The 72,089-nt window shown below is 36.6% G+C and overlaps 3 protein-coding genes across 3 annotated transcripts; 1 reads left to right on the top strand and 2 right to left on the bottom strand.

Moving 5' to 3' along the window:
• Positions 1–16,841: 16,841 nt before the first annotated feature.
• LOC107816861 (3-epi-6-deoxocathasterone 23-monooxygenase CYP90D1-like) lies at positions 16,842–21,770 on the bottom strand. The gene is made up of 8 exons (XM_016642604.2): positions 21,382–21,770; positions 20,620–20,944; positions 19,969–20,118; positions 19,599–19,847; positions 19,039–19,128; positions 18,750–18,935; positions 18,303–18,424; positions 16,842–17,321 (listed from the first exon to the last, which is right to left on the bottom strand). The coding sequence occupies exons 1-8, from the start codon at positions 21,609–21,611 to the stop codon at positions 17,219–17,221; spliced, it is 1,455 nt and encodes a 484-aa protein (XP_016498090.1). The 5' UTR covers positions 21,612–21,770; the 3' UTR covers positions 16,842–17,218.
• A 12,011-nt stretch (positions 21,771–33,781) lies between these two features.
• On the bottom strand, positions 33,782–37,020 carry LOC107816862 (uncharacterized). Its single transcript, XM_016642605.1, has 3 exons — positions 36,830–37,020; positions 36,558–36,746; positions 33,782–34,345 (listed from the first exon to the last, which is right to left on the bottom strand). The coding sequence occupies exons 1-3, from the start codon at positions 36,870–36,872 to the stop codon at positions 34,017–34,019; spliced, it is 561 nt and encodes a 186-aa protein (XP_016498091.1). The 5' UTR covers positions 36,873–37,020; the 3' UTR covers positions 33,782–34,016.
• A 3,313-nt stretch (positions 37,021–40,333) lies between these two features.
• On the top strand, positions 40,334–47,985 carry LOC107816863 (uncharacterized). Its single transcript, XM_016642606.2, has 7 exons — positions 40,334–40,633; positions 40,748–40,869; positions 42,295–42,384; positions 43,071–43,123; positions 44,219–44,321; positions 44,517–44,622; positions 47,402–47,985. The coding sequence occupies exons 1-7, from the start codon at positions 40,423–40,425 to the stop codon at positions 47,413–47,415; spliced, it is 699 nt and encodes a 232-aa protein (XP_016498092.1). The 5' UTR covers positions 40,334–40,422; the 3' UTR covers positions 47,416–47,985.
• Positions 47,986–72,089: the final 24,104 nt, after the last annotated feature.

Below are 72,089 nucleotides of genomic sequence, written 5' to 3'. Positions count from 1 at the left end.
TTGAGGCGTTGAAGAGGATGTGCACCAACAACAATTGGAGTTTGATCAGCAGAGAGAGCAGTTTGAAAGAGAAAAGGGCCTATTGGATACACTCAAAGGGTCAGTTTCATGCACAATTGGAAGAAATAAAAGGGCATAAGAGAGGTCATCAACATGCAGATTTTGAGGCAGAGCGGCGTCAGTGGATGATTGAGAGAGCTGTGCTAAACCGCCGTATTGAAGAATACGAGGGACGCGAGACACAAATGGGGAACGCCCTCAACACTACCCAGTTATGGTTGCAGAATTGTCACGTGAATATGGGGCAAGCCAGAGAGCAAGTACTTCAATTGGCAGAGAAAGCAGCATATATTCACAACGATCATCGTCATCTAAACAATGAGAAAGTTGGTCAACAAGCACATACCCTCGTTCCACAGTTGCCGGCAGTGTTTCAGAATTTGTACGAGATTTTGGGGGGAGAGTGGAGGCCAAGGGATACAGACCTTTGATGATATCAGTTTAAGCAAGAATACCATTGAAGATTAAAGTTTTAGTGCAGTAAATTAGTTTGTAGTTTCATTTTTCATTTGTCGCATTTTTAATTTTATATTTGTCGCATTTTCAGTCATACTTATGTCTTTAGAGTCAATTTCAATAATAATAATAATATTAAAAAAAAATGTTATTATTTCCCCCTGAACTACGTAATGATCTGATTCATGCGGCGACATGATATGTAGGCAACCCAAAAAAGGTTCGATCAAAATATTTTTCAATGATTCTAAGACGAGGGATAAAAATGAGGCGTGAGTTTAAAAAAAAAAGAAGAAAATAAGAGCGTCAATAAGAAGCAACCTCATAAGCCGGAATGAAACATGAAGCCTCCAAAAACATGCTAGAAATAGTGACAATGATAGGAGCATGGCACATTATGTGTGATTCTTATCTATAAAATGCTTAACCCTAACACGTTTGTTGTGTCTTACGTAGTAAGCTTAAGGTGGTTGGTTTGTGGTGAAACTGTCAACACACCATTACTTCACTAGATCTAAGGGAGCAGTGGTAATGGCCAACGATGATGAGATCGAGCTGATCACTGACGACCCCTAGGGTCAATCAGTTGAACAAGAGTCGGAGGAAATAAGAAAATTGAGACAGCAATTGTCTGATGTATATCAAGCTTGGGTGTCTGGTCAGCCTCCACCCCGTGGTCCCTCAGAGGGAACTTCCATCGTACCCCTGGCTACTCAACCACCGCTCCATACAACGAGTGACCACATCCTACCACCAGGGTATGTGCCAAACTACAGCCCCCACATTGCTCCTGGTACCTCTAATGTGCGACCTCCAGTCGCACCGGTCAGGAATACTCCTCAAGTCGTGTCTGGCGCACCGGCATATACAATCCCGCCTCCACCTCCTGTGACAAGGCCAATCAACGAGCCACCATCTCATGCTTATGATGTCCAATAATACTCTCCAAATATGGCTTTCGGGGTCTCGACTCCATATAATCAGACTCCTCAGTACGAGTCACCAGTGGAAAACGAAAAGCTTGTCAAGACGGTTGAGCCGGATGAGATGGCCAGGAAGACGGTTGAACAAAACATAAAGAACATACATGGACTAGGGGGTCACAAAAGTTTTTCGTTTAGTGATCTATGCATGTTCCCTCACATCCATTTGCCACCAGGGTTTAAGACCCCAAAATTTGAGAAGTATGATGGACACGGCGACCCTATCGCCCATTTGAAAAGGTACTGCAACCAGCTGAGGGGTGCATGTGGAAAAGAAGAATTACTGATGGCTTATTTTGGGAAAAGTCTTGTGGGGGGTAGCCTCCGAATGGTTCATTGACCAAGATATCTCTCACTGGCATGTTTGGGACGACATGGCCCAAGCCTTCATCAAACAATTTCAATACAGCATAGATATTGCGCCGGATCGCAATTCCCTGTCCAATATGAAGAAAGAGCCGACTGAAAGCTTTAGGGAGTATGCAATCAAGTGGACGGAGCAAGCATCTAGAGTTAAGCCACCCCATGGATAACCACGAGTTGATCACTATTTTTCTGGAGGCCCAGTAGCCTGATTACTTTCAGAAGATGATGTCCGCAATGGGTAGACCTTTTGCGGAAGCGATCAAAATAGGAGAAATGTTCGAAAATGGCCTCAAGACTGGCAGAATTGTAAGTCAAGCTGCTCTCAAAGCCACCACCCAAGCTATCCAAAATGGGTCGAGAAGTTTTGTCAAATAGAAAGAAGAGAGATGAAGGGTTCATGATGACTTCGGGATCTAGGGAAGTTCAAAGAGGGGCATCGCACCCTTATGTGCAAGTTCAGCAGGGACTATCCAGCTACCCTCAACATTACTATCCCCCGCCAATTTCTCAGTACTCCGTGGGACCGCCACAATATACAGTGTTTAATGCTCAATCATATGCTCGTCCTCCCAATCAATAGGTACGGGCACCAGCTCCAAGATTCCCCCGACCTCAGCAGCAAAATTTTTGGGCACCCTACAATGCTCGTCCTAGGCAGGATTATGGTCGAGAGCAGAGGCCGGTGGAAAAATTTACTCCATTGGCTGAATCATACTCTAGTCTGTTCCAGAAGTTGAAGCATATGGGCGTGATTGGACCCATCGCTCCCCACCAGATGCATCCCGATTCACATGGATTTCAAGCAAACGCTAGATGTGAATATCATTCAGGTGCTCCGGGGCATAGCACTGATGACTGTTGGACCCTGAAAAGAGCCATAGAAAGACTCATTGTTGAAAAATTGATTGTAGTCACGAATGGCGAGGACCCTCCTAATGTGACCAATAACCCGTTGCCAGTACACAATGATGTTCATTTTGTGGGAATGATTGGACGAGATCATGTATACAAGCCGGTTGGTCGAGCAGAAATGACAGTGGTAACAATTCAAGAGGGAACCAAACTGGAAGTAAGTCCAAGCCTAGATACACCATTGATTGTGAAAGGTGCCCAGAGTTCAGAGAGGGAAACTTTATTTGTTCCAAAAATCTTGAGGTTGGAGGTTCGCTGCAATGCTCCAAGCCCAAAGTTATACGTCCTTGGAGGTTACCCCATCACAAAGGAGAATCAGGGCGGTACGACGGGTATAATAGACCCGATCATAATCAAGCCTGCCACACAACCCTGTGTAACAAATACGAAAACTATCCCTTGGAACTACAACAAAACCGTAGTAACCTACAAAGGTAAGTAAATCATAGAAGAAGTGGGGGAAATTGGAGGTTTGACTCGATCATGGAGGTGTTACTCTCCAGAAGAGATGAGGAAGGCTAAGAAAATCAGAGAAGGCCAAATGCCAATAAAGAAACCGGTCACTGAAGAAGAGGCGGGGGAGTTTTTGAAAAAGATGAAAGTTTAGGATTACTCAATCATTGACCAGCTGAGAAAGACTCCTGCCCAAATCTCTCTGTTATCTCTGCTTATACACTCAGGAGAGCATGCCCGTGTACTAATCAAAATCCTGAACGAGGCACATGTCTCAGAGAATACCACCGTGAATCAGTTAGAGAAGATGGCCAATAGAATTTTTGAGGTTAACAGAATTTCCTTTATTGATGATGAACTTCCTGAGGAGGGAGCCGATCACAATAGGGCTTTGCACCTGATTGTCAAATGTGAGGGGCATTATGTGAAGCGAGTCATGATTGATGGAGGCTCGAGTGTAGATATATGCCCTCTCTCTACCTTGCAAATCATGAAGATCAATACAGACAGGATCCGACCCAGCAATGTTCGCATCCGGGCTTTTGATGGCTCATCGAGAGATACCATTGGGGAGATCAACCTCACTATGACGATTGGGCCTGTTGATTTTGAAATTGTCTTCCAAGTAGTGGACATGGAAACTTCTTATAACTTTCTTCTTGGAAGGCCATGGATCCATACGGCCCGAGCTGTGCATGGCACCTTGCATCAGATGCTCAAATTCGAGCACGACATGCAAGAAATTATTGTTCACAGAGAAGACGAGTCATCCATTTATAAAGACCCATTAATCCCATGTATTGAGGCCAAGGAAGGATGCGAGTCTATTGTCTATCAGGCTTTCGAAGTAGTTGTTGTGGACCCTGTTGAGGAAGGAAAAACCATTCTACATCTGCGTCTCTCCGCCATATCCGTAATGGTGGCTGCATTTATGATGAGACAAGGTTATGAGCCAGGAAAAGGTTTGGGGGCATCATTGCAAGGAATTTCAGAACACATTTCTCTGTTCAGGAACATGGGTACTTTTGGTTTAGGCTTCAGGCCAACACAAGCAGACGAAGACAAAGCCAAGCACCGCAAAAGCATGGGTGGGTCTTGCAGCAACCTATCCCCCACATTTTCTACACTTTTGTCGAGCCACGATTCAAACATGGTCAAAATTCCTCGGCGCATGCAAACATTGATGAAATTTGCCTTGGCCTCAGGCAGATGTTTTCTGAAGTGAATATGATCCAGGCTGGTGAAGGCACTAGTCGTGCCGATATGCAACTAATTGGCCCAGAAACCATGCTCAATAACTGGGAAGCAACTCCTCTCCCCACAAGGAAGGAGTCTTGGTAGTTGACTCTTGCAGCTTCTTTCTTTTGTACTTTGGGTTACTTTCAGGGTTGTAATCCAAATATCTTAGTATGATTGTTTTATTTTGACGTTAACCCTTATATCCTTTCAAATTCAATGAAATGCAGTTCATTTTCGTATTAAATTTTGTATCTTTTCCTTTTCCTAATTCCTGCCATTTTATTTCCATTTCAGTTTTGTTAATGCCGGCTTTAATAACATGACATGCATGCGGAATTCACGCCCAAATCTCAAAAAACTGTCTAATTTTGAAATAATGCATCAAGAGGTCGAATATGATGAAGATAATGTTTTTGATGAAATAAAAAGAGAGTTGGAACAATTTGAAAACAAGCCTAGGCCCAACCTCAATGAAACTGAGCCAATTAATATCGTAGGTCATAAAGAAGTGAGAGAAACAAAGATAAGCATTCACACTGAACAAAAAACTAGAGATGCCTTGATTCAACTTTTATTTGAGTATATAGATGTGTTTGCTTGGTCTTATGATGATATGCTGGGTTTAAGCGCCGATTTAGTTGTTCATAAGCTTCTTACGTATCCTGATTTTCCACCAGTCCAATAGAAGCAACGTAAATTTAAAACGGACATGAGTGATAAAATCAAAGAGGAAATAATGAAGCAATTGAGCGCCAATGTTGTAAGAGCCGTACGATACACCACCTGGGTGGAAAATGTTGTGCCCGTGCCAAAGAAAGATGAAAAAACTAGAGTTTGTGTTGACTACAGAGACCTGAACAAAGCAAGTCCGAAGGATAATTTTCCTTTGCCGAACATCCATATTCTTGTAGATAATTGCGCAAAGCATGAGATACCGTTGTTCATGGATTGCTATGCTGGGTACCACCAAATTCTAATGGATGAGGTTGATGCAGAAAAAACCGCTTTCACCACTCCGTGGGGTACCTATTGTTACAGGGTCATGCCATTCGGTTTAAAGAATGCATGGGCAACTTACATGAGGGCCGTGACCACCATTTTTCACGACATGATGCATAAAAGATTGAAGTATATGTCGATGATGTCATCATAAAATCAAAGACACAGGTTGATCACGTGAATGATTTGAAAAATTCTTCGAATGGCTTCGAAGGTATGACCTTAAGCTCAATCCATCCAAATGTGCGTTTGGGGTTCCATCTGGGAAACTCCTTGGTTTTATAGTCAGTCGGAGAGGCATCGAATTGGATCCATCTAAGATAAAGTCCATTCGAGATCTGCCACCCCCGAAGAACAAAAAGGAGGTCATGAGTTTGCTCGGAAGATTGAACTACATCAGTAGGTTCATTGCTCAACTAACAACCACGTGTGAGCCCATCTTTAAGTTGCTGAAAAAAGATGCTGCAATCAAGTGGACAGACGATTGCCAAAATGCTTTTGACAGGATCAAAGATTATCTATCAAAACCCCTTGTACTGGTCCCACCTGAACTTGGTAGGCCTTTGTTTTTATATCTATCGGTTATGGATAATTCCTTTGGATGCGTTACGAGGTTAAGTACACCATTTTAGAAAGGACATGTTGTGCCTTGGGCCGCTCAGAAGTTGAGACATTATCTTTTGGCCTATACTACTTACCTCATATCCAGAATGGATCCTCTGAAGTATATCTTCCAAAAGCCATTGTCCACCGGCAGGCTCGCAAAATGGCAAATCCTGCTCACAGAGTTCGACATCGTCTATGTCACTCACACCGCGATGAAAGCACAGGCTTTGGCCGATCATTTGGCAGAGAATCCAGTTGATGATGAGTACAAGCCACTTACCACATACTTCCCAGAAGAATAGGTCAACTCAATAGAGGAAGTAGTTCCAGACGACAACCCCCTATGGAAAATGTATTTTGATGGAGCTGTCAATATCAAAGGAGTTGGGATCGGGGCAATCCTCATCTCACCTATTGGACAGTATTACCCTGCAACAACCCAACTTCGATTCTTCTGTACCAATAATACGGCAGAATACGAAGCCTGTATCATGGGTTAGAAAATGGCCCTCGATCTGGATGTGCATGAACTATTGGTTATGGGAGATTCTGACTTGCTTATCCGGCAAGCCCAAGGCGAATGGGAGACTCGAGACATCAAACTTATTCCATACAGACAATGTGTACAATATTTGAGCAAAAGATTCAAAACCATCGAGTTCAGGTACATTCCCAGGTTTCACAACGAGCTAGCCGATGCTTTGGCTACTTTAGCCTCGATGCTCCCTTATCCGAGAAACACCCATATCGATCCACTAGAAATCCAAGTTCGGAATCACCACGGTTACTGCAATACAATTGAGACAGAACCAGATGGTGAACCATGGTATCATGATATAAAACGATTCCTGAAAATGAGAGAATACCCTAAGCAAGCCAAGGGAGATCAAAAAAGAACTATAAGGTGGCTCGCCAACGGTTTCTTCCTGAATGGGGAAATTTTGTACAAAAGGACCGCAGATTTGAACATGTTGAGATGCGTAGATGCCACAGAAGCTGAGCGGATCATGAATGAAGTGCATTCGGGGGTTTGCAGACCTCACATGAATGGCTATGTTTTGGCGAAGAAGATTTTGCGGGCAGTGTATTATTGGCTTACAATGCAGCGAGATTGCTTCAGTTTTGTTCGCAAGTGTCACCAATGCCAGATTCATGGTGACCTGATTCACTCGCCACCTTCGGAGTTGCATCCCATGTCCTCTCCTTGGCCTTTCGTTGCTTGGGGAATGGATGTTATTGGGCCAATTGAGCCAAAGGCTTCTAATGGGCATAGATTCATTTTGGTTGCAATTGATTACTTCACCAAGCGGGTGGAGGCCGTCACTTTCAAAGCAGTCACAAAGAAAGCAGTGGTAGACTTTGTTCATTCCAACATCATCTGCTGCTTTGGTATCCCAAATACCATTATCACTGACAATGCAGCCAATCTCAATAGTCATTTGATGAAGGAGGTATGCGAGCAATTTAAAATTATGCATCGCCATTCTACCCCTTACCGGCCAAAAGCCAATGGAGCCGTTGAAGCGACGAACAAGAACATCAAGAAGATTCTTAGGAAAATGATCCAAAGGTTCGAGACAATGGCATGAAAAGTTGCCTTTTGATCTTTTGGGATACCGCACGACTGCTCGCATATCTGTTGGTGCAACTCCTTATCTGTTGGTATATGGGACGGAAGCTGTAATACCGGCTGAAGTCGAAATTCCCTCTCTTCGGATCATTGTGGAGTCGGAGATTGAAGATGCAGAATGGGTAAAGACCCGATTAGAACAATTAATGTTGATTGATGAAAAACGGGTAGCAGCAGTGTGCTTTGGCCAATTATACCAGCAAATAATGGCACGCGCTTACAACAAGAAAGTGCGTCCAAGGCACTTCGAGGTAGCCAACTCGTTTTGAAACACGTTCTTCCACACCAAGTAGAAGCTAAAAGAAAGTTTGCCCCAAACTGGAAAGGACCCTACATCATCAAGAAAGTGTTACCAAAAGGGGCCTTGCACTTGGTAGATGAAGAAGGATGAGTACCAGACATGACTATTAATGCAGATGCAGTCAAAAGAGGGAAATCCCTCAAGTGATGTCCCAACTGGCCACACCGAAAGCACTCTCCAGTTAGAACACGACATTGGCTTATCTCTGATATATACCCACTGTGGAACTTTCACGCATGATTTTCTTAGATCGAGATGACGAAGGTTACCATTACTCGCTATTCCAAGCAAGTGTCACCCTTTTGTTACCCCTTTTAAGCTGTATTTTTCTTCTTCCTTTGTTTTCCACCTTTTGGAACATGTGTACTTACCAAAAAAATAAAAAATAAAAAAGTCAAACAATAAATTTTCTGAGTCATTGAACTACGTCCGACCTGATTTCGAAAGGATACGTAGTCAGCCTTACCCTGGGTTCGGTCCCATTGCAACAAAAATCCATATTCCCAATACTCCAAAACTGGGGCAGAAGTTTATTTTTATCTTACGATTTTTCCTGTAGAAACAGTTCCAAAAGTTGTAATTCAGTTCAAGGTTCCTTTCGCCTTTTCCTGTTAAGAACTTCTGATCGATCTCTAAGAATACTTGAAGTCCCCATGCCAGGGGCATTGGCCAACCTTTCGCGTGTCGTATCTTAGTAAAAAAAGAAGAAGAAGAAATTAGAGAGTCTTATCGGTGAAAACCCGTATGGGCACTGTAAGGCGCTAGTGATTAGAGAAATGAGAGAGGTCAGTTAGCAAAAACCCGCAAAGGGCGCTACTAGCCGAATGAGGGTCTTCGATGCTCCGGCAAGAGCACATCTAAGATAGTTTCAAGATGAACATTTACGACGTATTTTGAGAATTAGGCAGCTCAGACAGATCAGGCGTCCAGTCCAAAATGCATGTCATGATTCATTGAAGTCGGCACATATCTCCAGATAAGTCTCCTTATTTCTCTCCCCAAAAGGGACACCCTTTATTTAGACACAATTCCTTTTCATTTCCAATTGCTCTTCTATTCTTTTCCATAAATGCCCTTTCGGTCTAATCTTGCATCAAAAGCAAAGCAAAAAAATGGCTGCAAAACTGGCCACAGATTCCCCGTAATACCGAGCATAATTTGGAGCATATACGGCATTGACGAAGGCAGGAATCCATATGTGATCTCTTTTGATAAGGGGGACAAAGTGTCTCAAAGAAACTGAAAAGGTCGCCTAAGCAAGACTTGCTTCATGGGAAAAGTTGATAAGCACTACAGTCAGAAATTGGTTCTAGGTGAAAGATAACTAAGTTTGATTTTAAAGGAAAATTGCTTTGCCTTAGGGACAAGGATTAGCGGTACCATGGACATCCGGGTATGAAACAGCAGGGGCAACGTTAGAAAGACAATGTCTCTAGAAAGCGATACAAAGTATTCGGGAACCTCGGTATCACACTGACAAAATCAGTTCTTCGACAGCGGAGGGGTGAATTCAAACTACTAAGGGCATCAAGGACACAAACCGACCACCACTTTAAAAACTCACAAATTTTTCTTTGTTTGAAGCAGGATCAAAGCAGTGAAGAATGGCAATTCTCAAAGGGCGAATGTCACCAAAGGTAAGTTTCCGCAAAATATCCACTTTCCTTTATTCGTAGCATGCATCATTAGTGTCCACACCTCCCATTTTCATAGCTTAAACCAGGTAGAACCTTCTCGCCTAGGGGGTTTAGCTCCTAGTTCCGGGTAGAAGTACTTTTCGCTCATATGTTTTACAGTAGCTTAACCCAGGTAGAACCTTTTTTCGCCTAGGGGATCCAGCTCATAGTTTCGGGTAGAAGTACTCTTCGCCCAGGTTGTTTTACGTAGCTTAACCCAGGTAGAACCTTTTCACCTAGGGGTATCCAGCTTATAGTTCCGGGGAGAAGTACTTTTCGCTTAGGGTGTTTTACGTAGCTTAACCCGGGTAGAACCTTTTTGCCTAGGGGATCCAGCTCATAGTTCCGGGTAGAAGTACTCTTCGCCCAGGCTTTTTTTCATAGCTTAACCCAGGTAGAACCTTTTCTCCTAGGGGGATCCAGCTCATAGTTTTCGGGTAGAAGTACTATTCACCCAGGATTTGTTTTTGTAGCTTAACCCAGGTAGAACCTTTTCGCCTAGGGGGATCCAGCTCATAGTTCCGGGTATAAGTACTCTTCGCACAGGCTTGTTTTTCGTAGCTTAACCAAGGTAGAACCTTTTCGCCTAGGGGGATCCAGCTCATAGTTTCGGGTAGAAGTACTCTTCGCTCAGGTTGCTTTTCGTAGCTTAACCAAGGTAGAACCTTTTCGCCTAGGGGGATCCAGCTCATAGTTTCGAGTAGAAGTACTCTTCGCCCAGGCTTGTTTTTCATAGTTTAACGCACGTAGAACCTTTTTCACCTAGGGGTACCAGCTCATGTTTCTGGGTAGAACTACCCTTCGCCCATGTTTGCTTTTCGTAGTTTAACCTAGGTAGAACCCTTTAAACCCCTGGTTATGCTCCATTCAGTAATACAGGGTGCCAACCCCTGGTTACATTCCTTTCGGTAATACCGGGTGCCAACCCCTGATTACAATCATTTCAATAATACAGGGTACCAACCCTTGGTTACATTTCCTTTCGGTAATACAAGGTACCAACCCCTGGTTACATTCCTTCTCAGTAATACTGGGTGCCAACCCCTAGTTACACTTATTTTAATAATACAGGGTACCAACCCCTGGTTACGTTTCCTTTCGATAATACAGGGTACCAACCCCCGGTTACATTCCTTCTCAGTAATACAGGGTGCCAACTCCTGGTTACACTTCTTTCAGTAACACAGGGTACCAACCCCTGGATACATTCCCTCTCAGCGATAAAGGGTGCCAATCCCTAGCTATATTCTCTCTTAGTAATATAGGGTGCCAACCCCTGGTTACATTCTTTCTCACTGATATATGGTGCCAACCCTTGACTATATTACTCCTTAGTGATACAGGGCGCCAACCCCTGGTTACATTCTTTGTTAGTGATACAGGGCGTCAACCCCTGGTTACATTCATTCTCAGTGACGCTGGGCGTCAACCCCTGGTTACATTCATTCTCAGTGACACTGGGTGCCAACCCCTGGTTACATTCCCTCCAAGTCTTTCAACCTCACTCGTAGGAGACGCACTTCCTAGTTTGGGCGCCAAACCTTGATTATATTCCCCTTTAGTGATACAGGGCGCCAACCCTTGGTTACATTCTTTGTTAGTGATATAGGGTGCCAATCCCTGGTTACATTCGTTCTCAGTGATACAGGGCGCCAACCCCTGGTTACATTCCCTCCAAGTCTTTCAACCTCACTCGTAGGAGACACACTTCCTAATTTGGGCGCCAACCCTTGATTATATTCCCCCTTAGTGATACAGGGCGCCAACCCCTGGTTACATTCTTTGTTAGTGATACAGGGCGCCAACCCCTGGTTACATTCATTCTCAGTGACACAGGGCGCCAACCCCTGGTTACATTCCCTCCAAGTCTTTCAACCTCACTCGTAGGAGACACACTTCCTAGTTTGGGCGCCAACCCTTGATTATATTCCCCCTTAGTGATACAGGGCGCCAACCCCTGGTTACATTCTTTGTTAGTGATACATGGCTCCAACCACCAGTTACATTCATTCTTAGTGATACATGGCGCCAACCCCTGGTTACATTCCCTCCAAGTCTTTCAATCTCACTCGTAGGAGATGCACTTCCTAGTTTGGGCGCCAACCCTTGATTATATTCCCCCTTATTGATACAGGGCGCCAACTCCTGGTTACATTCTTTCGTAGTGATACAGGGAGCTAACCCCTAGTTACATTCTTTATCACTGATACAGGGCGCCAACCCCTGGTTACATTACCTCCAAGTCTTTCAACCTCACTCGTAGGAGACGCACTTCCTAGCTTGAGTCATTCCAATAGGAGACACACTTCCTAATATGAACCATTAATCCTAGGAGACGCACTTCCTAGTCCGAGTCTTTCAACCTCACTCGTAGGAGACACACTTCCTAGCTTGAGTCAACCGTATTCATTTTAATAGGAGATGCACTCCCTAATATGAGTCATTATTCCAAGGAGATGCAATTCCTAGTTCGAGTCCTTCAATCTCACAGCCATTCCAATGATACCCATGGGACACGCACCTCCTAAGTCCAAGTTATATCAATTTTATACCTAAGATAAGAACATCCTTTTCGGAGCCTTTAGTTTCATTTTTGGATCTTTCAAATAAAATAAGCTGACCTGCAGTTTTACCCAATAACTCGCAAAATTTTCTCAGTGCCAAACTGGGGCAGAAAATTTTGTTCGTTTTGTTTGTCTTTGATGGCTTTGCAGGCCCTGCCGTAGAGCACATGTTGTGACGATTAAAGCTTGCAGTTTCAGCTTTCTCATCATAATAAAGAAGTTTTTCGGTCACAAGATATTTGGAGTTAGCTTGGATAATGTCTCAGCAGCCCAGCTTCTCAAGTTTCATTTTTCCAAACTCTGATCCGGAAAGCAAGCAATCGAGAATGAGCCATGATCCTTTCCTCAAAGAGAATCAAGATCCACTCTAAGGTCAACACAAGCGAGCAGGTCAAGAATCAAGATTTGACTCCACAAGACACAAAGATTAGGAATTTTGTAATTCTTAGTTTCCAGACATATGTAGTTCTTTCTCTTTTCCTTTTGATGCAAGCATCAAGTAACAGTAACAACAACAACAACAACAAAAACAACAACAACAGTCTTAAATCTAGTGTCTGGTAGTCCCAGCTACCAAATTTTCCCAGAACTACACTGACCTGATTCCTCTAAATAAGGATATGTAGGCTACCTCGGAAGCAGGGTTCGGTCACCATTTTAAAAAAAATGCTTTCATTGGATTAATATGAGAGCAAAAATTAGCCATGGCATTCACTTTTCTTTGCACGAAAACTCTTCATGTTCTCGAGCAAAGAGGGGCAGCTGTGAATACCTAATTTTTGTACTATTTTAACACCTCCTAAAGTCATTAGGGTTTTGTTGCTTTAATTATATTTCCCAATTTTTGTGTCTTTGATTGCATATTTCCTATCATAAAAATACCAAAAAATAATTCTTTCTTTATTTGTGCATTTTAGGAATTAACTAACTATTCAATTGGTGAATTAATCTAGTTAATTGATCATTTAAATAAGTTACTTAATTAATTTATTTGTTTGTGTAAATTTAGTTTAATAAGTAGGATTAAGAAAGAAATTGGGCCAAATTTGAAAGAGAAAGTGGCCAAAAGTGCAAGATAAGGGGCTGCCTTTGAAAGGGTCCGGAACGACGTAGTTTTGCCTCAAAACTACGTCGTTTCATTAAGTGACCCAAGATCAAATCTCACCCATTGATCACCCATTGATCTAATGGTCCATATTTGATCTCTCAAGAGATATTTAAAGCCTCAAAAATCTAAAAAATTCCCTCATTTCACCCATAACTCTTTCTCTCTTCTCTCTCTCTCTCTCTCTCTCTCTCTCTCTCTCTCTCTCTCTCTCTCTCTTCTCTCCGCCGCCGCCGCCGGAAATCACCCACCGGCGGCGGACCACCTCCAAACACCTCCAAATTAACACCATATAATCTCCACAACCTCCTCTTCCCATATCTCCAAACCAATTCCTTCAAAAACCCTCAAACTCCTTGAATTTTAGATCTAAGAAATTTTAGCCGCCACTTTTTGGTCCAAATTCTTGAAGCTCCGGCCAACACCACCCTACAACACATACATGAATGGATAGAGCTCCACGAGACCTATCTTTTCCTACCATTTCACCCCCAAAATCCCCGTCGCCGCCGGCCCGCTCCTCGCCGCCACGGCTCCACCGCCTCACCACCGCAAACCCCCATTTTAGCTATTTTTCGACTCAAAGACACTCGTTTCTTTTGGCGAGATGCTGAAACGCATTTCATTCTAGCATCTACCCCGAAAGAAACATGCGTTTCGGAGTTGGGTAGTCGCCTTTTAGCATCTCCGGCGTCTTCTCGTGGCTCGAACGGCTTCAAGCATACTTGTTAGGTATAATCGTCATCTCTTTAATTAATTTTTATTTTATTTTTTATTTAGTAGATTAGTTTCTGATTTTTTTTATTTTTTCTGTTTTGGTTATTTCTTGTTAATTAGAGTTTCAAGTTAGGTTTATTTAATTAGCTATCTCTATTTAGTTTAGTGGTTTGTTAGATTCGTTATTGATTTAAATATGATCTTTAGTATATTAGTTAAATCGTTCACTTAGTTAGCCGATTATTTAGTTGTTGTTAGTCTTTGTTCGATTATTAACGATGCTCGTTCTGTTTTGAGCATTAGTTTGTGAATTTAGTTGTTTGTTTAGTAATTAGTTTGCACAAATACAATTCATTCCCATCAAGTTGGTTTTAATACTTAGTTCAATTACGTTTTTAGTCTCGTCTATGCTTTGTCAGTTCATAGTTGTCCAAGTTTGATTTGTGTTGAGCAAGTAGTTTGTTGTTGATGGTTAAAATCTGAAGTTTAGTTTATTTTATCACAAAATAGGGTAATAGTAGCTTACTTTTACTAGTAGGGTAGCTGAAAGGACATTTTTTCTCCTTGCTTCTCACACATCAGATTTTCAGGTTGTCCTTTCACCTTTGGGACAGACCTTGAACAGTGTTTTAGCACACAAAGTCAGTCTTTTGGACAAATTTTTGGTGAACCAAAATCTGTCCAAAAATCTAACTTTATTTGCCTATTGAAAGGGCTGCTTTTCTCCTATAAAAGGGACTGTCTTACACTTAGAATGCAGAGATCCTTACTCACTGAAAAGGGTGACACTCTATCTTATAGTGAGACACATCTTGGAGAGTTGCTAAAAGACATATATCTTTGAGAAAAATCAGCAGCTTAATACATATAACAAGCTGAAATTTCAGTGTTTTGTGAGAATTATTTGAGTGCAAAAACCTCGAAAAAAATAAAAAGATCCCTTAGGCAATTTGTGAAGTTGATAGCTACCAGTTTCAAGCATCTTTGTTGAGTTTTCTGGGTTGTCTTAACACTTGAGTTGTTGCTGTTTCTACTGTATTTGCTGCTGAGCTTTTTGTTGCTGCACTGCTGTATTTTATTATTCCACAAACCATGTAACTTTTAAATTCTTATATTGCAGATTCTTGATGATAATAAGAAGGATTTGATCCCGGTTTGGTTGATAAAACATATTAGATCTGATTTTGTTTCAAGATGAATGTTATATTAGTGTAATCATCATGTAAATCTGTTAAAAATTAGTTAAATTATCGTTTTCTTCTTTATATATGTGATTGAAATTGTATTCTGTTAAGATTACTTAGTTTAAGGAAAAGATAAAGACCCCACTTTTAACCGTGTTTGTTTAGTTCGGGCTCTTTTCCGTGAGTTACTTTCATGGTTCATGTATAATTATCTAAGAAAGACTTCTAGCTTCAAATATTTTGATGCTTTGAATTATAGTCAACATAATATTATACTTAATATAGTTCTTCTCTTTAGCATTGAAGTATTACCGTTTTTTGTAGTTTTTATATTTAGTCGTGGTTTTTATGTTGTTAATGCGTGTAGTTTGATTAGTGCCATGATTGGTGTAGATGAGTAGAAATATTATGTTAGTCCTTAAGAAATAGTTGGTTAAGAAGATAAAATATAATAATTAGCATGTAAGTTTCTTTTATGAAAAAAAAATTAGTTTGGACATCAATGTAAGAAGCAATTTGGGCTTAGAAGAATACTTGTTATTTTGTTTGTCTTGGTCATCGAGACTCTTAAGCAACATGGTCCAAATAAGCTAAAATTTGTATGTCCAATGACAATAGAAAGCAAGATGGGCATTTTCTTTAAAACCAATAAATTATCTTTTGTTAAATAAAATAAGTGGCCAAATACCATGAAAGCTTAACATAAGCTTACCCGGATTTAATGTCTTGCATTAGTAAAAATTATTTTTAATAATAATATTTTTTTTTCCAGTCGAACAAGTAATAAATAAAAAAGAATCGCTTTTTAATTAATTTAAGCGATAGGCAATTTTAGGCACGTTTGAGATGTAGACCATGTGTTCATACACGGTCCTTGGTCGATTTTGTTTTTAATAAAGTAGTCATGTGTGCATTCCCGCTCCTTGACTTTTCAATATTAATTGTATTTAAACCATGTGTACCGACACGTTCTTTGTTTTAGTACATATAATCAAATAAGGACTTTATGTGCTTGCACGCTCCTAGGGCAAAATTATTAATTATTAAGCAACACTAGACAATAGTAACTTAAGGCAAATAATACACACTTTATCCAAAACTAATTCAAGCCAAATTTTAGTCAATAAAAGCGACCGTGCTATAACCACGGAATTCGGGGAATGCCTTACACCTTCTCCCCGATTAACAGAATTTCTTACCCGGACTTTATTTTCGTAGACCAATAATAATAGAGTCAAATCTTCCTTTGATTAGAGATTCAAATAAAAGTGGCGACTCTATAAATAAAATAATTCATACTCAATTTTGTCACTTTAATTGGAAAAACCCTTTAATCCACACAATATTACTTTGCGGGTAGAAAAAGGGGTGCGACAGATATAGAAACACAGATAGCTACAGTTATTTAAACGATTATAAATAGTAATCAACTTTTAATTGAAACCAGACGGACAGGTAAAACTCACTCTAAAGCTTCCAAATTAAAGTGATTAAAATGATGCCATTACAACTTAGTATATGGCCCCATATATAGACTCATAAATGGAAAGCGATAGCTGCTTACCAAATATAACATATAAAATATTTAGTTTATAGTCATAAATTGATTGGCCCTTTTGGTCACCTTTTCTTTTTTATATATATAGCATTTGTACAGATTACAGACAAGAGGTGGAATATGAGAGTGGAAAACAAGTAAAATCAGTGAAAATGTCTAATGGGGTCCCAGAAAAAGTATAAATCTAAATACTGGAGTGTGTATATATATATATATGTGTGCGCGCAAAAATTCATAAGAAAAGGACAAATTAAATAGTCCCTCCACACGTGTGTTGCAAAAGCAGCTGCTTTTTCTCTAGTATAATTCGTTACGTTGTACTTGTAAATCTTCTAATGTGTTGAGTTCTTCTAACATGTTGATGTTGTTGCATGATCTTTTCTTTACTAATTGGGCAGTAGTTGAGTGTCTACTCTGTTGTTGTCTGCTCTCTCCTTTTAATCCAAACTGGCATTCCCCTCTTCATTCTTACAGTTGGAAAGTTGATAATGGAATCCTCCTCAGCCACCCACCTGCAATTATTATGTAATTTTTCATGCATTCAATTAATGCTATCAAATTTGGCACAAGCCCAAATGACTCACCCAATACGTCCAAGGTTAGATTGGTTATTGACCCGCCATTTATTAAACTCAGTTTATCTTAACCCAATCTATCTCAACTCATTTAAAGTTGGACTGATTTTTAGTCCAAATTAATCCATGAGTAATTTTACCAAAATATCTTAGAAATAATTTTTTTTGTTTGATACGTTATATATGACCATAACAAAAGAAAAAAATTCTTATTTAGTAATTATACAATTCATAAGAAAATAACACATATTAAGCAAAGCTTGATAAGAGTTGGGCGGGTTGGGTTATTATCCAAATTTTAGACAATCTTGACCCAATCCATTTTAGCCCAAGTAACTTTCGGGCGGGTCATTTGACCGGCCCAATTATTGACTCAACCTATTTTGACCCGCCCAAAATTGACACAACCCGTCCATTTGAGTATTTGATACCCCTACATACAATATAATTAACCAAAATTCAGCTTTTATTGGTACAATTCATAATTGCCCGTATGAATATTGTGTCGAACAGAAAACTTGTGAAGTAGTAAAATATCGATTTGAGACCTAATTTGATCTTCATATAGTTCTCGAAATATTTTCTTACGAAGTTTTGTTATCTCTAGGATCTATAACCGCTTCCAGTTTAGATGGGCACCTGACAAATATATACCTATATGAATTAGCTTATCAACTTTCCAAACATAGAATCGGTATTGACCACACAGTAAGAGTTTTGGAATAAATAAAAAACAACTAAATCTTCTATCCTCAAACAAGCTAAATCGATATATATATATATATATATATATATATATATATATATATATATATATATATATATATATATATATATATATAACATCATTATAATGGACAGTTTAGGGTTGTGGTCAATTGATATACTTAATTAAAATTAATCTACAGTAAAAAGTACCTGAATTGAGTAGTAAAGTGGTGGAGGAAGATAGAAGCTTCAAGCCTAGCAAGGTCAAGCCCAGGGCACAGCCTTTGTCCACCTCCAAATGGTGTGAAGTTATAGTTGTTCGTTTCCTTGTTCTGTAATCATCATATTACAAAAGTTTAAGATCCAAGTTACTAAAATATTTTTTTATATTATCGATGTATATAAGTTAAATCAAAGTAAAATAATTTTCCCTCTAGGAAGAAGTTGTTCGCAAGGCAAAATACATAAGTAGCCACCTGAACTATGCATCAAATCCCTCCTTATACACTTTCTGACGACAAATATCATTTTACACACTCAACCTTTTCAGAGTGCGTCTAATAGCGATTTGGTATATAATTCAGTTGGCTAATTAAAATTCCACGAAATCAATCTCATCAAGAATTAAACATACTAATTTAATTTGTTTGTGCTTACTTGCCAGCGCCAGGGATTAAACTGAAAAGGAAAGTCATAGAGATTATCATCAAGATGAACTGATCTAAAATATGCCAAAGCACACCATCCTTTAGGAATTAAATATCCTTTTATCTCCACATCTTTCACTGCTTTCCTCATTACCCCTATTATTATGTTTCCCATTCTTAATGTCTCTGATATCACCTATAAAAAAAAAACAATTCCAACTATTCATCAGTTTCTTTATTATGGCAAAGTTATGTTTATTACACCGAAAAGTTGAAATACTATTAAAAAAATAACTTACGTTTTGTGTAAATGGTAAGGATAAATAATCGCTCCACACTAGTGTTTCTCCTTGCTTTTCTTTCAGCCTCTTTAATGTCAGGTTCTCCTCCTGTAAACCACCATGGAATTAAAAAAATAATTCTAGTAATAATTAAATGGAAAATAATTGCCATTGATCAAAAGAACTACAATCAAGTACGAGTCATTCTCATTAATCATTATTAGTAGTAAAAAACATGAAAAAAAGAAATTAAAAGGTGTTGATAAGTCAGTTTTTGTCGTGACATATATGATATATACTTTAACCTATATATATTCAACTGGTATATGACAAGAGTAGTTGCTCTAGCGGTGAACACCCTCCACTTCCAACCAAGAGGTTGTGAGTTCAAGTCACCCCAAGAGCAAGGTGAGAGTTTTTGGAGGGAGGGAGTCGAGGGTCTATCGGAAACAGTCTCTCTATCCCAGGGTAGGGGTAAGGTCTGCGTACAAACTAACCTCCCCAGACCCGTATATATTAATCCGTTGCAATGGATTCCTCGTTGTACAAAAATTCTTGCTAAGAACTATAGTACATACCGTCAATTGTTGGAGGGCAGCAGGGCAATCTGAAAGGTATTTTATGGCAAGAGTAATAAGGACAGGAACTGAATCTTCTCCAGGTATCATCAAATCAATCATATTATCCGATATTAGATTATCTGTTAGTTCTTCACTTGTATCATTTAGCAAAACATCAGCTACGTCTTCACTTACTGTTGAAACAGTACTCCTGTCCCTCTTTTCTTGTATTATTCTTTGGATCAATTTCACCATTCTCTTTTTCGCCTGAAAACAAATTAGCAATTCAAGATTCCGTTGTACAATGAAAAAATAAAATTTCGTAAATAAGTTTTGTATTCAGTCAAATATCATCGTATAAAAATGAAAGTAAATTAGCATAACTTGCCTGTAAAGAGCGGTGAAGTCTGCTTCCAGGAATATTTATTGGCAAAGACATAAGACCAGCTATGAATTCTTGAAATTGACTCTTTAAAAACTCCAATTGGTCACCTTGATCTATTCCAATCAACGCTTTGACTAACACTTGGAAAGCAATCTGAACGTACCATAAAGCAAAAGTTTAAAGAAAAAACATGAAAAGGAAACAAAGTTGAAATTAGACACATTATTATAATTATGTAAACATAATTATTACAAATGACTGCACTTTTGCCAACAACATAATTCATCCAATTTTAGCATAAACCCACGATTTAGGTCATAATCATTAATTTTCACTGTAGGAAAAGCTTTGGACAACGAATTAGTCGGACTGTAATCGTCCTCTTACACACCCAATATCATTTTTGCCCTTCTCCATTTAGAAGAGTTTAACTTCTACTCACTTAATTAGTCCGATAAAATTCTTTTTACACTATCAGATGTTTTAAAAAATAACAATAAGTAATGGGTCAATAAAAGTGAAATTAATAACCTGAAAATAACATAAATTACCTGTCACAACACTTTGAAATATACTAAAAAAATTCTATTAGTGCATAATCTTGAAATAAGATAACTAAATGGTTAAGTAAGAGGCAGGGAAAAGGAAACTAACATTTTTAGCTTGGTCTTGAATATAGATGGGGCAATTTTCATGCCAATTAGCCATAGATTGTTGAACATACTTTTGCATGTCATGGGTAATCCGAGCTTTAACATGAGGAGACTTGAAAAAAGCTCCAATTAGGCCATGGATTCTCCTTTGCAAACTTCCATTAATGAGCAAAATGGAGGATTTTCCCATGAGTTCAGTTAGAGATTTTGGATAGAAAGGCACAAAAGTCTTTGCATCACTTTGAAGAATACTTCTGTTAACTTCTGCATCAGTTGAAACTATTGTCGGACTTCCAAATATATGTGACTTGAACACTTTTCCATACCTTCAAAATTTTCCACAGCCAAAAAGCAAAAATACGTAAATAACATTTATTACATAGTAATTAACAGACTGATCATAATGACCCAATAGAGAAGATTCCTGTGTGTTTGGTACGATGAAAAATATTTTGATGTTTGCTAGCCAGAAAATATTCTTACTGTTCTTACTTTTAGGCAGAAGATATTTTTTCCTTGACAGATATCCCAACTCTTAACATCATATCACAACTATAAACGGCACATAGACATTATTACCAGTCTTTAATAATACGTAAAAAGCTTGCTAATATTAATATCAATCTTTAGTATAATGTTCTTTGGAAAATATTTTCCACTCTCCAACTAAAAACTACATAAATGAGTTATTTTATATTTTTTCGAAAAATAACTTTAGTCGTATCAATCACACTGAACAACGTATGATTTAAATTAAACTTACATGTGGCGACGCTTGTCCATAAAGCTTTCAGGGGAATCAGAGTAGGCACAAGAGATGAACTCTAGGGTTTCTCCGATGAAAGGCCATCCAAGATTTCCCAAAGGAAGTTGAATTATGTATATTGATGATGTTGGTTTGATGATGAATTTCCTATGAAAAATGATGATTAATGTTGATATTAAGAAGAGGATTAGTACTGTTGCTAACAAACTCCAAAGGGTACTATCCATCTGAGAATTTTTCTTCTTCTTATGTTTGCTAGATCTTGGCTAATGATTTTGACAATGGTTTTGTAGATATGTGTATTATTTGTGAGTTGTGTTTGAACGTTGCACACGCTTTTGTGTATTTTTGTTGTTTGGAGTAGGGTAATTGGTGGGGAGGGAAAAGCAGAAAGAGGGTTTTTTTTAAATCTTATAATATTCCTAATAATTGGAAGTGTGTACTTGAGTAGTTAAGAAGCTTTAGTTGGATGAGTCATGATTCATTAGTAGTTAATTGCATATAATATGGCCTCTAAACCATATTCTTAGAAATTAATTGACGTCCGCTAATTACCTATGTGCTTGTCTATTTTTTTTAAAAAATTAATTGTATCTTACCTTTTTTTAATTCTCCTTTCATCCCTTTGTTGGAGTAATTTGTTAGCTAATAGACAAGCAAGCGGCAAAAGGGATTACTCTGATGGTCAGCACCCCCAACTATATTTGGCAGAGCCACATACACTCAAAGAGTTGTCAATCGATACCCCTTCACCGAAAAATGACACTGTATAGCTAGGTAATATTTTTTAAAATATGTATATATACTATATAATGACATCTTTTGACTTCTTGGTGAGTTTGTTTCTTTATATTTTGACTCCCCTTAATAAAAATTTTGACTTCGCCACTTATTACTACTACTATTTTTGTTTGGCTCCAGCTTATAGGCCATAGCCATTTGCTAGAATTCTCCAAAAGTGAGAAGGATTAATTAATTAATCTCTAGGTAAATCATTGACATCTATTCTTGATTCTGTGTGGATCTCTTTGGACTCTGTACTTACTGAGAATTGTGTGATATAAATCCAGTGATTACTCACCAACGTCCACTAATCATTAAAAGAGTCTAGGCATATGATTGTATGGGAAGGAAAGAAGGGTAGGATAGATTCTACTACACCACCGCCTCCTCCAGAACCCATTTGTGGTTCTTTTGGACAAGTGTGACGGAAATGTGTGTTTAAAAAAAAGAGTGACATTTTTATATATAGCGCTCTTTTAAAGAGCGCTATACTTTTATATTTATATAGTTTAGATTATTTATTTGCTTAAAGACTAGTGCCCTTTTAGCGTAGTAAAATGTAGAGCCTTTTAGCGTAGAATTCTTATAGTTTAAGTATCTTTTATACTGATTAGATCAAACACAAACTCTGTCCAATTTACAAAAATTAATTATTTAATTTACAAAACAAACATACAAATTATAAAAATATTAAAATTGACACACATAAAAATTCAGGATAGCTTGGTGCTACTGGGCCTCAAATATCGAGCCTGGAACCCATAGGTATATACTCTGTCCAATTAAATATTGTATAATTATAAAAAATAATTATTTAATTTACAGATCAAACATACAAAATTACGAAAATAATAAAATTGACACATACAAGAACTTAGGATAGCTTGGTCCTACTGGGCATCAAATATCGAGCCTGGAACCCATAGATATATACTCTGTCCAATTAAATATTGTATAATTATAAAAAATAATTATTTAATTTACAGATCAAACATACAATTAATGTTGTTTAATTTACAGTAGACGACATGGACGTGCCGCCTATGCATCCCGGACCTGTCTCCGATGAGCTATTAGTATTACAGGGCGATCATAGGTCTGCCCACGTATGGGAGGGAGAGTTACTGGCCCAGACTCTCCGCGCCAGGAGAGTGGATGACATGTGGAATTTTATGAAGGACATAGATCTCCATCCCCGTGTAGTCCAGCGCCTGCGGGATACGGGCTTCTACAGAATTTTGGAGATCGGGCGGGTGCAGCTCGACTAGTCTTTGATCACGGCCCTGATAGAGCGGTGGCGACCGGAGACGCACATTTTCCACCTGCCCATTGGCGAGGCCACTATCACGCTGCAGGACGTGGAGGTTTTATATGGGATGCCTGTTGATGGACTACCCGTTGCACTGCCTCAGGCCATGAGAGAGATGACGCGTGGGCAGTATTTGGACATGCTGCAGCAACTCACTAGTTCCAGGCCACAGGATGAGACTGCACACTCAGGGGCCAGTCGCATGAGTTTGATAGCTATTCGACAGCATTTGGAGATATTGCACCCCGACATCACCGGGGAGACAAATGATCTGCATATTCACCGGTATACGAGGTTGTTGTTGCTCCTTCTGTTGGGGGGGTCTTGTTCCCGAACACTTCGGGGAACCTAGTCAGTGTAACGATCCGACCCGTCGTTTTGAGTATTAAAATCCCGTTTTCCCATTTACTGCTCAATTTATGCTTTACATTTGTTATGTGACTTGCCGGGGGTAATTGGTTCGGGTCCGGTAAGACTTTTGAATGATTTGGAACACCAAGTTCCAAGGTTTCGAAATTCAGTTGAAAAGGTTGACCAGATGTTGACGTATGTGTAGTGACCCGGAAAGTTTTGCTAAGGAAATTAAGTTTTTTTGTGGCGTCGAGGTAGATCAAATAGTACAAAGGTTGTAGAAATAAGCTCGCCGCGGCTCAGACTTTTTGGGTTGAACAATGCACCATGAAGTAAAGGAAAATTTTGGTAGAAAAATACGTTTCTGCGGTCCATTATGCGACAACATAATCATTCTGCGGGCCACATAATGGCCGCATATGTGAGACAGAAGAAGGCCAGTTTGGATGAAATCTACGGTCGACTATGCGACCGCATAACTGTTATGCGGTCACTATGCGACCGCAGAACAGGTATGCGGGCCGCATAGTGACCAGTTACACAGACAGATGTCTGCTAGTTTTGGACACCGATTATGCGACCGATATGCGGTTCACATAACCATTATGCGATCGCATATGCAACCGCAGAACCTGTTCCGGAGCTTTATTTTTCTGATTTTATAAACCCGACCCTATTCTTATAAAACACTATTGGGGGTCATTTTGAAGGGTTTCATCTAATATTTTAGAGAGAGAAAGTGAAGACTTAGTCATTTATCCATCAATTTCTTGTTCAAGGTTTGAAGATTTCACAAGGAGCTAGGGCTTCAAAGAGGTAGGAATTTCTTTCCTCAATTCTTCACTTTCGGGTTTGGAGTAAAGAAGGGTGATTTATCAGTTCTTTATATTCCCGATAGTCCTTTTAATCTCATAATTGTTAGTCGCTTAGCCAAATCACTTAAATGCTCTGTTTTATTTCTTGATGACATTGTTTTTATGCAAGAACGCAGTACAAGGCGGATCATTGGTATCAGGCGTGAATCAGATGGACTTTATTACTATCCTTGCAAAATCACATGGACTCACATCTTGTCTTCCTTCGACAACTTGTCATGTTAATGATTCACCATATTTATTACATAAACAGTTGGGACATCCCAGTTTGTCAAAACTTCAAAAAATGGTACATGATTTATCTTACTTGTCCACCGTAGAGTGTGATTCATGTCAGCTCGATAAGCATACCCGCTCCCATTTCCCTCAGCATCTTGATAATTGAGCAGAGTCACATTTTACTTTAGTCCATTCAGATGTTTGGGGTCCTAGTCGGGTTAGTTCTACCTTGGGATTCCGCTACTTTGTCAGTTTCATTGATGAATTCCAGGTGCACTTGGATATTTTTGATGAAAAATCGATCTGAGTTGTTTTCTATTTTTGAGACCTTCCACGCTAAAATTCAAAATCAATTTGGGGTTTCTATCCGCATATTTCATAGTGATAATGCCCTAGAGTATTTGTCTTCCCGATTTCAGCAGTTTATGAACTCTCTTGGGATTATTTATCAAACATCTTGTCCATACACATCCCAACAAAATGGGATAGCTGAAAGAAAGAATAGACATCTTATTGAAACTGCTCGTACCCTACTCATAGAATCTCATGTTCCGTTGCGTTTTTGGGGGATGTAGTTCTTACATCTTGCTATCTTATTAATCGTATGCCATCTTCAGCCATCCAGAATCAAGTTCCATTCTCTGTCATGTTTCCCCACTTACCTTTATTTTCTCTTCCACCTCGTGTCTTTGGGAGCACATGTTTACTCCAGGAAAAGATAAGTTAGCTCCTCGTGCGTATTTTTGGGTTACTCGAGAACGCAAAAGGGATATCGATGTTATTCTCCTAACCTCCAGCGGTACCTTATGTCTGCTAATGTTACCTTCTTTGAAACCCAATCATACTTCACAGGTCCAAGTAATCACTTAGATATTTATGATGTGCTACCAGTTCCTTCTTTTGGAGATTCAGTCACTTTCTCTAATTCATCTTCCTCTATAACTCCAGCTTCACCACCTACAGCTCCAGTTGTAGCTCTACCACCTATAGCTCTAGTTCCACCACTTAGTACAGTTTAACCTTCTACAGCTCCACCTCTCCTGACTTATCATTGTCGTCCGCGCCCAGCATCAGGCGCAACTGATTCACGTCCTGCACCTGCCCCTGCTAATACTGCGGATTTGTCTCCTCTTAGTCAACCGATTGCACTACAGAAAGGTATACGGTCTGTGAGAAGGCACGAGAGAAAAAATGTTATTGATATTAGATATTCAATACAATACAAAAGATCCTTATTTATAGCTATACTATACAAGGACATACTACTCCTATTCCAATGTGGGACAAGACTACACTATATACATAGCTGTAAACTAACACGGTCTACACTTAATCCTAATCCCCATTATGTTGGTTTAAGTTACCATCGTCTGTCATCACCCCATTGTGCATTTGTGTCATCTTTATCCTCTGTTTCCATCCCTAAGTCTACAGGTGAAGCACTGTCTCATCCAGGGTGGCGTCAAGCTATGATTGACGAGATGTCTACTTTACATACGAGTGGTACTTGGGATCTTGTTTCTCTTCCTTCGGGTAAATCGATTGTTGGTTTTCGTTGGGTGTATGCAGTCAAAGTTGGTCCCTATGGCCAGGTTGATCGACTTAAGGCTCGTCTTGTTGCCAAAGGGTATACTCAAATATTTGGGCTCGATTACAATGATACTTACTCTCCCGTGGCTAAAATAACATCAATACACCTTTTTTTATCCATGGCTGCTGTCCGCCATTGGCCTCTCTATCAGTTGGACATTAAGAATGCTTTTCTTCACGGTAACCTTGAGGATGAGGTTTATACGGAGCAACCACCTGGTTTTGTTGGTCAAGGGGAGTTTAGTGGCCTTGTATGTCAGTTGCGCTGGTCTCTCTATGGTCTAAAGCAGTCTCCTCGAGCCTGATTTGGTAAGTTCAGCACAGTTATTCAGGAGTTTGGTGGTTCAAATGAGTAAAGATTGGGTTGAAAATGGTAGAAATCTTCATAGACTTTAATTGAAGATTTGAGGCTCGAGTTGATGTCGGATTTTGGTGAAATTTGTATGGTTGGACTCGTAGTTGGATGGGCGTTCATATTCTGTAACTTTTGTCGGATTTCGAGATATGGGGCCCACTGGCGATTTTGAGTTAATTTCGGAGTTTTCGTTAAAATATTGATTTCGTTAATTAGATGAGTCTATTATTGTTGTATTTATGATATGTAATTAATTTTGGCTAGATTTGGGCCGTTCGGAGCCGGATATTCGTGGGAAAGGCATTGTGACCGATTGATTGAGCTTGGTTCGAGGTAAGTGGCTTGCCTAACTTCGTGTGGTGGATATCCCCTTAAGATTTAGAAATATTGTGCTATGTGAGAGCCGTGTACGTGAGGTGACGAGTACGTACACGGGCTAGTTGTGAAGAAACCCGATTTTCTTACTGAGCAGCAACATGTTTTTCCTGTTATTTTGAGTTATACCATTTTAATGAGTACTAATCTATTTTCATTATTAATTGAGTTATTCCAATATGTGTAGCTATCATGTTTAGTCTAATACAACATGTCTACGTGTCTTAATTGTTTTATGTGAATTATATGCAACATGCTTAATAAACTTTCTGCTTCTTCCCTGACTGGTACTTAGTCTAAATTGTGAGAATTTCGTGATGTAGTTGTATTTCTATCATTCGCGCTGTATATTTACTTTGGGACTATGAAACGGTATTTCGAAAGATCTCCATGTCTTGCATATTTACTTTGGGACTACAGAACGGTATTCTGGGAGATCCCCCTGTCTTGCATATTTACTTTGGGACTACGGAACGGTATTCCGGGAGATCTCCCATTCACATTTATTTTGGGACTACGGAACGGTATTCCGGGAGATCCCCCTGCACGTTTATTTTGGGACTACGGAACGGTATTCCGGGAGATCCCCCCTGCACATTTATTTTGGGACTACAGAACGATATTCCGGGAGATCCCCCTGCACATTTATTTTGGGACTGCGAAACGATATTCCGGGAGATCCCCCCTGCTCATTTACGTTTGGGACTACGAGACGGTATCTCGGAAGATCCCCTGTTGTGTTTCTGTGTACTGAGCTGTTACCTTCTATGATTTCATTGTTGTTAAATTTCAGCCTTTATTTTATTGCGGTATTACACTCTATATTGTTTATTTATATAATTACCAGTAGAGCCCTGGCCTGACCTCGTCACTACTCGACCGAGGTTAGGCTTGGCACTTACTGGATACCGATTTGTGGTGTACTCATGCTACTCTCTCCACATATTTTTCGGGTGCAGATCCAGGTGTACCTTATTAGCCGCACTATCAGTGAGTCGGGACAGCTTTGGAGACTTCAAGGTATATCTGCCGCGTCCGCAAACCTCGGAGTCCCCTTCTACTCTTTCTCATGTCCATTATCTTCTGTATTTTTCCTTGTTAGACTCTAATGTATAGAGACACTAGATTTTTTCTTCTGTAGTTTGTGATTCACGATGTTCCAGGTTTTGGGATTTGCTGTGTATTTTTGAACGGTTAAGTGTTAAAATTATGTTTTCATTTCATTATTCCGCAAATGTTAGGCTTACCTAGTCGTAGAGACTAGGTGCCGTCACGACATTATACATAGGGAAAATTTGGGTCGTGATAGTCAGCTTGCGATTTCTTCATCATCTTCAGCTGCTAGATGATTTACCCCGGTACAGCTGGGGTGCTGCTATTCTCGCCTACTTGTACAGGCATCTGTGCCGGGCAAGCATTGGCACCCAGCATGACGTATGTGGATTTTTGCCGCTTCTACAGGTGACAACATATTCGAATACTTTGTTCATTCCTTCCAATTCTATCTAGTCAAAAATTATCTTATACTTTACGTCAACTTTGTATGTTAGGTTTGGGCGTGGGAGCGGTTCCTGCAGTTGCAGCCACCTCTACCACCATTACCTCCGGATATATCACCTCCGTTTCTCCCTCTAGCTAGGAGGTGGGTTCTCCGGCGTGGATATGTACGAGATTACGAGGCTCGGCATAATCTCCCCCTTTGCAGGGATGTGTTGGATATGTTGGAGGGCGCACAGGTAAATGTGTACCTAAACTTACTTAGTATAGCTTCACATGTGTTTCACATACTCACGTTTTCTGTTGTTATTTGATAGTTCATCTCTACACCATATAACGACGACTTGATAGGTGGCCTGCCCGATTATTACTTGGCCGACCGACTGATTTGGAGCACTTTCGTCCCGCTGATGTGCCTCGATATTGTAGAGCATCATGCCACAGAGCGGGTACTTGGCCAGTTTGGCCGTCCGCAGTATATACCGAGGGGGCCTACATGGGAGGCCACACATTATCAGCGGGATGATCGTTCCAGGCAGACAACGCATATGTAGCATGGCTAGAGGCGCAGGTCCATACTTGGGACCGACGAGCTGACCTGATTCCGCTCCCCCTTCACAGATCCAGACGGAGACTATTCAGCTCTATATGCCCTGGTACCGCCGCGTTACCTGACTTTTTGTCGGGAATCCCATTCATCAAACGATACTTGGGACTCGTACACTCTTGGTCTAATGGGGGGTGGAGCATACTCCCTCGTCAAATCAGGTCCTTCATTCTCTTCCTCCTCATCACCATCCTCACGAGGGGAGGGTGTGTCGTCTCCGGAATCATCGACATTGTTGTCATAATCACTGTTCTCTTCCTTACTCCGTGCATTTGCCAGATCCCGATTTAATATGTCGTCTTCGGGCAATTGAGTGAGGACAGGTGATTCAACTTGCTCGTTTTCATTGCACAAACAACAAAATAATAAGCTACTGAAATTAATAAATACTTTTCATATAGCTGTATCACTTTACTTACAAGTCGTAACGTGTTGACATTCCTTGATGGACATTATCCTGTTGGTGATGACTCCCGGATGGACCACCATGATCCAACACATGAGAACTACGCATATTCCAATTGGGTGTGGGTTCATAACTTGTAAAAGTCATATCTGGCTGGTACCCCTTGTGGAATATATGAGTGTTAATACAAATTCAATACAACCAAAATATACATCGTAACACTAAGGAAAATTGAAGTTTACCACTCGTTTTGTAGATTATGTAAAGCAGGAGAGAAATTATTTCCTTGTTCCTCATTCGCCCGTGGTGATAAATTTAAATCAGGGCAAACTCTTTCATCCGGAAACCTTTCCTGTAAAAATTGCTCCAGAATAACCACCCGATGACTGAGGGTTATTCCTACTATGCGCAACCTCATTATTGCGAACGTCTTCGACCTTGATGTACATTTCCAACATTTTTATCACAAGAAATTTTCGGTATTCATCCGGAGTCCTCAAAAAATCCCTCAAAGTTTCATCATCGTCGATGTTAAACTCAGCGTAAGAAGCAACCCCTTGCGGAGTGATGGAATACGGATATCTTTCGGTTACTTTAAGGTTCACCGAACGTTTCCTCACACTCATTTTATTACATAACAACGATACCAATCTATCGTACTCTATTGTGAGTGGCAACTTAACATGACAGTGTGGAGATAAACTATAGCTCACAGAGTTATTCGCCATCACAACCTCATCCCCCCTCCCCAATATAATAAAACCCTTACTTTTCGCTCTTCAGTCATTATGAAAAAATGCTTGAGAATTTAACAAGAAGAAAAATTTGAACGAGAGTTAGGAATATTTTTGAATGGATTTTTGTAAAATCCTAACGCCTTTAAATAAGGCAATGCCTAGCTCGGTGGGCTGATTTTTTTTTTAGGTATAGTGCTCTTTTAAAGAGCGCTATACTCATTTGAATTATTGTTATGTCAGCTAAACGCAAGAGACTTATTAGTGGGCTCACAAAACAGGTATAGCGCGGTTATATACCGCGCTATGCATAGCCCTGTATAGCGCGATTTAAAAGAGCGTTATATATATATAGCGCTCTTTTAAAGAGCGCTATACTTTAACGGCCAAAACTCCGTTAAAGTATAGCGCTCTTTAAAAGAGCGCTATATATAGAAATGTCACTCTTTTTTTTAAACACACATTTCCGTCACACTCCACAATTATACAGTAATTTCTTTTTTTAAAATTATTATACACTAATTAAAATATTAAAAGAAGTGACCAGTACTAATCTGCTAGCCGCTTGTGTGTGGAATGGGTCAAACAATACAGTTGCATGGTCAAGAAGGAAACCTTATATATATCCCAGAAGACCAACTACTTCCTTTTTCTTTTATCAAACAATCTATAAATATATACAAGAAGGAAAGAAGAAAAAAGAATATCTTATTAAATGGTCCAAAACATGTACTAATAATTAAGCTAAATCAAATTCTTGGTAGGTAAAAAGAGAAGTTTATTAAGGTATATACTCTCTCTATTAGTACTCTTTCCGGTTCACTTTAATTGATTTTTTTGCATTTTATTTGTGGTCCACAATATTTGATTTTTTCAGATATCAATAAGTAATATATTAATTTTTTTTTTCCAAAGTTACCTTTGGAGTAAAGAATCTAAGTATATTTGTTATGTTTTCAATAAATAAATTAAGATTAATATGGTCAATATTCATCGCTGAATTCCTTAAGATGTGTAAAAACAGCCAATAAATCAAATAAAGTAGATCGGAGGGAGTAATATTTTAGTAACAAAAAATAATAGAAGTCTTACGCTCATGATGATATATGAGGCACAATATTGGATGAAGCGTCCCCTCTTCAGCCGAGCACAATTGTGCTTGCATGTGAGTTTATTTTTCTAATTAGAAACCTAATTACACTTTCGCTTTCATAATCATATTCATAAGCCCACAAGCCATGGCCAAACTTCTCTTCTAATCTCATTCTCCGCCAATCCTTTCTTGATTTATACGTTTATGATTAGTAACTAATTGAGGTATCAGAATATACATTTGATCAATGAAGCTTCAGATTTGAGTGTTCAAACCTTTCATATAAAAAAGAAAGGTGTAAGACTACCTTTTTTTTCTTTTTTTTCTTTTCTTTTAGTACTTTATTGTAATACTCATATATAATTAGTTATATATGCATGTGATTTTCTACATATCCCTTTGACTGTTATTAAGCAAGTAGGAGTATTTGATATCTTTATGACCCACATCGACTTTGGCTTTGAATATTTAATATTAAGTTCCATGCCCCAATATTAATTCCTTCTTTCCATGATTGTTCAAATTGCCTAACTAATTTTTGTTAATAATCATAGTGTAAGCGTGTACTTCATTCTATTGTCATCATTCCATTAACTTCTTTAGATACGTTTCTTTTAATAATTGTTACTTAATATATAAACCAAATCTTAGCTTGAAAATGCTGGAGAATATTTCTTCTGTACTAGAGTATCTGGTTGATGCAACTATACTATTATAATTGGATCTTTTTTCGTGATTAATTAATAGAATTCTTGAATGCACTAAGTTGATGTATTATCACATTATATGGTTGACGGCAGATATTGATTCGATATGCACATTGAGGGATCTCTATAGGAAATGGACAAGTTGTGTAGCATTCCTCACCCAAAACCACATACCTATTTTATTATTTATGGCTTTAGCCAAACAAACTTGATCTGATATTAAAATTATGTATCGCTTTCAGAAATCAAAATGGCATATATTAAATTTTTACAAATTCTCCCTTATAGTTAGTTATTAAATAATTCTTATTCAACGTGCCAAAACCTTAAACGACAATTAATTTTTTTGGAGGGGATACTTTCTTGTTTTTTCTTTTTTGGGATTTTTTTGGTTCTTTTAACTCCAATTGTGTGAGCATTCTTTTTCTTTTACCCCCATCGATCCATAAGGATCAGTAACTCCGAGTTCCTAAGTGTATTGTAAATTGTAATTAGTTTTTTCAATTACCTTTAATGTGGAACTCCCAAATTAGTAGAGGCAACTAGCCGACTTGGCAAATTTCACTTGTCGAAAACTTTATTATTTTGGGTTCTTTCTTTGGCTGTTTTAATTAATGCAATCCTTGAGATAGTATAGCGACTCTCTATAATGGAAGGTTGAAATATTGATACAAAATCCATTTCATCTAATTTTTTTCTTTTTCCACACTATGACTTCAAAGTCCAGTTTCCACCCACAAGGGTTGTGGTGAAGTCGCCTTTATTAGGGAGCGCTTTACCCCAATGTGGGATTTTCCGACGCGAATCCGGATTTAGTTGGGCCCCAAGGTAGGTACCGGACACCGGATGGGAAACCAAAAAAAAAAAAAGGTCCAGTTTCCTAGTCAGGTATCGTCGAATTATTAGTAGTAAGTCTAAACGACTAACAAATTCAATACGACGTGGAAATAGGGACCCTCTTACTCGTGGCTCAAGAAATTGACTCAGAATATTTTAATGCACTCAAGAATCAAGATCATTTGTGTAAACTCAAATCCCCTTTTGCAGTTGTTAGGATTTTGTCCCTTGGAGCTGATTTGCTTAAAGTTTCAAGTCTAACAGTCTTCTGACTCGATGCGCCACCTTTAATAGGAGGCAATGTTCTGCTTTTGTCCATTTCCACATCTTTAATGGAAAGCCGAGTCTCCACTATAGTGACAAGAGTGGGTTGCTCTAGTGGTTAGCACCCTCCACTTACAACCAAGAGGTTGTGAGTTCGAGTTACCCAAGAGCAAGGTAGGGAGTTCTTGGAGGGAGGGAGTCGAGAGCAAGATGGGGAGTTCTTGGAGGGAGGGAGTCGAGGGTCTATTGAAAACAGCCTCTCTACCCCAGGTAGGGGTAAGGTCTGTGTACACACTACCCTACCCAGACCCCACTAGTGGGATTATACTGGGTTGTTGTTGTTGTTGTTGTTATTGTTGTTGTTGTATAGAATAAAGACAATAACAACTCTATGATGTCTTCTAAACAGTGAAAATTCATAGTTGAAGCCTGCAAATGTATTTACAAAGTTTCTGTTGAAAAACCAAAGATTTCGAGATAGAGATCTGGCATTTTGATTCATTGTTCAAGCAAATTCATTACTTCAGCACCTTCTCACATTTAGAAAATGAAAAAAAGATGAAAATCCAACCTGAATATTAAGTTTTTCATCCACGCCCACGAGTACTGAAGTTCGTCAAGAGTCGGAAACTACAAAACTGGGATGGACTTGGCTCGAATAAAGTGCTTGAGAACGGCTTTCTCCTCGTCAATTCGCCTTTTCTCCTCGTGATCTTTTGGCTCAACTCTTCTCTTTTCTTCCAACATCCACTTAAATAGTTCACGCTGTTGATTCTCAGGTATTGGCTCACGTACAATCACAGGCAGCACAGGAGGTGGAGTAGCGACTTCTTTAGTGACTTCATTTTCTTTTTCACTAACTGCCGTGGCAGCTGCTGTTGAAGCAGCGCTAGGAACATATGGCATTTTTCCTTCCTCGGTTCCCACATCTTTCTTCTTTGTCCTCATGAAAAGGTAAGCTACACAAATTGCAAAAATAGATGAAGCACCACTAGGTAAAAGCAAGTGGCAGAGTTCTAAAAAAGAGAACTGGAAAGACCTGCAGCATATAGCTGTACAGGTACCACAAGGTTGTGAACATGAAAAGACAGAAGAAACATTACAGATAACAAGGTAACTTGGAAATAAGAGACAGTAAGAGAAGCAATGAACGTTAACTTGTTGAAACAAATAACCAGGAACATAAATTTTCGCTTCTTCTTTCTGGTCACAATTAGAGCGCAAGACCATTTCACACAGCCAAATTAATCAAATGTTCATCACAAACAAATATACAGCTCATCTTGGAATTAAATGTCAGAAATATCTCATCTTACAGTCACATGTATATACTAAAGATATATAGTGCAAGCACACAAAGGACTTCCACTTGCAGCCAACCAAATTACAAGTGGGAATCAAGAATGTGCTTTAACAAAGTTTGATGGACTCAATCAATACTACTTGCTTCTTAATTATAACTGTCCTTGCTGAAACTAGTTTAACAAAGATACAGATCAGTTTTAAATGTATAACCATGTTGCTTAAAGCACAGTTGTACAAGTGGACCATTTAGTATGGCTATGGTTCCTTTTACAATGATGTACCTCTTTTGAGGATTTCCATCACTGGTAATTTAAGCTTTTCATAAGTTCTTATCACAATTTTGAAACAATCCCCTACTTTGACAAAAAATAATCTGCACCAGATTTGGATTGTCCAACAATTTATATTCAATCCTCATGAATAAGATGGATTAAACCATCTACGTTTTAATCAGCTGGGTTAAACTATTCAAGACAGTCGTGTTTGAATCAAGATCGTCAAACCCCATCGACCCTGCAACGTTATATCAGCACTGTAACAGAATAAAAATAATCATCCACAACAGGCAACAACTCCTCCATAATGATGGCAACGAACATGGTGCATGAACTCTTCAGTAAGTTTTCTCTTGTCTATGGGGAAGCACAAAATTAAGAGGGATTACATTCCAGAGAAGAGACAAAATACAAAAGCTTACAGGAGAATTGCCGTGTATTTTTCACTGTTATTGCAGTTTCTCGACCGTATAATGTACAATCATTCTTGGGTAGTATTTCAGTATTTCGTGCAGACGGATAAAGGTGAAGGCTTTTTAACTAAAGGTGGTCGCATTACTGGTCGTACATATCAGTCAGGTCAGTTTTGAACTTTTTTGGTTTAGGCCTCTAAATGAATCACACCATTCAAAATTCAGAACACCATTATATGGTGGCTTGAGAAGAAATTATTTATACCACCAAAGGGCCGGGTGGGATGGTCGGGATCCCTCCACTCTTAACTAGAGATCTCAGGTTCGAGCCTTGAAAATGGAGAACTTCTTGATAGAGAGCACGTCACCCCCTTAGTATGCCTACCTGGCACGAATCTAGATTAGTTAGGTTAGTGAGTTCCGAATACGGGATGGTTAAACAAAAATAGGGCAAGAAAATGTATATTGTTTGCACTATGTGGAGTCAGGAACATTGTGATTATTAAGCTGAATAAATTACAACAATCTTAAAACTATCGAATCCGAAAAGAGGAAATCTTGTTTGCTGACGTATAACAAGAACCAAAATGAAGACAAAGCCAACCAATTTAGAACAATAGAGCAAGAAGGGCTAAAGGAAAGACAGGAAAACAACCAGATACTTCAAGGACAAAAGGAGGATTCTCCCATTTCTATATTATCTCCAAAATCAGTACAACCCCTTAATCTTAGACATAGTTACTTCGTTTCATTAAGTTACCTAGTCAAAGCTTCTTACCCTCCTATGTCTAGCATGACTTTTCATCAAATGCAAATAAAGCTGCACTAAAATTCTCACCTCTTATACATTGATGAATATGACTATATGAGATATAAGCTACTCAGATTGAATTACAAAAAGAGAACAGTTAAAGACTGAGAAATTTGCCTACTAACATAATAAAAAGCTTGAATCTTTCTTTTAGAAAGCAAGTACCTGATTGCGTTTTTTACTGTGGATTTTTAAATACAGCATAACATCACAATAGTGGACTTAAAAATAAATTAAAACATATAAAGCAGATCCATAAAAGTGCGATCAGAAATGCAAATCAAAGACTTTGGAACTTTATATTGAAATTAAGGAGCATTGGGCAGAGATGGCAGTACTGGTAAAAAGTGAAGAGCAAAAGAGGAACCTCCAATAGAGAAATTGACAGCCAATAGCATAGGCCAGAGGTACTTGTAACGACGGACGAAAGATTCCTTAGGCGGCTGAGGTGGTGGAGCCGCACTGCGCGCAGATGCTGATGACGCCATCGACGACGACGAAGACGGCGGCGGCGCCGGCGGTGGTGGAGAAGATGGCTGTTGTTGCTTCAGTTGCGCTGTAAATCAGAATATAAAACGGATATTAATAATTGAAATGTCGCTCTCCGAATGATTATTATTGGGATAATATAGTGATTACCTTTTTTAGGTTTGTTGACGTATAATTTTGGAGACACGCCCATTATTTGCTACAGCTTCCTTTCTTTCTAACCTTTCCTCTTTACTCAGGTGGAATTGGCTATCGACCATTACACTGTTTACAGTCTTCACTCTTCAGTCGTCGCCCGTCGGCGTTTCTTCTCCCTTGTTGAGGCATATTACCGCAGTCACACAGGACGATGTCGTTTTAGCTAAATAATTAGTTTCCCTTAAAACAAATAGACAAAATAATTAATTAAATTATGCGCCTGGTAAAGATCCCATGCAAAAAATCAAAATAGTCCACTATCCTTGAGCTTCACTTAAAATGATACAACTTTTTTCACATAATAGTCCACAATATTATCTATTACTCCTCCGTTCCAGTTTATATGAACCTATTTTCTTTTTGGTCCGTTCCAAAAAGAATGATCCTTTTTTTAAATTTAAAAATAATTTAGCTTAAACTTACAATTCTAGCATTAATGCGAAATTTTTATAACCACACAAATACTCTGGAGCCCTTTTTGATTTGTTTAGGACCACAAATTTCAAAAGTCTTCATTTTTTCTTAAACTCCATGCCCAGTCAAACAGATTCGCATAAATTGGAAGGGGGGAGTAGCTCTAACAAATCATGTATAAGAGAATTATCTCTTCCATATTGATATAAAAATATTGAGGAAAAGACAAAAACAATATATCATCTTTGGCTTTAGAATCAAAGTCATACATATTCTTTCACATGGAGCACTAATAGTACATTTACTTTAACAAAGTGGTACACTTTTAGTCATAACACTGAAAAAACCCAAAAACATACATTATATTTGGCTTTAGACTCAAAGTCATACATATTCTTACACATGAAGCACTAATAGTCTATTTACTTTAACAAAGTGGTGCACTTTTAGTCATAACACTAAACACATTTTATTTTTTAACAGAAATCTAAGATCTGAAAAAATATATGTTCCCTTTATTTTCTTGTTTACCGAAAGAAATAAAGATGACAGATTTATCTAGATAGCAAATAGTAAATATACATAGAATTTATTTACTATTTATCTATTTACTATACGTAAAATATACATTTTACTAAGAAATGTTAAACACCGTTAATTTTTATTTCCAATGATTTTTATCTAGATAACCTCAAATGTTATCTAAATTTTTTATTATATACATAATATTTACTATACGTTGACATAAAATAAATATACGTAAAATCATTACTGAGAGTAAAATAAATTTTATTACTAAAATAAATATACGTAATATATATTTATTAGATTTTTTTATTTTATGGGAGTCAGCGTATAGTAAATATACATAAAATAAAAATAAATATTATGTTTACTATACGCTGACTCCCATAAAATAAAAAAATCTAATAAATATATATTACGTATATTTATTTTAGTAATAAAATTTATTTTACTCTGAGCAATGATTTTACGTATATCTATTTTATGATTATCTAGATAAAAATCATTGCAAATAAAAATTAACGGTGTTTAACATATCTTAGTAAAATGTATATTTTACGTATAGTAAATAAATAAACAATAAATAAATTCTATGTATATTTACTATTTACTATCTAGATAAATCTGTCATTTTATTTCTTTCGGTAAACAAGAAAATAAAGGGAACAGATAATTTGTCAAATCTTAGATATCTGTTAAAAATTAAAGTGTGTTTAGTGTTATGACTAAAAGTACACCACTTTGTTAAAGTAAATGGACTATTAGTACTCCATGTGGAAGAATATGTATGACTTTGAGTCTAAAGCCAAAGATAATGTATTTTTTTGGGCTTTTTTCAGTGTTATGACTAAAAGAGCACTACTTTATTAAAGTAAATATACTATTAGTGCTCCATGTGAAAGAATATGTATGACTTTGCATCTAAAGCCAAAGATCATGTATGGTTTTGGGCTTTTCCTCTACATCTAAGTATCTAACAAGGTTAAAAGACTTTTGAAAAGCATATAACATAATGTAAACTTAGTAAAATGTTCAAAGCATATTCCCACCTAACTAGTATTGTCTATATAGATCTTTTTATTAAACCTGACTATATATTTTGCTTAGTTTATATGAATATTAAAAGTTATTAGGCACCTATGAACCAATACATATTGAGGTTGGCGCATCGTAGACAGGGCCGGCTCTAACAGTATATGGGGTAAGGCAAGTGTCTTAGGCCCCCAATTTTGGGGGTGTCCATTTTCTAGGAATAATATATATATATATATATATATATATATATATATATATATATATATATATATTACTTTTGTATTTTTCATAGTAGAAAAATAATTTTTAATTTGATTTGATTTGATAATTTTACTTTTTACTCTTCCCAAGTAAATCCCAACGTTACAATTTTATTTTACTCCTCATATATGATATTCCATATATTAGACATACCTTCTTCCTTCCTCTTTATTCATGCTCATATTCTTTCTACAATTCTACTAGATTTCTTTCTTTCTCCTACAAGCCAACAATTAGATATTTTGGAATCAAAGTCTTCAAACTTCTTGAATCAGGGTAATATCATTCTAACTTTCTAGTATTATTTTAATTTATTATTTTATTAATTTTACTCCATACATATTATTTTATTTTTTTTAGAATATAAATATGTCAACAAGAAAATATGAATCTGGTTATTCAAAAATCTAAAAGAAAAGAAAAGTTGAAAATTTAATAAAATCTCAAAAGGGAGCTCTTGACAATTTTTTGACAAAAAATGAAAAAACTAAATCCCAAAATGGAGGAGAATGTTCTGTAGATGAACAAGTCACTGACTTAGTTAAGTCAAATGATAACAAAAATGATTGCAGAATATTAAGAGTAAATAATAATAATTAAAAAAAATTAAGACCTCACTTTTTATTTTCGCCTTAGGCCCCATATTATGTCGAGCCGCCCCTGACAGTAGAACATGACAGAATAGTCCTGAGCGGCCTTTGTTTTAAAATATCTTTGTTATTGTTATGTGTTACTTATAAATTTTGAGAATGTGATTTAATCTTGTATAATGCATATTTATCTTAACATTAACGTCGATTCGATATTTATTTTCTGGATGTGTCGGACTTCAATGGACCATCATTTACTTCCACCTCGTTCTCCACCTTTACTATCCAAATTACAATTTATCCTCTTTGCTTGATTACACATTTAACCTTTGGTGACTCGAGCATCATTAACTATCGAATGCGAATACTTCAAATCTCAATCATGTGTAAAAAGCAAATTGTACGACCAAAAGTTATAGTTAGTGATACCAACAGGAATCTTAAAGAAAATAGGTGGGGAGTCTATTTCCATCTTTACTTTCCCCTTCTTTCTCTTTTTTTAATTCCCTAATGTAATTTGGAAAAGAAAAGAATAGAAGAGCAAACTGTAACCTAATGAAGTTAAGTGAATTATTTTTACAACTGCAACAAGTAAGAGGGTTAGTTCTTAGAATTAACATTCTAACAAGCACTCCGTTATTAAAAGGGGTCAAAATACCGCGGAATACAATTATCCGTTGCCAAACTTTTCCCGTAGAGTAGCTGAAGTATTAAATTCCAATGGCGATTTTTCTTCCTCTTCTCTCCATATCCCCAAAGGTAATGGCTTCCTCCGTCGACACAAGCCAAAGACTCCCCTATACCCCCCACCGTACTCCTCCCAAGAAACCCCTAACCTCTGATTCAACTCTATCCTTTTCCCCTTCCACCACCCGGTCCAATATTTCGGTTTCGGACCTTCTTAAACGTGAAATTCCTAAACCAACCCAAGGTACTTTTTTTTTTTTTTTTTTTTTTTCCTTTTGTGCATTTTTTTATATGTTACTTTGTATAATTGTATTTGTCCATATTGATTTTGTTTATGTTATTTTTTTCATGTAACTAGTGAAGGAGGATGAAACCTATATGGGGTACGACATATGGCTACCAAGTGCACCCAAAGTTGAGAAGGCTCGTTCGGTGTTTAATGCAGCCTCACTTGCTTACATTGGAGATTGCATCTTTGAGGTTTGTATTCACTATCTTACTTGTTGATTATATTCTCTCTTTTTTTTATATGTATAAAGTTTCTTGGATAATTAGCTCATCAATAAAATTCTTGATAACTTTTTGCATTAATATAGGATACAGAATTAAGTTCGACATGTACTATTAGGTCCAGTAGCTATATATATGCCACTCATGAGACAAGTTCAAAAATGTTTTACAAAATGAGAAACAGCATCCAAGATGGGCGGAGGCAGATCTATGATTTCTACAACGTGGGTGCACCACTAAAGAAAGGAGTAAAAAAATGATTTAGTGGGAATTGATCCCTCTTACTTTAGGAAAATAACTTAGCATTCAACCAAGTACACCATTTAGACTTTTTGGAACGTAGGTGCTAGCAAACAATATTAGATCAGTTCTAGGAAATATGTATGGGTTCACGTGCACCATAACTTGGGGAAAACCAGCTATATCCTATCTTGGTTGGACTTTCGCCTAAATCTGCCCCTAAAGATGAACAAACTTAGGTTGAACGTTCGTCTCCGATATTTGGCATTAGCAAAAACCCCTCTCCCAGCTAACTCTAAACAAACAAAACAACTACTCCTCGATCTAAAGCAAGTTGAGGTTGGCTATATGAATCTTAACTGACAATGTCGTTCCCTTTAAGCTTATCTCGAACCAATAACATACAAAGTCTCCCAACTAAGTCTATTTTTGTTTTTTTAAATCTTCCACTATGAATTTTATACATTTCCCCTTTTTTGGGTCATATGGTAGAAGATTTAAAAGGATGGTGAAGCTTAGGATTGTCCAACTCCACATTACAGGAAACGCTAGAAATTCTCTTCCTTAGTGCATTTCGAGATCTGAAATTCTAAGCTTGACACATGCTAGTAGGCTCTGCCAAATTGGAGGCAGGGATTGAACTTACTGTTTTGGTGCATATAAACAAAAAGTCCAAGCCTTTCCTTTTGTAGTTGAAAGCTGGAACAAGTACTTTATTGCAAAGCCCAATTTCAAAATATACTTTGTCCCAAAAATAATGTCTCACAATCCTAGTCTGCTTTCTTGTCGTCCAAAAAATGTCCTTGCTTACCTTATCTAAAAAGAAAATAAATAAAAGAGAAATACTTGCTTTCTCAGATGAATTTTCAGTTTGCTTTTTTAATACTGTATCTAAGGATAATATTCATAAGGTAAGATGTCAAGCAAAACACTCTGCTCGAAAAATAATTCCCAAACTGACAATCTTCTCAAACTGAATCCTAACATCTTAATTTAATAACAACTCAATTCCGAACTAATACTTTATTTATCACCTGTGAATGCCATATTTGATTCTTTTAAAACTAGAAGCTACAATATCAAAATTTAAAATTCAATTTGGGATGCAACTTTTGAATTGTATATCTAATCTTGTTGCACCTTTTGACTGTGCAGCTATATGCAAGAAGGCATTTTTTGTTGCCACCATTGAGCATCGAAGAGTACAATGATCGAGTCATGGCAGTAGTACGTTGCGAGGCACAAGTATGACTCTCTCACAAGTCTTAAGGCCTTATGAAGATTCATTCTAGATTATTGATGTATGCTTCCCATGATTATCTTGTATAATGTCTCCCTCAAGAGACAAATCCGTGCTAAGAGTACTTATTTGCTGTCTCCAATAGGAGACAAATATGGACTAGGAACATCTTGATTATACTTTTTATCCTCTTTATGGACTTATAAGGGGATCAAGACTCTTGAAGTTTGGCTTCCCTCCCACGAGAACAAAAGGCATTGAGATGATTGTACTGCATAATGATGTAAATCTTCCGCAACTAATTACATGCTTTGAGATGTTAAAAAGAAAAGATACTAGGAATGATTTTACTGCATAATATGTGAAATATTTCGTATTTGCTTGCATGACAACTGTGTATACATGCTTTGAGATGTTAATAATTCACTCTTTCAGCTGCACAGTTGTTTTAAGATAACCTTTTTTTAACTCAATTAGCTTAGGTTTTTTCTTGAGAAATGTTCCTTTTGATTGGTATTTGAGAAGGTGCTGAATACAGAAGGATTCAAGTACTTCTTTTCCCGCCTTATACTTTTTTCCTTTAAGATCTTGGTGTTATGTGATGATACTTTATTGAATATGCATGGTACTTTTCTTTTTCATGTCAACTTCTTCATAAGGTGGAACTGTTGAGTTTTTGTGCACATTGCAGGATGCTATGTTGCAGAAACTTATAAACGGCAATATTTTGTCAGAAGAAGAAAGGTAGATATTTACATTTGAGCTGGGCTTTTTCCTTTTGGATGTTCATATGAGATTACATGTTAACTAATCCTCATCTTTGGAATTTGTGGGATTCTCAAATCTTTGTTGTGCTAACAGCTTTATACTTTATAAAATAGAGCAACTTTCTCCTTCCTCAAACAAACCAAATTAGCTTTTCATATTACAATTATTCATGAAGTCAAGGATTTCATTCATTGTAGATTCCTATCTTGTTTATACTCAAGCCATCTTCCTGCATTGCCACACCCTTCTAAAATGCCTCTTGCAGAACGTATTTTATGGCCTACAACTGTTTGAAAAATTAGTTTGTGCCAAAAAGATGATAAACACGGGTTACACAAGCGATTTGTTTGTTGAAGCAGGATCACTTAGGCTGAGATGAGATGGTTCTTCTAATAAAATCCAACTCAGGAGGAGAGTAGTTATATCAATGTTTCACCGCCATAACTCAGTTGTTGTTTGACAAATTTATGGTTTAACTCTATTCTCAACCGAGTTCAGAGTTCCATTTTTTCTTCTCCAACTCAACTAATGGATTGATTAGGAAGGATATGGTAACAGATTAAGAGGAATAGGAAAACATACAAGTTCCCAAATCGTTAATTATGAATCTCCTGCACTTCTCTTTCCAATTTTTTCATGATGTCATTAGCCTCTTCCATTACATCAAATTCATAAATCTATGCTTATCGAAACTTAAATGTTGGTTTTGTAGATGATAGTTTTTGGGGAAGACTGTTAGGATTCTAAATTGAGATGTCTCTACCCTTGAAGGGGTCGTTCGGTTCAAAACCAGATTATCTCAGGATTATAATCCTGGGATTCTAACCAGGATAGATAATCCCATGATTTTGGTATAAGTTTTATTCTAGTTTTAGCTAATATTCACAACCAAATATTGGACAAATTTAAACCCAAATTTTATCCATAATCCGTGTAACCAAACGGCCTCTAAATGTATTGTTTAATTTCTCCCCGTTAAACTACAAAAGAAGTATTACTTGTAAAGCAAAGAAAAAAATCCTCATGTTTATCATGTGATTTTGACCGTGTGTATGTGTTTCCATGTTGAAGGGGTGTGCTTCGTTGGGGGAAAAATATTGTTTCAGGCAAAACTCGGACGAAAAAGCGTGCCGGTGTGGCTGTTTACAACCGAGCTTCTTCACTTGAAACACTTGTCAGTTTTTTCAACCCTATTTTTAAGAATAGCGAATTAACTGCTTTATCTGTGTTTTCATCTGTCATGTGCTGTTTATTAGAGTCAATCAAATATTTTCCTTTTTCGGTAGTTTGGAAGCTAATGAAATTTTTTATGAAGTGCATATGATTTTTTCACTTACCAAATTGATTTTTCTAGTATTCTCTCTTGTAGGTTGGTTATCTTTACCTTACAAATGTGCAAAGGCTAGACGTAATCATGCTGAAGTTGGGCTTCTGTACAGGTGACTCTAACCTGCCAATTGTGGAGAAAATAGATGGTAAGCTGTTTCTGTGACTCTAAATTATTGCTGGCAATTAAGACTCACTTTTCAATCACCCGCCCAAACCGCTGATATTTAAGCGGGTTGGTTGAATGATATTTGAAAATGGGTTGAATATGGGTTGAGCCAATATTTAACCGGTGACAAATTGGGTTTTGATGGGTTTATTGTGACAATATGGGTTCCGCATGGTGGGTTGGTGAGTTTGGTTGGGTTTTGCTCAGTCCCCGCATTCTCTTAGGGACAGTCGCCTTACTCCATCAGACAAGTGGAAAGGTCTGTGCTTCATTCTCTTCTCTACCTTGATTGGTAATATGGATATAGGGACATCGCATATGTTTACTTCTGATGACCATTGTCTTGTATTCATGCGGATGATGATAGCTAACAACATTAAGAGTATTATTTACAAGCAGAAAATGACAGGGAATGCTTGAAGTTTGGAAGAACATTTTCGTTCTACTGACGCGTTAGTTGTTGCTACGCTACTGGCATAACTCACTACTATAAAGTTTAAGACTACTTGAGACTTAAGGTAGAACACTAGTAGGTAGTCGAGAGTGTTTCTTTCCCATACCAGTAGTATTAGTGTTAGTCTTGTATTTTATTATTGGTAGATTTCTACTACTACATGTTGTTCCTTTCGCTTCGTTTTCCTATTATCTTGTTGTTACTGTTTGTTACTACTGCTTTCTTTTCATCTTTTCTTGAGTCGAGGGTCTATCAGAAACAACCTCTCTACTGTCTAGGTAGGGGTAAGGTCTGCGTACATGCTACCCTCCCCAGACCCCACTTATGGGATTATATTGGGTTTGTTGTTGTTGTTATTGTTGTTGAGACCATGGGAATGAAGGTGGATGACTCTTTTTCGGTTAAATTTATTCTGAATTCGCTACCTTCTGAATATTGACATTTCCGAATGAACTATAATGCTATTAAAGACATGTAAAATATTAGTGAATTGTCCAGTATATTTACTCAAGAGGAGTCAATACTTAAGAATCGGTCAAAGAGCTGGTAAATATCTAAAGTGAAGGCCAACAAGTTTAAGTAGAAGAAAGCAATTTCACAGGATGCTAAGATGAAAAGTAAGGCATAAAAGTATCACTTTTATAATAAAGAACAGTATTTGAAAGATTGTATGAAACATAAAAGTATCACTTTCAAATTTAGGTTTTAATGATCTTGAATGTTTTGTTGCATCAAGAGAAAGCAAACCAAACATAATAAAACAGGTGCAGTAATAAGTAGCCAACTTCTTCAAACTATACACATTTGTATGTGCTTTGATGTTCCATCTTTTAGTGGAGAAAAATATTGTATCACCTTTTGTTGTTGATTTTTTACGTTATGGATAATGCCTATTTGTTGAAAAAAATCTCAAAGTGATGAATGGCTTTGGGTGATCTATGCAATTTAGTTCAATGGCTTGAAAATTTTCAAATTTGTTGAAAAATGGAAGAAGTGAGTCACGATTTTGTCCATGTCATCCCCCCCCCCTAAAGAAGAAATTTGTCAAATATTCTCCTTTTACTTTTACATTTTGTTTGCTAGCTTTTAAGCTTTGTTCCCGTGGAAGATGGTCCCCACCCCCACTTTCTTTCTATGACATTGAGAATGAGACGAGTTATGGGCCATGAGATAGACTCATATTTTCAACTTATACATGGCCCAATTTCAAGGGGCAGATGATATGTCCTTTTCCGTGAAGTAAGTTTATCACAGAATTGAAAGACTAGTTTATGTGTCTGCTTATCCAAAAAAAATTATATGCATTTGTTCATGTGGAACACTCGCTTCGCCCGATGACTCAAATTTTCAACTTATATGAGTCCAATTTCAAGGGGCATATGATATGTCTTTTTCCTTGAAGTAAGTTCATAACAGAATTGAAAGACTAGTTTATCCAAAAGACTATTTATCTGTTCATGTGGAGCACTACATTCTGCCTTTTCATGTGCTTTGCTGGTTGCTCTGTTATCCTCTCTTTCTATCTCCTGATTGTGGAACACCTCATCACCACCTTTTATAACTTCTCCCCTCATCAACCAAGTGGTTTCTTTACTATTTCATTAATTGAACTTTTGGAATTGGATAGATGGTGGAACTTTCTTTTGCCGTTGGTGAGTGCAGTCTGTTGTCTTACCATTTTCTATACCATAAAGGAAAGACATAGGAGTACATCAAAGCCTTTATAGGAATACTGGAACATATTATTAATCTATTATATGTGCAGGAAACTCGTTCTCACCATTTCTCTTTTCGGTAACATCTCTGCTCCGTTCCCTGAACAGTGTTATCAAAGGCGAAAAGCGCAAAAAAGCTCTAAGGTCTATTGGGGCTTTAAGCGCAAAGCGGAGATAAAGCATGGGCTTTAATGAAAAAAGGCGCAACTAGAGAAAAAGTAAAAATATGTATATGTAATCCAAAACCAATAATCATAAGCATAAATAACAAATATATGGACAAAGAAATTGAAAAAAATTTACGACAAAGTGAAATATCAATTGCTTAGTGTCGCCTTTTCAGGATCACATTCATTGGCAAGGAAAAGTATGCCTTAGAGCCTTGATGCGACATTGAAGCGCTCGCAAAGCTAGGCGAAGTGCTCAACCTGTTTTGAGCCTCGCTTCAGGGCTTAAGCGCGCGTTTGACAACACTGTCCCTGAACTGTTTAGTATTGCTTTTGCCTCACCTTTAATGTGTGAGTGTGGGATGTAATCTTATTTATTTTTACTGTAATACTTTCAAGTTTGACAAATATTGCATGTAATAGGTACAACAAGGTGATGTTGGTGGAAGTGATGAAGTTCATGAAGTGCAATTCAATATAAAAAGGACAGACATGTCCAATGGCATGCTGAAACAAATGAGAGCCTCAAAAACAACATTGTTCAGAAGGCTGTTATTACCTCTTCACTGCTTTCTCTTTTAAATATCTCAAGAGCTTGGATATGTGTGGGCTCATCGTATTTCAAAGCTTAGATAGAAAGAAAGAGGTCGTGTTGTTCTGAGATGGAAAAACATTCATACTGACAGCAGAGCTATGATTTCCTCCTTAATACTTCTGTAAACTATATGCATAGCTGAATGGGTTGAGGAATGTGTTAGATTTGCTCATTCGCAGTTGTTAACACGGGGATAAATTGTTCATGAACACGTTTTTGTAAGTAGCTATTTTTTGTAACAGGTCATTTTTCATGTAATACGTGTTAGTATTCGATTGAATTTTTGGAGGAGAATAAGTTGAGGTTTAATAGTTCTTTTAAGAGAAATGAGTCAGGGTGATGCAATACAGTTGTGGCTGCTCAGTTTCTTTGCTTGACAACAAAGAGAGTACTTCGTTTGCATTACCAAAAACCTACTTATATTGGTTTTGTAAAGTTTTTGCCTTAAAGTTTTAGTAGAAAATTGTCCCTCTGCAGTTTGACATTACCAAAATCAATGGCTTCCTGAGGCCTCCTTTTGATCTCTATTCTCCATTTGCTAATCATGAAATGAAGTTGCAATGCATGTAATAGAACTTTTGATGCCAGCAGACTGAATTCAATTTCCTATTTTGTTTTGCTACACTTTCTTGATCGCGATCAGGGGAGATATTGAGCAGTATTTCTCTGCAAGTTGTCCATTATTCGATGCCTCATATTGCAGAAGTGATCCTGAGATTTAAAGCTGAAAACCTTTTAAGGTTGGAACTCAGTCTACAATTTGAATTGGGGTGATGATGACTTGGTTCTAACATTGATCTTTTTTTTTTTTTAGTTCTGCATTTGCTACGTTAAAAAGTTAAGATAGGATAGTGGAGAATCAACTATTCTATCTAGAGACAAGAAAAGGATGAGAGCGTAAACAAAAGGAAATAGAAAAGCAGGAAAGTGTAAACAAAAGGAAAACCAACAAGTTGGCACAAATGGCTTAGCGAATTTTACATTTCTATACACTATTTCAATCTTTATTACCCCCTACTCAAATTTTAATATAATTATATATTATATACCCAGTTACCAATTATGTACATTTTTAGGCATTTAATGATAATAATTAGTGTCCTAAGATCACTCTAACGCCACTCCCCCACGTTTCTCTCTCCACAAACCTTCCGTATCTTGCACTCACCCACGTTTCTCTCTCCACAAACTTCAGTATCCTTCCATTAACGCCTATTTCCACTCTTCTTCAAAAATCCGTCTATATTTTATCCTTCTTCTTCAAAAATCCCTCTCCATTTTTATAGATTCAAGCTCTAAATACTCTACCACACACCTCCATTAACGTATGTTGCTTGCTTAACTTTCAATGAAGAAGAAAACACTTTCGAAGACCAGCCCTAATTCCAGTAAGAGAGCAGCAATTTCACCAATGACAGCCATTAAAAAGCTTGGAAGCTTTGAATTCGAATTTGGGTTTTTTAAAAACCTATTATTTGTTTGGATTGAGTATTGTTGCAAACAATTGGGAATATTGTTTGGAGTTTATATCTCATTTTTTAGGGTGTTTTGGTGAATATTAAACTTGATTTTGGTTGAATTTCAGATTGAAACTCGAAGAAGAAGAAGACATGACATACATTATACTTACGAAATTGTAGTAAAGTTGTAGTAAAATTGTAGAAAAATTATATTCTGTTGTTTATATATATATATTATTTAAATATTGTATGAAAGTTGAACAATATTGTATAAAAATTGTATTTAAGTTGTATGATATTGTAGTTGTATATAACTGGGTAGAAATAACGTATGAAAGTTGTAGATAAGTTGTATAATATATAATTAGTTGTATGAAATTTATTTTTACTATGTATAAATTAGATACAAAATATACAAAAGACATATTGTATAAAAATTATATTTTAGTTGTATGATATTGTAGTTATATTTAACTATGTAGAAATAATGTATGAAAATTGTAGATAAGTTGTAGATTAGTTGTGCTTTTACATTGTGCTTTTAAGCTCTTTGCCTAAACGTGTTAAAACTGTTTAAAACATTACTTAATTTCATGAAATACTTTGCAACTTAATTGAGATCGATTTCTCATAAAATGTAAACTTACCTATCTTCAGCATTACATGCCAGAAGGATTCCATCTAATTTTGCAGGAAAAAGTATAACCATTGTTGAGTATGATTTGTAAAATAATGCCCTCGAGATATATTCTATCCAACTAGGGCTGTCCTATTAATTATTACTCCTACCTAAAGAAAGTGAAAAGCATAGGATATAATTCTTTGAAAATGGGTGCCCTTCTAATTTTGTATTTTGAATAGCAACTTCAACAAGTTCTTAATTGGATAATAATTAAATAGACTTGATGGACAGGGAATAGAGTCTGATTCCCTTTTAAGGATTTAAATTAGAATTTTGGTTTTATCCTGAATCCTGATAAAAAGAACTTGTAAAAAGTTGTCCCCAAATATTAACCTAATCTTCCTGTTAATTATAGAGGAATTCTTACTAAATTCCAACGTAAAACTGAAGGGTTAAAAAGAAGAATAAGAATAAGAAAAAGGATCAGAAGAAATAACACAAAATTGTAAGTACTATTAAGACATGGTTACGTGATCAACCAGATGAAAGAGTTGTCCACTGACTTGATCACTAAATTGCTACAAGGGTGGAAGATCCGGAGAGAAAAGGGGAAAGAGGAAAGAAAAAAGGAAAAAAGTATAACTAAATCCATTGATTGAAGACACTAATAATGAATTGGGAGCCTTTTAAGGTGGAATGTATATATTTTGTAAATAAAACTTGTTTAGGTCGGGTAATTAACTAAACGTGGACATTTTTGATAATAAAATTTCATATAGTGTATAGAAAGGTAAAAATCCCTATACTTTTTTTCTTCTTAGTGGGCCGTTAGAAGGAAATTTTAGGAATAAATGCGGGAAAATGACATTGTACGCTTTCAAAATAATAGCGTAAAGAGAAATATTTTTTTGTTTATATATATATATAAATATAAATAATTTTTGGTGCGGGCTAAAAGTGATAATACAAATAAATGCTAGAAACGTCATTATCTAAGTACAACAATCGCCACCCTTTCCTTTAATTAATACTCTATTAGTTTAAATATTACAAATGTGTCAGTCCTTGGTTTTAAAACTAATGAGTCCTTTTTGTTTTAGTTTTTTTTATATTTTATTTTTGATAACATGCTCTTATAGTTATAATAATATTATAATATTTAAAATCACATGTTTTAAAAGCTTTTTTTCCTTAAATTTTGTGCCAAGGTACATAAATAAAATGAAATGGAGAAAGTAGTAGTAGATGATGTTTTATTTTCTTTTTTAAGGGAAAGGAAAAAATGGATTGCATGAAAGGAGATGTCAAACTTGACAATGTGAAGATGGGGACGGACGTTGAGATATTTGTCGAAAAACATTACTTTGTACGCAATTTAAAGATGTTTGTCCAATTTAATATCCACATACAAGTTAGAACCTTAAAGAATTCAGTGGCGTAGAATATTGGTAAATATCAAATAATTAGGCTAAAAAAAACCCCCACATTTCCCATCAACAGAATTTATGCTATGACCATTCGACTTTTGCAAATATGGATTAAATGGACCCATTTGATTCTGGAACCTGGATTTGGATAACATTTCAAAAACCTTTCCTTGTGTATGTGGCAAGCCAATCCTTAATACTTACTAGGATAACACTTTTATTTTGGGAGGACTACATTTTCTTTGGTTTGGAGTTGAAATATTTATTTTTCTCTTCTGCCCTCAATTTTTTCTACCAGCACAAAGAAGAGCGTATACCTTTAATATCAATACGCGAATATGTTGGGCGTGCGAACAAAGTCCCACATTAGTAGTTAAAAAGATTGAGAGACTACATGTAAGGTGTAGACTTTTTTTTAATGTTGTCTTTTAAAAAAAAACGTACAGGCTTAACCTAAAGGTACAATATCACACTATGTTAAAACTATTTACGGGCTTTATTGGAAGAGCTTTAAACAAAGCGACATGAACCATGAAAATTCGTATAGTTAACTGCGACTTATTTGGTGGAAAAAAAAAAGACATTATTTTTGGTTTGTATGTGTGAATTTAATTTCACTGGAGAGGAAAGAAAACAAGGTAGGAAATAAATTGGTTTCGTCCATATTCAAAACACTGCATCTAATTTATTTTGCATTTTAAATGGATGAGAAGTCCAACAAGGCAAAATCCGATGGCTTTTCAGTTATGACTAGGATGATAAGCTTTATCCATTCCATAATTTCCAATATTAAGTTAGAACAATTGATGAATCATCGAAGAAAGCAATCGAGGTTTGTCAATAATTAAATTTAATACGATGACATAAGTCTTACATGGCTGCTATCAATAGTAAGATTGGAAACTCATTTTTGTTTTGTTTTAAATATGCATTCTAAGGTTTGTCAATATTTAAATTTGTTTTGTTTCGATTCAAACAAGTTTTAAAGTATCGCTCAGTTTCTCAAAAGATTTAGTTCCAAGTATAATAATTTCCGGTAAAGATACAATCTTAGTTTATACTGACTCTTTAAACGATTACATTGTGGATGCTATTGCATGTATTTTTCTGTGAAGGAGAGATCCTCAATTTATAGAGGTCACAACATTTTTCTCCAAGAAAAGGATCTATATTTTTCTTTCAGGAAAAGTAAAAATAATTATAGTAATACTTTGACTTTCCTTTAAGACAAAAGTAAAATTCAAATATGATAAAAAATCAGGGTTAAAGCCTAACAGACAAGTGTTGGATAAAAATATGTTTGTATTTTACATAATTAACGATGAATAGAAATAATACAGAAGTCACTGCAATTACATGTGACAACGATTAAGTTTGTATTTTATTTATGGACATTAAACTTTTTAATTTTACGGTTAAGTTATCCGAGCTTGGGATGGACAATGTTGTGTGGAGTGGAGGCTTTACATGGCCGATCCGAACCTGCTCCAGATTGGAGTCGATTGATTTATTGTGGGATATTAAGCTGTTTCCAGTAGGACAATGAATAAAAAATCCAATGGGTGGGAAATAAAAGGGAAAAAAAATAAATCAGAAATATCCATATTTACAACTGGTAATTGAAAAATAGCTACAGTTTCAAAAGTAATCGAAATTTAGCCACTTTTTCATGCAAAGATAAAATCTGAACAAAAACACCCTTAAAAATTCGGAAATATTCCAGCATGATATGCTGGAGTTCGAATTTTTCACATACAAGATTCTAGCATAATTTGCAAGAATTTCATAATGTGCTAGAGTTCCAACATATTATGCTGGAAGTTTATACGCATGAGTTCCATAATCCAGCATATTATGCTAGAACTTTCCGTGTACCGGAGTTCCAACGTAATATGCAGGAGCTCCATAATCCAACATATTATATTGGAACTTTTCGTGTTTCAGCAAAATAATGACTATTTCTTAAATACCAATCCGAAAACGGGCTAGCACGTGCTATTTTCACAAATAAAAGTGGAAGCAAAGTAAACAGTGGTCCAAAAATGCAGATTGGTTGGCTTTCTTGGATAATATCTCATAAGTCTGATTGAAGCCCATTGATCCACACCTCAACCTTTCACCTTTTTGGTTTTTGCTAATTTGGCACTTCACTACCCACAAATACTGGTTATTGAACCTACTCAAAGTTTCAAAAAAAAATGGAAACATTAAGAGTTTGAGCGGTCTTTTTCAATTTTATGGTCCCCTTATAAGCTGGCGAACCTTCACATTAGACCCAATATATGCCTAGAACATGGCTTTGGTCCCATTGTTACCGGCCATTTTAATCCCATTTGAGCCCTAAGAATAGAGAAGTAACTTCCCTTTGAATGGGTCCTATGCAACACGAATTCAGATTAGTCGAGACAATGAGTTTCCGGACATAAAATACATCTTGAATTTTCATCAGTAATTTGGTCCTCAAAGTTAGTTAGATCTTGCTATATTGCCGTGGCGTGGACACTAGGGAAAAAGATTAAGTAATCAAAATATTTCTTTGCTTTGATATGAAGCGTCAATTTTATATATTAGGCATCATTACGCATCTTAAGATGCGTAATATATAATATGGTCAGCTGCTTATCCTAAACAGTCAATATTCGGCAATACTTGTTGTTGATGATGTGATTGGCCAAGTCAATTTAGGATCATAATTCTACAGCAGATTTGAAAGTAGTTATATGCTATTATTTTTTATAACAACATTACTTATTCCGATATTTTTTGACTGTTATAATAAAGTGTTGTTATATAGTACATATATTATAACATAACATAAAAATCGATTCCGAGAAAATATTAACTTTTATAATGAATAATTATTATACAAAGATATTGTTATAGAGATACGAATTTACTATAAACAAAATTAGAGCATCACAATACATTAGATCAATAATTACACTTCTGTGATCTTATTTTTTAAGGATCACTTTCCTTAGTGAAAGCTGCATTCATTCCTCAGTCAACAATTTCGTTATATCATTAGCAGTACTAAATTTACCAACTAAACATCTCCCTCCGCCCAGAGGCGGATTCAGAACTTAAGCACAACGGGAGCACTTAGTAAAAAGAGGAAAAAAGAAAAAGAAAAAGTGCGACATTGCTGTTGTTGGGTCTCAATATAATCTTGGGTGAGCACGCGAGGGAAAGAAGCCTTATGCTCCATGCTAAATTAGCGCAGACAACCAACTTTAGTATTTGAGGGAGCACAATAAAAATATACAAGGATCCTTGATGCATATACAGATATATACAAAAAATTTGACAAAGCTAACAGGTTTCGGCGACCTCTGTATCATCAACGTTGGTCCGCCTTTGCATCTATCCCTTCCGTCCGTTGAAGAGATCGGTCTTTTAATTTAGTAACTCTTTTCGCAAGAGACCAATAAAATCTAATACATGAAATCGATAAATAAAAATCTTTTTAGAATCATTTCATTTATTTAAATTGTAACTGGTCACAAGAGAGTATTTCTATCCTTTCGGTCTTTTAATATTTGGCATATGTCCATGGAAAATAAAGAAAATTATTAGTCTATTTCCCAAAATTTAATAGACGGAGAATGCCCGACAAAATCATGGCTGCGGATAAGATCATCTTCAAAATTGTGACATGAACCTTTGCCTTTCACATTAAATATAATTAAAATTCACAAGTAACTCTATACAACTTGCAAGATAAGAGAGAGCAACTATCTCCGAACTCTACGCCTGTTTGTCAAGTTTTCAAAATCATATTTAGTTGAAAAAATAATTTGATTCTATTTTTAAAAATTAAAACGGCTTTAATATATTTTTCCTCCTAAAAAATGTTCCCTTAATACCTAAATGATACTTGATTACTTTATGCAGTGGCGGAGCCACATTCAACCAAGGGGTGTCAAATGATACCCTTTCGTTAGAAAATTACATTGTATTGTTAGATAATTTTTTTATTTAATGTATATTTATTATACGTTGACTCCCCTTTGATTTTTCAGTGTATTTAATTTTTTATATCTTGACATCCTTAGTGAAAAACCTGGCTCCGTCGCTGACTTTATGCATGCATATATTTTTACTTATATACAATATTGCATCTTTGAACTGTATGCTAAGATACAAATATGGACGTGTAAGCTTTTTTATTAAAAAAAAAACTAGAACATTGATTGAATAAAATCCTAGCTATGGTCCTATAGATAAGCTCATCCGCTTTACCTAAAATACGTAACACAAATAATATTGAACTAAATTTAAAAATAGATCTTACAGAATACGATTTAATCAAATATGACTCCTTCAAACACAGAGCATGATTTATTTATTTTAAAGTTATAATTAACTCAATTTATTAAAATAATTATCTACACTTCTTTCTTGGTTTTTAAGTAAAGGCAAAGCCGCAAAGCTATGTATTTGGACTTGGATTCTAAAATGAAGTATTGTTTCTGAAGGAATAGGAGAGTGCAAAATAAAGATAAGAACAAAAGCAATGCTCGAAAAAGAAGTGCTCTTCTTTTCCCCACCTTAAAACATCTATCATATTTTTATTGGGATAATTTGATTTTTTAATTCTGGTAAGCCATCATAACTCTTGTTTGCATCTTTTTGTCTATTCAGTATGAAACCCCTCATCATGCTCAATCTTTCATGACCTTCCAATTCTTTGTGCATGAGTTTCTTCTAATTTATTCCTGTGTATTTTAATAAAAATTTCGGAATTCATTATTATTACAATTGTTTTATATATATATATATATATATATATATATATATATATATATATATATATATATATATACCTATGGGTTCCGGGAATAGTAGCAATACTGATGATGAGTTGAGCTAAATGAAAGGAATGTAGATTTATATTGCCAAATCCCAACTTGCTTGAGACTAAAGCGTAGGTATTGTTGTTGTTATTATTGTGTAGCTAAATTCTCAAAAAGAACTCCACTGTGTAGTTACAAATTAGAAAAAAAAGGGATTTTTTCACTTTTAACCCGCACCAGAAACTATTTATATTCGGTAGCCGAGAATGTAACGACCCGGCCGGTCGTTTTGAGTATTACAACCATGTTCCTTCATTTACTGCTCAATTTATACTTTACAGTTGTTATGTGACTTACCAGGGTGATTGGTTCGGGTCCGGTGAGGTTTTGGAATGAATTAGAATATTTAGTTCCAAGGTTTAAAAGTTAAGTTAAAATAGTTGACCGGATGTTAACTATGTATAAACGACCCCGGAATAAAATTTTGATGATTCCAATAGCTCTGTATGATGATTTTGGATTTACAAGCGTGTCCGCAAAATTAATTGGAAGTCCGTAGTTAAAATAGGCTTGAAATGGCTAAAATAAAAATTTAAGTTTGGAAGTTTGACAGGGGAGTTAACTTTTTGTTATCGGGGTCGGAATCCAGTTCTGAAAATTGGAATGGGTCTGTTATGTCATTTATGATTTGTGTGCAAAATTTGAGGTCAATCGGACTTGATTTGATAGGTTTCGGCGTTGAATGTAGAAATTAAAAAATTCTTAGTTTCATTAGGCTTGAATTGGGGTATGATTCGTGGTTTATCCGTTGTTTGATGTGATGTGAGGTTTTGACTAAGTTCGTATGACGTTTTAGGACTTGTTGGTGTATTTGGTTGAGGTCCCGGGGGCCTCGGGTGAGTTTCAGATGGTTAACGAATAAATTTTTGGACTTCGAATGCTGCTAGAATTTTTTTGATGCACTATCTCACTTCCTTCATCGCGTTCGCGGGAGGAGTGTCGCGTTCGCGAAGAGGAACTGATGGGCAGGCAAGATTTGCTCTTCGCATTCGCGAAGAGGATGACGCGTTCGTGAAGGGTTGGGTAGTTGTGCATAGCGAACGCGAAAAGTGTGACACGTTCACGAAGAAGAGAGGAGGCAACTGGGGACCCCCATGCAATTGGTCTACGCGTTCGCGAGGGGAGGTCGCGTTTGCGAAGTGAGGGGTCAGCAAAACATCGCGTTCGGGTGTTGTTGAACGCGTCTGCGTAGAAGGCATTTGAGGCAGAAACACTTTGTGCTTCGCGAATGCGAGGGTGATGTTGCGTTCGTGAAAGAGGAATTTGGTCGGAACAAAATTTGTGCTTCGTGAACGCGAGGCAGTGGCCGAGTTCGCAAAGAAGGAATCGCTGGCAGAATGTTTAACTTCTAAAAATGGGACTTTGTACCATTTTTCATTTTTGACGAATTGGAGCTGGGGAAGAGGCAATTTTTGAAAGATATTCAAGGAAAATAACGGGGTAAGTGTTCTTAACTCAATATTGGTCAAATTACCCGAATCCATGATTATTTTTAACATTTAATTTGTGATTTAAGTTGCAAAATTGTGAAACCCCTCTTGGTTTAATTTGAAGATTTGAAGGTCGAGATGATGTTGGAATTTGGTAAAATTTGTATGCTTGGACTCGTGGTTGAATGGGCGTTTATATTTTGTAACTTTTGTCGGGTTCCAAAATGTGGGCCATACGGGCGATTTTTGGGTGCAAATTTCAGATTTTGTTGAAAATTTAGTATTTTCATATGGAATTAATTCTTATAATTTGTATTGACTGAATCGAGTTATTTGTGACTAGATTCGAGGCGTTTGAAGGCCAATTCGCGAGGCAAAGGCATAGTATAATAAAGAATTATACGGTTTGAGATAAGTAACAGTTCTAAATTTGGTTCTTAGGGTATGAAACCCCGGATTATATGTTATTTGATCGGTTTTGAGGTGACGTGCATGCTTGGTGACGGGCGTTTGGGCGTGCACCATAGAAATTGTGACTTGGTCAAATTCCATGGAGCTGTGTAATTGAATAATCTGTTGTTATCTGTACATTCTCTATGTAATAGAGAAATTGAACCACAAATCATGTTCAGATTATGTGTTGGCACTATAGGGACCCACATAGGTCGTGTACATGTTGCATTATCCTCTAAATTGTTGTTTTGTACTCAGTCACAGTTTACTTATTTATTTTATCTCAGTCTCTATTGTTCCTTGTTAATGCATTATATCATTTCTGTTGGGGCTGATTTTCATGATTATTGAGAGCCCGAGAGACTGGAGAGATTTATGACTGAGTGAGGCCGAGAGCCTGATTGTGACATATTATATTATAGCACGTGAGTTTTTCGTGCAACACGTGAGTTGTCTGTGCGGATCTAGATATTATATTATAACACGTGAGTTGCCCGTGCAACACGTGAGTTATACGTGCAAATCCAAATATTATACTATAGCACGTGAGTTGTCCGTGCGGATTATAGCGCTTGGGTTGAAGGAGTCCCTCTAGAGTCTGTACACTTCTAGTGAGCGCAGGTACCTACTGAGTGCGAGTACTGAGTGAATGAAATGGCTGAGTGACTGTGGCCCTGAGAGGATGTATTTGATTTCATTATTGTTACACTTCAGCTGTCATATATCACAGTTTTGGAAATTTTTGAGAGATATTATCTTATGTTTCATTTGAACTTGACATGAAATTAATGTTTTGGCCTTAAATGTTGAACTTGAAAGCTTGACTACCTTATTATGTTGGAAATTAATGTAATTGGACTCAGTTGTGAAGCTCGTCACTACTTTCAATTCTTTATTTAGTATTGTTACTTGCTGAGTTGGTTGTACTCATACTATATCCTGCACTTCGTGTGCAGATCTAGGTGTTCCCGGACACAGTGGGTGTTGATTTCTTCGCACAGTTGATTATCCGAAGATTCCGATGTAGCTGCCGGTGTTTCGCAGACCTTGTTTCTCCTTCCTTATCTTCTTGATTACTGTATTTGGTCTCAGACTATTTTAGACCGTGTTTTCCAGACTTGTGATATATAGATGCTCATGTACTCTTTGACACCCTGATAGTTAGGAATTTCGCATTATATTTTGGATTTTCTATCCCGGTTATGAGAACTTTTACTACTAAAACCACTTTAAATTCATTCTTGTTAAAAGTGTTGGAAATATTTGTGAGAAATCGGCTTGCCTAATACCACGTTAGGCGCCATCACGACAGGTTAGGATTTTGGGTCGAGACAGAGAAAATGTATAAAATTTATATAATTTTTGTATATAACACACAGAGTGTGTGTGTGTGTGTGTGTGTGTGTGTGTGTATATATATATATATATATATATATATATAAAGATGTACGTAAAGCTCTAGACACGGCAACTCCGAAGGGTATGGAGCTTACCAGTATCTTGTGTGATAAGAAGGTCCCAGCAAAGCTCAAAGGTAAGTTCTACAAAGCGGTAGTCAGACCGACTATGTTATATGAGGCTGAATGTTGGACAGTCAAGAGCTCCCATGTCCAGAAGATGGAAATAGCATTTCTATCTCCACAAGGTAGGGGTAAGGCTGCGTACACACTACCCTCCCCAGACCCCATTATATGTGATTATACCGAATTTTTTTTTGTTGTTGTTGTTGAGAGCGGTTATACAATATAACTTTCCCAAAAAATTAAAATAATGGAAATTTGTTTGTAGGGACCAATCAGAATGGCTAAATATGCCCATTTATTAAAATAAACCCCTATTAGTACATGGCAAAGATGATCACTGTTTCGTATGCAACTTGACCGTTTCGTGACCCACAAATTTCTCCTCGGAGCTATGCTAAAAAGAGAGAGGCCCATGGCCACTGCTGCAATGGATTAAGGTGGAAGTGGGCCCACATATATCTATCAACCAATTAATGAAGATGCTTTAGGCCTGGCCCATCCATGATAAGTTGAAGCTAACAAGCTATTGGGTGAATTTGACAAGGTATCACTTCTTTTATTTATAGAGCCATGTATATTTTTTGCTGAATAGCCTAGTAGACCTATGTAGTTGTTATGATTTATTATACCGATTTATGTATTTTATGGAATTTCATCTAAATATTTATAGTTATTAAAATACACAATAGCTAAGTTTATAAAATGAGTGCCCAACTTGACTATAGTAGATAGAGAATTTTTAATTCGCCTCCCAATTACCCTAATAAATTAATTCGCCTCTATATTAAGACATTTATGTGAAAATCATGTTATTCTGATCTAAGTGGTCTAGCTTGTTTCCACTAGTGTCAAATTGACAAAGAATCCTAATGATACGTAGTTAGGAGTTGAGCCAAAATCAACATTATTCTATCTTATTTCTTACTCGTCAATTAAAAATCAAGACAAATTCGTTGTTATGGTAAGACGTGAAAACACTTGTCTCCGTTCAAAACGTGAAAATATACAAAAAGTAATTGGTGGCTGTCATTGTTGTACTTTTGGTCCTGCGTGTGTGACTGATTCGACATTCTCATCTTTGTGTAATACACTAAGGGGCCCACTATCCTTTGCTCTATTGGCATTCTCATCTTGTTCCGAGCTCACCAAATTGAGCTTTTAGCTAATCTCAATTATCATCAGTAATAGACAATTCACTTAGGAATTAGATAAGCTTGGGAAATTAAAAATCCAATGAAGTAGACTTGAGCTATTTAAAAACATAATGGATTATGATTCAGATATTAAATTGGTTTATTGAACATATTACGTTAAGTGATTAGGTATTGCGTTATTGAATATAACAACGACATTTGGCACATATACTGCTCGGGCTATGAAAACGCGCATAAGACATAATCCATATGTAATTTTAATCTGAAAATTACTCAAGAATAGAGTCGGAATGTGGTTCAAATTGTTTTGTTCTTTGGGCCGGTGGTTTTTATATAATCTTAGTGGCAATTATTTTTAGTCTGAATTATATATACATATACAAAAGCATTAATATATATAATAAGATATTACAATTCACTTGCTTGCAATTCTATCGGTCCTTAACCAAAACAGGAAAAGAAAGAAAGTGCTACTAGGTCCATTTGAGATTTAATCATAGTGTCGTTTTCAAGCTCGAATATTAACAAGTGAGGCTTGCCCAGTTGGTAAATCATCTTCACGCACGATCGTTAGGTTCTAGGTTCAAGACCTTCACCCACGACCGTTAGGTTCTAAGTTCGAGTCACGCTGGAGGGGACCGATAGTTAATGTAAAATCGTAATAATAAAATTGATTTCAAATTGGCATTATTTTAATATTTACTTTTTTCTTATTTTTTTCATTTTGGTATATCTGCTAGGAAGTAAGCTACGAATCAGATGCTTTGCTTCAGCACTTACTACTATCGTATTTGGCTTTTTGACTTTTTAGCCTTAAAGCAGAGCGCAGAGCTACTATAATAGATAGTGTACTCCTTTAATTAATGAATTATGCAAATGAATATGAACCAACTATGGGAGTGTGTACTGTGTTTGGTATAAGAAAGTCATTTTTCAATAAACATGATTTATGAAAATGTTATTTATGATAAATATCTTATGTGTTAATTGAAGTAAGTAATATAAAGCTAAAAATCTACTTGGAAGGAAAATGACTCCGGCCATAAATAAAAACAATTCTTTTCTTCCTTTTAATAAAAAATACTGAAAAGTAACTTCCTATGTATCGAATACTTAACATGTTGTTTCACTGTTAATCATTACTAAGGTTTCCTTTCCTCTGTTATTTCCTTTGTCTACCCGCAGGCCGCGGGGCCATTATATATAAACTACAGCTAAAAGCAACTACCCATTGGCTCCAATTTGTTTGAAAAAAATACACTTGATCCCATCATATGTCACGTCAATCCTACTTGCTAAAGTAATGAGAAAGCAATATAACAATAATAATATGATTATTACTCTAATTATAATCAACTGCAACTTAAGTTTCTTGAATTCTCTGGGGATTGAAACCAAAAAGAAGGAAGTAAAATCACTGAATAATTCCTTTTGTTATAGTTATAGGTTATGATAGTTTGATAAGCTGAGATGAAATGATGTTGGTTTGAGTTATTGTATTGTGGTCCTCATGGTTAGTTAGGTCGTGAGGATATTACAATGAAAAATTACAGATCACTTTAATCCAATATTTTTTTAGTAAATGTTTAGTATATTTTGGAAATTAACGTAAAATATTCCCATCCTGCTCCGACACAATTATGACGAAGTAAAAAACCTATATGTAATTTAGAAGTTATAAGAAATATATGAAAAACAGTGTTTTGCGTTTCTTGAAAATTTCAACTGATAACTTCATTAAGTCAATAATAGTTAATCTATGCATGGGTATCGGGAGGCTCAGTACTTCTAACTAGTCTCCATGTTTCTCCAATGGATCTCTTAGTTGTTGAGAATGTTGTCCAATAGCGGTATATAAGTCGTACCCGGTAAAATTTACAAGTAAACCAGAATATAAAGATGGCGACTAGGGTTGTTACGTTGTTTCCATTCTTATCATATTTATATAATTTCAAGACCCCAATGGATCTATGATAGGATCGTTTATTTATAACAGAATGGTATACAAATTCAACAAATCTCAATGAATACAATAGAATTTATGACTATGTACGTTAAAAACAGTTCTAGATCTGATCCAAGACGAACTGCGTTAGGAGATTTATTAAAACCATTGAATTTCTAATATGGTAAAGTAGCTCCTAGCTAGGTGGGGAACTACTCCTTTGATGGGTGTTGCAGAATTCTTAACTATTTCACACGAGAAATTTCTGCAAGTAAATTATATTTTGGTTGAGTACATAATATGATTGAACCTGATTGGCCTAAGAAACAAAGCCTAAGGATAGTCTATTATTAACTTTGTTAATTATTTATTATTATTATTATTATTATTATTATTATTATTATTATTATTATTATTATTATTATTATTATTATTATTATTATTATATTTTAGAGTCCCAATAATCTTTTTTTTATCTCTTAAAAAATACTTATTTAGTAAGGTAGTTAAGTTGTAGATTAGAAAGACAATCTGTAAAATAAAGACAAGAACAATATATAGTTATGCTTAATAAAAGTAGTACACTCCTTTTCTCCCCCACCTTACAGAATCTATTGTATTTTCTTCTTTCGGGATAATGGTGTTTTTCTCTTTTGGACTTAATTATTTGTCATGAATTTACTACTTATTTATTCCTTTATGTTATGATATAAATTGGTGCCATAAATAATTGTCCGCTAGTGCCTTCCATTTCCTTTTCGTTCCTTTTACAATATTAAATTTAAGAAAATGATTTTTTGAGATTTTTTTATGTGTAAAAGACAGATTTTTTACGTGTAAAAATAAATCTCTCATGTATAAACAAAGAGGTAGAGTCAAAAAACTAAAAATAAGTTTGTAAATAGCCACAAAATCAATTGACCTCCATTGCTTTAATACTTTTAATTTGTTTGTTTATGCCTATGGTTAATCTGCTTACTAAACTTCAACAGGTTAGACAAGTCGTGTACTTATTAATTAAAGAGTTAAAATAGATATAATCTGAATCAACACATTTTAATGATTTTTTTTTTTTGGTAAAACCTGTAAAATATTTACCATAACCAACCAAAATGACGAATTTACAACCTAAGAGCAACGCCTTTGTCACCTTCTAGGAAGGGTGCATAAGCTATTGAACCTCTGCAGAGTCTTCAGCCCCACCTCTCTAGTTACAAAACTTTTAGACTAAATATTGACATTTCCTAGCTTTTCTAGATTCCCTATGTTTCTCAAGTTTCACTCTACTATTTCTTTGTATATGTGCTGTTACAAACTCTATATTTATACTTGTTTGCCTAAACACTTTGCAATTTCTAGCTAGCCATGTATAATATACCATGCCTCCTCGTATAGCAGTAACAACATCTTTTTTGAATTGTTTCCATCTTCTCTTCTTTATCCATTGTAAACTCTGTATTGCATCCGCTTATATTTGTTATAATTTTGTATTGCTGTAATAAACAATTAAACTTTCTGAAAAAATAAAATAGAAAGTTAGTAATACTTGTTTAACGAAATAAATTCTGAAAAACAAAAAACAGTATAGGAATAAATCGAGCCCACTGAATACACAGTGTGCTCTTAAGGAAATTATTCCCCTCAAGTACCCGAGGTGCTGGAATATATCCTCCCAGGATAGAACGATTTAACTCACTGGAGTGTTGGTACCCAAACACCGGTGAACAGCGAGCCACTCGAAGGCTGTAAAACATACTGGAATTTATTGTGCAGAAGAAGAAGAAGAAGAAGAAGAAGAAGAAGAAGAAGAAGAAGAAGAAGAAGAAGAAGAAGAAGAAGAAGAAGAAGCTCAGAAAATTTCGTAAGGAAAGATTCTGGGATTCAAACTCTATTTATAGAGTTGCTGACATTGTTTCTGAAAAGGTTTGCAATATTTCAGAAACAGCCATGGCTGTTGGAAAAGGGTTGTTTGAAATATTGCGGGAAAAATGTATTTAATGTCACACCTCCTTTTTACCCCACAAAGATAAATATGTGTGTGAATTGTTGTGGGTTAAAGAGTTTTTCCAATTAAAGTGACAATTTGAAATAGGGATTATCTTATTGTTCAGAGTCACCACTTGGAATTGATTTTCGGGTGTTCCAAGTCACCTTTTATTTGAATCCCTAGTCAAAGGAAGGTTTGACTCTATTATTATTGGTGTGCGAAAATAAAGTCCGGATAAGGAATTCTGTTGACCGGGGAGAAGGTGTAAGGCATTCCCCGAATTTCATGGTTCTAACACGGTCGCTTTATTGACTAAAAATGGCTTGAAATAATTTTGGATAAAACTGTAATTTATTGGCTTTCATGTTTTATATATCCGCTTTTATTGCTTGATTATTTGTAATTATGGAATTATCCCGAAACGAGCCACGCGTACGTATACTCGTTTTGTTAGGGGCGTCAAAAATCATGTCACGCGTACGTGTACACAATTAATAACATGTTATTTATATTAAGATTGTTTCGCCCAAAGTTTCACAAACGCATACATTGGTTTTAATTTTGGAAATCACAATCATGTCATGCGAACGTGCACATAATCACGATAATTAATTTATTATCGCGCGCCTAAAGCATACTAACGACTTTTATGAGTTATTTTTCTAAACTAGTATGAGATTATTGTGAGGCCATAAATTATGAAAATAACTTTTGTGGACGAAGTATACAGTTTATTAAACTAAAAGTTTGTTTCAACTCAACACCTTACGGCCAAATTATTTAAAATAGATATCAATTTAACTCATGAATCAGTCGCACATAAAGAGCAAACGAGACGAACCCAATAATTAAAATAACAACTCCAAAGACATATGACCAAATATAAAAAAAAGATCCTAACAAAATAGATTCTATACAAAAGACTAAATAGCTAATGCATTTGATTCAACAAAGAAAACCAACATGTTGCAACTTAAGAAATTAATATTATTAAATTGTTCACCAAATAAAGTACACCCACCCTTTATTAATTCAAAATCAGTCTGCTTTTAATTCCAAAAAAAAACTTCTTCTATCCTATTTAATTAATGAATTCAACAGTAATAAATACTAGTTTACAAATCTGAACAATACCAATATTGATCTAAGAGTATCATATCGTTGAAAATTGCACAAAAATACTAATTCAACATTAATTAGATTAAAGCAAGAAATGAACCTCAAACTTTGAATATGAAACTTTAACGGTTTTACAGCTCCGCAATCCGAATAGTGAACTAAACCATGAACGAGCCAATCGAACTCGGCGGACTCGGCTCGGACCTCAACTCGACTCAGAAACTCTAGCTATTTTCTGGTGGTGCTTTGGAGGTTAGAAGTTGGGTTTCAATGGCTACTTTGAAGTTGTTTTAATGGAAGTTCAAAGTCGAAACTGGCATAGCATGGAGCTACTGGTTCGCCAGTTTCCATGGCTGTTTTGAAGTTTCTTTTTCATGAGTTTGGGGGCTGTTTTTCAGCTGATTTTCGTCGCTTTTTTGGCTATTTTTGTAGCGGATTTTTGCTGGAAAAGGGCTGTTTTTTTTCAGGTGCTTTTGGAGCCATTTTTGGAGTGATTTTCGGCTGTTTTTCAGCTAGGTTTTTGGAGGTCTTTTTGTTGGTTCAGTTACTGGAATTTTTTATGCTTGTTCTTAGAGGAAGAAAAGGATTGAGCTGTCCTCCTCTTCAGGGGCTCCTTTGGTCCGTTTTTGATGAAGAAAAAAAGAGTTAGGGGTTGTGAGTGGGGGACCAACATGGGAGATAAGGGAAAATAGAGTGGAATAAAGAGTGGGTGGACAAGCATGAGGGCAAGCATGGGGGACAAAAGAAAGTAAAGTGGGGACAAAGTGTGGGGGACAAAGAGTGGGGACACGTGTGGGAAGATGGGAGCGGAAAATATTCAAGCACGGTAAAAAATTAGGTGCTCACATTTAAAATAATACGAGAAAGAAAACGGGCCTGACCGAACCGGGTCGCGGGTCATGGGTTATTCCGGATTGAATTTTTCGTTAATTAATTAATTAATTAAAAGGAATTTTGTCCAAAAAAATTAATCAATCAATCGATCCAAATCCAAATTCGAAGCCGAGCTGAGCGAGCGAGCGATGACGACGGCGCGAGGCTTGCCTTTTTCTTAACTCTTTAAGAGCTAGAAGAAGAGCAATTATATATATACCCATCAAAAGTCTTTTCTTCCTCCGATATGGGACAATGTCCCTTTGCCAAGGGAAACTCAAATATTTTATTTCCCCTTCATTTCTCATTCACCCTCTTTAAGCTACACAAGCTTAAAATCCCAACAATCCCCCACATGAATGGGGAATGGCTATAAAATAAAGGAATGCACGGACGCGTGTGTATTTTACATGCAAGAATTAATTGCGTCTGGATAAGTAGGTTTTCCTTTGAACTTTCCGTAGTGAACTTATATCGGATATACTCGGTCAATTGGTAGATTTGATATATTTAAACTGTCGAGCTTTGTTGTATACCTAGACAACATAAGTCACACAATCAATCCTTAACCATCTATGGTTCTCACGGTTGTGTTCGTTTCAGCCATGAACACCGCCTGGTTTCATGAGTGTTTAGAGAATGGGCCTTTACTTTCATTCCCCTTGAAGCGACTTATACTTCACACTCACATAGGTGATTTCTAAAAGCGTAATCCTGTAGACACACTATCTGGTTATATCCTGCCAGACTTAGCAAATCATTAAAAAACCTTTAAGCTTTGTTGACTCATCAAAAGCCTTAATGCTTTACCTCGATTTCTGAACATTGTCTTCATCACGAGAATGGGTTGAGTTATTTGACAATGTTGAACCATCATTCATAACTTTGTTTGATCTCTTTGATCTCTTAACCCAATTCCCTTTGATGATCTTTCAGCTGCCTCTCTAGATAGGCCTTTTGTAAGTGGATCCGACACGTTATCTCTTGACTTTATGTAGTCAATTGTGATAACACCACTAGAGAGTAGTTGTCTAACGGTATTGTGTCTCCGTCGTATATGACGAGATTTTCTGTTATACATAACGCTCCCTGCCCTGCCTATTGCCGCTTGACTATCACAATATATACAAATAGGTGCCAAAGGTTTGGGCCAAAATGGAATATCTTCCAAGAAATTTCGGAGCCATTCAGCTTCTTCACCGGGCTTATCTAAAGGTATGAATTCAGATTCCATTGTAGAACGGGCGATGCGCGTTTGTTTGGATGATTTCCAAGACACTACTCCACCCCCAATTGTGAAAACATATCCATTCGTGGATTTAACTTCAGATGATCCAGTGATCTAATTTGCATCACTATATCCCTCGATCACGGAGGGATATTTGTTATAATGCAAAGCGTAATTTTGGGTATGTTTGAGATACCCCAAAACTCGTTTCATTGCCATCCAATGTATGTGATTGAGATTACTTGTAAACCGACTCAGTTTACTAATAGCACATGCTATATCTGGTCGTGTACATTTCTTGATATATATCAAACTTCCCAATACTCTTGCATAATCCAGCTGTGAGTCATTTTCACCTTCATTCTTTTGAAGTGCATAACTCACGTTAATTGGAGTCTTGGCAATTTTGAAATCCAAATACTTGAACTTGTCAAGTATCTTTTCAATGTAGTGAGACTGTGATAATGCTAGACCTTGTGGAGTCTTGTGAATTCTGATTCCTAAGATCACATCAGCAACTCCTAAGTCTTTCATATCGAATTTGCTAGCCAACATGCGCTTAGTAGCATTTATATCTGCCATGTTTTTGCTCATTATCAACATGTCATCAACATATAAACAAACAATGACTTCATGACCTGGAGTATTTTTAATATATACACATTTGTCGCACTCGTTGATTTTAAACCCACTTGCTAACATTGTTTGGTCAAATTTGGCATGCCATTGTTTGGGTGCTTGTTTAAGTCCATAAAGTGACTTAACAAGTTTGCACACTTTCTTTTCTTTACCAGTTATCACAAAACCCTCAGGTTGTTCCATGTAAATCTCTTCCTCTAATTTTCTATTTAAGAAAGCCGTTTTAACATCCATTTGATGGATTTCAAGACCATACACGGCCGCTAGTGCCACTAACACCCTAATAGATGTTATCCTCGTTACAGGCGAGTAAGTGTCAAAGTAATCAAGGCCTTCCTTTTGTCTATAACCTTTGACAACAAGTTTTGCCTTATATTTGTCAATAGTGCCATTAGCTTTCACTTTCCGTTTAAAGATCCATTTCGAACCTAAAGGCTTATTTCCCGGAGGAATATCTACCAATTCCCATGTATGGTTATCCAAAATTGATTGAATCTCACTATTGACTGCCTCTTTCCAAAACGCTGAATCAGAAGATGACATAGCTGCTTTAAAATTTTGAGGCTCATTTTCAAGCAAGAATGTCACAAAATCTGGTCCAAAGGAAGTAAATGTTCTTTGACGTTTGCTACGCCTTGGATCTTCTATACTTGAAGTATTTTCCTTTGGTTCTTCCCGAGGTTGTTTAGGTCTTTCACTTAACGACTCACATTCAGTTTTATACGGATAGAAGCTTTCAAAGAATTTAACATTATCTGATTCCATTACCGTATTAATGTGAATTTCGGGATTATCGGATTTATGAACCAAAAACCGACATGCTTTACTGTTTGTAGCATATCCAATGAAAATGCAATCAATAGTTTTTGGTTTGATTTTAACCCTTTTAGGTAAAGTAACTTGTACCTTTGCTAGACACCCCCACACTTTGAAATATTTTAAGTTGGGTTTTCTTCCTTTCTATTTTTCATATGGAATAGATTGCGTTTTGCTGTGGGGTACTCTATTGAGTATTCGGTTAGCTGTAAGGATAGCTTCGCCCCACAAACTCTGCGGTAATCCGGAACTTATTAATAGAGAATTCATCATTTCCTTTAATGTCTAATTTTTCCTTTCCGCAATTCCATTGGATTGAGGTGTGTAAGGTGCAGTAGTTTGATGGATAATTCCATATTCCGAACATATTTCTGCAAAGGGAAATTCATATTCTCCACCCCTATCACTTCTAATCATTTTGATCTTTTTATTCAATTGATTCTCCACTTCATTCTTGTATTGCTTAAATGCTTCAATTGCTTTATCCTTACTATTAAGCAAATAAACATAACAATATCGAGTGCAGTCGTCAATAAAAGTAATAAAATACTTTTTCCCACCTCGAGATGGTGTCGACTTCATATCACAAATGTCAGTATGAATTAAGTCTAAAGGATTTGAATTCCTTTCAATAGACTTATAAGGATGTTTTACAAACTTAGACTCCGCACATATTTGATATTTTGATTTATTACACTCGAATTTAGGCAACACTTCTAAATTAATTAACTTCCGCAATGTTTTGTAATTGACATGTCCTAAACGAATATGCCATAAATTATTTGACTCCAATAAATAAGAAGAAGCTGCAATTTTATTCTTACTGTTAACTACCATTACATTTAGTTTGAAGAGGCCCTCTGTGAGGTAGCCCTTTCCAACATACATTTCATTCTTGCTTACAACAACTTTATCAGAAACAAATACACATTTGAATCCATTCTTAACAAGCAAAGAAGTAGAAACTAAATTCTTCCTAATAGTAGGAACATGAAGAACGTTGTTGAGCGTTAACACCTTGCCGGAAGTCATCTTCAGGAATATCTTCACATAACCTTCAATCTTGGCTGTTGCAGTATTTCCCATGGAAAGCTCTTCTTCGGGGCCAGGAGTAGAATAATTCGCAAATGCTTCCTTGATAGCACAAACATGTCGAGTGGCTCCAGAGTCAATCCACCACTCCTTTGAATTTCCAACTAGGTTGCATTCCGAAAGCATTGCACACAGATCATCAATATCATCATTCTTCTCCACTATGTTGGCATGTCCCTTTTTCTTATACTTTTTCGGGAGACGACAATCAGGGGATTTGTGACCGATTTTTTCCACAATTGTAGCAGCTGCCCTTGAATTTCTTTTTGTTCTGCTCCTTAGTCTGTCTAGAAGACCTCTTTCTCTTCTTACTTTTTGGAGCAATCTCCTCAACGATATTAGCTCCCATGATCGTTGAATTTCCACGAGACTTCTTCTCGGCTGTTTTGTTGTCTTCCTCAATCTTGAGACGAATTACAAGATCTTCCAACTTCATTTCTTTGCGCTTGTGCTTAAGATAGTTCTTGAAATCTCTCCACGAAAGAGGCAATTTTTCAATCATTGCAGCCACTTGAAATGCTTCATTCACGACCATACCTTCAATAGTAAGGTCATGAAAAATAAGTTGAAGCTCGTGAACTTGGGTTCCAACAGTTTTACTGTCTATCATTTTATAGTCTAGAAACTTGGCAACCACGAACCTTTTCAAGCATGCATCTTCAGTCTTGTACTTCTTCTCAAGTGCATCCCATAATTCTTTCGAATTATTCATCGCACTGTACATATTGTACAAGTCATCCTCTAAAGCGCTTAAGATATAGCCTTTGCAAAGAAAATCTACCTGCTTCCATGCCTCAACAATCATGAATTTCTCGTTGTCCGGCATGTCCGCAGCAAACACTGAAGGTTCTTCACTGGTGAATTTCTGTATACCAAGTGTGGTAAGCCAGAAGAACACCCTTTGCTGCCATCCTTTGAAGTTGGCTCCGGAAAATTTCTCCGGTTTCTCTGCCGGTGGAACAGCAGTCCGGCTTGACGAGGCTATCGTCATTGTCGCAATAGTCGCAGAAGAATTTCCGTTATCAATTGCCATTTCTCACTGTAAACAACAGAAGAGTTCAATTAATGGCAAAATCAGAACAGTAAGCAATATTGTTATTAACAAAAAACAGTATGTATAATAATAAAACCGAAGTTTTTATATACTGTTTCACAGAAAAACGATGAAGTTTTTATGTTCTTCAAATCGTTTTATGAATTTCAATACTCTGATGAATTTTTTTATATCTTCAAATCAGAATAGTAAAATTCAGAAGGAGTAGAAAACCACATAGGTTTTAATCTCCACAAACAAAATACAGAATATAATAAAATAATTTCCTTAAGAATGTTATAATTCTGTATTGCTGTAATAAACAATTAAACTTTCTGAAAAATAAAACAAAAAGTTAGTAATACTTGTTTAACGAAATAGATTCTGAAAAACAAAAAACAGTATAGGAATAAATCGAGCCCACTGAATACACAGTGTGTCCTTAAGGAAATTATTTCCCTCAAGTACCCGAGGTGCTGGAATATATCCTCCCAGAATAGAACGATTTAACTCACCGGGGTGTTGGTACCAAAATGCCGGTGAACAGCGAGCCACTCGAAGGCTGTAAAACATACTGGAATTTATTGTGCAGAAGAAGAAGAAGAAGCTCAGAAAATTTCGTAAGGAAAGATTCTGGGATTCAAACTCTATTTATAGAGTTGCTGGCATTATTTCTGAAAAGGTTTGCAACCTTTCAGAAACAACCATGGCTGTTGGAAAAGGGTTGTTTGAAATATTGCGGGAAAAATATATTTAAAATAATCCGGGAAAGAAAACGGGCCTGACCGAACCGGGTCGTGGGTCATGGGTTATTCCGGGTTGAATTTTTCGTTAATTATTAAATTAATTAATTAAATAA

The sequence above is a fragment of the Nicotiana tabacum genome, chromosome 4 (assembly GCF_000715075.1).
Source record: "Nicotiana tabacum cultivar K326 chromosome 4, ASM71507v2, whole genome shotgun sequence".
Lineage (NCBI taxonomy): Eukaryota > Viridiplantae > Streptophyta > Magnoliopsida > Solanales > Solanaceae > Nicotiana > Nicotiana tabacum.
Note: the sequence above shows the minus strand (reverse complement) of the source record. Positions and strands in the feature narration are given on the sequence as shown.

Excerpts from the sequence above, each read along its gene's own strand:
- LOC107816861 (XM_016642604.2), bottom strand. The coding sequence starts at position 21,611 with ATGGATAGTACCCTTTGGAGTTTGTTAGCAACAGTACTAATCCTCTTC. Across the intron at positions 20,945-21,381 it reads ATGGACAAGCGTCGCCACAT|GTATGGAAAAGTGTTCAAGT; the intron begins GTAAGTTTAATT and ends AAAATTTTGAAG. Across the intron at positions 19,129-19,598 it reads CTGCCCTCCAACAATTGACG|GAGGAGAACCTGACATTAAA; the intron begins GTATGTACTATA and ends GGTGGTTTACAG.
- LOC107816862 (XM_016642605.1), bottom strand. The coding sequence starts at position 36,872 with ATGGGCGTGTCTCCAAAATTATACGTCAACAAACCTAAAAAAG. Across the intron at positions 36,747-36,829 it reads CGTCAACAAACCTAAAAAAG|CGCAACTGAAGCAACAACAG; the intron begins GTAATCACTATA and ends TCTGATTTACAG. Across the intron at positions 34,346-36,557 it reads TGTCAATTTCTCTATTGGAG|CTTACCTTTTCATGAGGACA; the intron begins GTTCCTCTTTTG and ends CAATTTGTGTAG.
- LOC107816863 (XM_016642606.2), top strand. The coding sequence starts at position 40,423 with ATGGCGATTTTTCTTCCTCTTCTCTCCATATCCCCAAAGGTAATGGCT. Across the intron at positions 40,870-42,294 it reads TTGGAGATTGCATCTTTGAG|CTATATGCAAGAAGGCATTT; the intron begins GTTTGTATTCAC and ends TTGACTGTGCAG. Across the intron at positions 43,124-44,218 it reads ATTTTGTCAGAAGAAGAAAG|GGGTGTGCTTCGTTGGGGGA; the intron begins GTAGATATTTAC and ends TCCATGTTGAAG.